Genomic DNA, 72089 nt, shown 5'->3' with positions numbered 1-72089 from the left:
GATATGAAAAGGCTTTCTGGCTTTCACTGACAGACTGCTGTACTTAGTAGTGTGCAGGAAGAACACTTCTAGATTGGAGGTATGAGCAAGATAGCATCAGTGTTTCCCTCCAGGTGAGATACAGATCACTGTGACCCAAAATGTAATCATTATTATTTCAAAAATGTTGCCCAAGACACAGCCTGATAGCAATGAAGGAGTTAAATGACACACTTGGTTTCATTCATAGAAGATTTCTATTTGACTACAATTAAAATCACAGTACAGTTCAGGGATGAGGTCTAGTGTCATTTAGCAATGAGTTGCCCTGCCTGAGTTTCTATGAGAAATAGTCATAATATAATTAATCTGGTGGAACAGCTGGATACACAGACTGCAATTAATTTTGCTCTGAATATTAGCAGTTCCACAGCAGTTGAAAAGAAATGGTATCAGTCAATAGACTTCTGAATTAAGCAGGTTGTGGGCAATAAAGCAAATTATTGTTGATATTGTAAAACTTGTTTAAACCAACGGAATGATTACAGTAAATCTGTATACTTAATAAATATGCATTAGGACTCATTTATGTATGAGAAAATGAGATTTTCATCTCAACTTCTAACAAAAGAGGAAAGAGAAGTTCTAAATAAACCATGAGACCACTTACTAAACTGGACAAATATGGGTTGTTTACTGTTTCATTGCTCAGTATGTAAATAGCATATCAGAACACAGCATAACAAATATCTGTGCACTGGAAACTTGATTTCTTGATTATCCAGAGATACAGGCAATATCTCTTTAATAGTTTTTTCAAGGAATATGTCTCCAATAAGAGCTGGACTTCTAAGCAGATGGTCACTGAACAAGAAACAGTTGAACAGTGGCACCCAGAGGTGAAAAGTGTACTGCTCCTAAATAATTATTCCATTCATTGTAATCTATTTCTCATCTTTTCCTTCTGTCATTCCCAACTTTTCTTTTCCAAGTAACAAATGCCAAAAAGAAAAAAAGAAAAAAAAAAAAAAAAGCTGCAATTTGGAAGAACATACTCTAGAGTTTAAAGAAGAAAGCCCCTGCTTTGTAACAACTATTACTGTTGGGAACACATTTTAGTAACGCATCTTTCTTACATATTTTCTCTAACAAAGAACAGGATAAAAATAACCATGGAAAAGAGAATATTTTCAGATGCATCTCTTTGGACAGAATTTTGAAGCCACAAAACCATGTATCCTCCCTAAATTCACTAGCTGAATTTATTGTGCAGGATTATAATAAGAGCTTGAAGATCCAAAGACAAAAGTTGGTGGATTTTAGGACTTGGGATCATAATACAATAGAATTATAGTAGACACAAGTTGCCCATATTATCTCAGATACTTTGACATCAGAGGTTTGGTGAGACCTATTGTGTCACTGTACTAAAAGCACTAGGCTGAGAGCACTGATATATTCCTCGTGTTTCTTAGGCAATATCTGGTTTTAGTGTATATATGTATATGTATCTATATACATACATGTAAATATATATGTGTATAAAAAAATCAAAAAAGAAAAAAAAAAAGGTTGATTAAATACAAAGAAATGGTGTGGCTATCAGATGGCCATCAGTCCCAGGAAAACCGAGCAAAATGAGGCCTATTGAGTTTTGAGTAGAAAGGCCCTATCTTTGCAATTATCAATGAGTGCCTGCATCATGCGGCTAGAGCAGGATTCTGTAACTGGGCTGAGCTATGCTAAAACACATTCACACTCCCTAAGGATCTTCCACATAACCTTCTACTTCAGGCTTGACTAGACAAGGCTTTTGGCCTCAAAAGACAACACAAAAAGAAACAGGTGTTTGTTTTGCTTGAATTTTAAAGATTTTGAAGAGTTTATTTCTATGGGTTAAACAGATTGGAAGAGCTGTCCAGAAGATGTCTAATGTTTTCACTAGCAGCAAGTTCTTTTGTCTGCTCTGCTCTTCACACTGATTGCTGTTATTGTTGTTATTACCATTATCACTATTTACTATTATGTAAGGAGCAGCAGTAGTGCAATAAGCACAAAACTGAAGTTCACATTTACGTTTCTGCATCTCCAGCCCATGCAAGAGGAAGGAGTTTCCATAAACTCCAGACAGATGTTTCTGAAAACGTTCCTAAACTCATCTCTATGTCCAGTGTGTTCAGGACTGCATTTACACTACTCTCACTCCAGAAACCATCAACTGAGGTTAATTTACAACAGTTTATAGGGCAGGACATTTCTCCACACCTGCTTTTCAACCAGGACTTTAAACAAACGTGAAAGCAAAGAAGGAAAAGAATTACAGCTATATACATATCAACATCTCTCCCCACCCCTCGCCTCCCATCCCACCTTTATTTTCCTATCTCCTTAGGAAGACCGTGACTATTTGCAGATAATTTTTGATGCAAAGCTGCAAGGCAGTGACGCACTGCACGGCTCTGGCACGCCCAGCACGCTGCCATTGAACTAAGGCTGCAGGGCGCAGCGCTGCTGCGCGGAATTAACGGGCGGCAATACCGTTTTCAGTACAGTGATCCCATAATGACCCCTAGCAAACGATCGTATTCCAAGAGTTGTACAGAGCGACGTAGCGACGTTAAGTTTATTGCATATTTTATCTCAGCGTGACTGTTACCCATCAATCACTCCGACGGCCACGGCCGCAGCCGCAGCGCCCAGCGCCACCGCAGCTGCCCCCGGCGCAGAGGAGGGGGCCGGCGGGTGGCGAAGCGGGGCTGGCGGCGCCACCTCGCGGCGGCGAAGCGGGGCTGGGGCGGCGGCTGGCGGCGGGGCCGCGGCAGCTGCGGGGTGAACCGACTGCGGCCGGTACCGGGCAGGGCCCACGACACGGGGCTGGGCGGGAGCGGTGCCGGCCGCAGGCATCAGCAGGCGGCGGCGGAGGTCAGCAGGCTGTCCTGAGGCTCCGGGTGTCACGCTGCCGCGTCGTCACCTGCAGTTTTGCTTCAGATGGCCAGAAAATATTTTAATGACCATCGTGTTTGTTTCTTCCGTTGCGCTTAGCTCCTGCTCTAGGTACAGGCAGGGACTTGGCTGCCTTGTTTTCGCAATTCAGGTTCTAGTTCCCAGAAAATGTCACCCTACAAGTGATCTATTCCTTTTGAAACAAAAGTTACTTAAATGCATGGCTGAAAATATAAAACTTAACAACAATGCTTGGGCCACAGTTCCTCTTCCAGGATTGTGCTGTAAAGAAAGAGGTGTAAAAACATGTAATATTTATTGCCAACCAATAAATAAAGGCAACACCTTTTAATTCCATAAAAATACATTCAATGGGGAGGGAAGCATTTTGTGGAGAGGCAGAACAGCAAATCAGTAAGTATTTATTTCTACAAAAAGTGGATATTTTTTTTCTGTGTTCTATAAAATCATAGGTGTGTTATGTGGGTGGAGGGAAAAAAAAAAATAACAAACACATAAGAAATCAAAATATTAATCCTGTCACTACCAATAAACAACACTTGAAGAAAAGTCGAAGCAGAAATTAATATTCTTGGTTCAGCATCTGCATGTAGGTAAGTACAGTGCAAGTGATGGGGGTGGCGGTTATTTACCCTTCCTCCATTTAATCTCTTAATTTATAGGCATCCCTTTAAAATGGACCGCTTTGTAAAAACCTCTCAAAGGAAAAAGACATTGCCTGAACCCTTCACGCTTTATTTGCAGTACCCAGGCTGATGAGGCATTCTGTCTCACTCCGCCCCCTGCTCCTCATAGTGTTAAATAAAGAGATCTTTTCATATTTAGCTGTAAGTGTTATGCCTCACAGCCCAAACACGCATTTTTCTGTTTTGCAAGCACTGTAGCTTATTCTGCATGGCAGTGACAATGCAAGAAGAAAACAGATATATAGCTTTGTATTGGGAGGTTGAACACTAAAAATTACTCTTGCGCGTTTTCCTTTATAATCATATCTACTGCCTAGCTGTGTAGCTAAAAACAGAACGTTTTGAGTGTCTTTTACATATACCTCACATACAAGGTTGCAGCCTTATCCAGAGCTAATGACTAGTCCAAACTTTTAGCACTGTCAGTGAGAGATGGAAAGCATTAAGTGGCTGCATATCTCACCGATACTACTATGTGGTAAAGATTTTCAGCAATTCTGGCAAATTAAATAACTGCCAAACAATCTAATCGATGGTCTATTTACATAACCTAATTTTCCATCACTCCAGTGGCATACAGAGGAGCTTCCCATGAAGTACAATTCCAGAATAAGCTATCCAGTTTGGCACAGCAGTTGGCAAATTTTCCCCTAAGTATGACGGATTATATCCCCATTTAAAACATTGAATCTTATGTTACTGTAAATGTCATTATTCCTATTGTTGGCTAATGTCATTTAAAATTTGATCCAGGAAGACATTTAGTTTTCAGTTAGAAACTAAATATTCTTCTGAAAAAAAAAAAAAAAACAGTTGATAAAATGGAACTCTGCAAGAGTCTCACACACTGCATGTGCACTGCACGTGAAGAGATCATTTCCATTTCTAACTTCAGTGACTCTACACTTAAAAGGCTACAGAACACTTGAATGAAGTCATTTACCAGAATTAAACTCCACTACCAGCATTTAAGAAAATTAAATGGTATGTTTGGACATATATGAGTTTTATATTAAGTAAGGTAATGGCATTTATTTTACAGTTTTTGTAGCTATTTGGAAAATATATTAAGCAAAGATTATTACATAATGCCTAAAATTTGAATTTGAATCTACATTGGTAGATCCTCATCCTTTGGACTGTGTGCATGTATATAAGTGCATTTATTTAGTGAAATCAAAAGATAGAATATAGTCTGCTGACCATCTGATTTTAACTAACCAATACACTTATCAAAGTGACAGTATTATTTTCATAGCTGCCTGAATGTAAAAATAAGTTCCATTTGATATATAATGTTTATATTAATCCTTTTAAACATTTGCTGCCTTTCACCCCATAGGTGATTCCCTGTAAAATGTGTCGAGTGATTTATTAAGGTCTGACCTAGCAAAGTGCAGAGAAGGCTCATATCCCACTGGCTTCAGGAGCAATTAAGGGCTTTTCCGTGCACCTTCCAGGATCAAGTTCTGAGGATTCGGCAGTCCTCCTGGACTACACTTGTGTTCAGATTTTTGTATGCTAACTTTCTTCGTCATGATTTCATTTTGCACTGAGGTCAAATAAAAGCTGTATCCAAAACTTTCTAACTGAGGAAAAAAAAATCAGTTAAATTAATATGAGTTTGAGCAAGAAAGGAATACAGGCATGAGTAAGAAGTTTGTCACAGCTAGTTTTTATCTGGCAAAGATTACTTGAGATTTTCATTGCAAAAAAAAAGTCACAGTCTACACCTGAAAAAAATATAGCTGTTATAGTAAATAATAAATAAAATATAGCAAGAATATTTACATTGTAATGAACAATTTGTAGAACAAAAGCTAACATTCAGCAATTCTACCTGTGTTTCTTTCTTAAGAATTTCACTCTGCCACAAAACAACATGTAAATCAATGGAAAATAGTGGGAATTGTAAATCAATAGCAGTTATTTTACTGCTAAAAAGAAAATCCATTATTCTAATTTTTCTTGTTTGCTGTTTGCCCTCACACTCTAGAATGTTCTCTTTTTTTCTTTGATATTTTAAAAGCTGATTTTAGGCAGTCTGTGAAGTAACAGTGATCAGGAAAATCTGCAAGGCATTTGAAAGGATTGCATAATCCAAAGGATTTATCTACATCTCATTGAATTGATTGATTAAGGAAAAAAAAAAAAAAAACTCTTTTTTTTTTTTTTAAAATGCATGATGATTTTTAGAACACAATGTAAGAGCACTAAGTATTTTAACAGGTAGTCTAATTTGAAAACTAGTAAAAAGACAGCACAGCATTCTTAAATTCAGGAAAAAAAAATGTTGTTCTCTCAGTTGTGTCTTTGCTAACAGTTTGGAAGCATCCATTGTATTACTACTGCAGTGTTATTGAGCTAGTTTTATTAAGGCAAATTTATAGCAATGTTAGAAATTAATACCACTCTTATTTCCTCCACTGCCTGGCTTTATTGAATGCCATGGGGCATATTAATCAGTAAAGCCAAGTAGTGCATGAAATAAAAGTATAAATTAACCTGTAACATGAATGTAAAATGGGGCTTAATAAAATAGAAATAAATAACACTTTAATGATAATCAACCCTGCCTGGCTTAGCCAAGCACATAGTATAATAATGCTAAAAAAAAAAAAAAAAAAAAAAAGTATTTAAATAAAGTTTCAATCATGACACAAACTACATAATTTCCAAGGTTAATACTTGATTCACTATATTGTTTAAACACACATCAGTTTGTGCAAAAAGAACCACCCTTCTGGCCTGAAACTTCACCTAGCAAAAGTCCTGTCAACTTTAGAAGTAGGCCGAAAACACAGTGACTGAGAACGTGAGAAGGATTTCAGACCATTTCTGCATTCCAAATATCTGTACAAACAAAAAAGAGATCTTTGCACACTATATTTTGTATACATCCAAAAAGTATCTCCAAATATCAACTAAAACCATAACAGTCTTTTCAAACCTGTTTTACACAGGTGAACTGTACACATTGTGTACAGTGATTTATTAAAGGCTTGACCTTGCAAGTGTGTGAAGTCATATTAACCTGTCCTTAAATTTATGTCACTTAAAAAAAAAAAAAAAAAGTGTATTCTGGGATATAATGGAAGGCTTTTGGCTTTTTTTTTGGAGGAAAGTCTCTTCTGTCCAGGGTCCAAAAAGATTTGGTCCAAAAAGAATTACTCCCATCACACAGAGTGATATACATGTATGTAAGATTTTGCAAAATCAAAGCTAATTTTGTAATCATAAAACAACAGACAGCTCAGCTTCCCTCTACAGTTACTGCAGTTCCAGAGCACAAAGACTTGACTACATTGTCCTCCATAATAACTACATATATGAAAATACATCTTTGCAAAAACACGAAAAAAATGGCCAAAATCCTTATCATAAAACACTGAAGTGTATGCTCCCCCTGCTGGCTCTGCTGCAAAGTTAATTGTGAAACACACCTGCTGTTAAGTGCTTTGCTGCTAACTACGCTGACATAAATATGTTACAACCTTGCTAGAAACACCAAGTGATATAGAGAAAGGTAGGATAAGAAGTACTGCATGCATGGCTACCACATGTAACAATATAAAAATGATACTGAGGTGAAGGTTTTATAGATCTATATTAGAAATGCAGTGGACTTCATGCATCTCACTTTTTCTATTATTATAGAGACATACTAATATCAGATACTGCCAACATTTAAAAGATAGGCTGAGCTATGCTTGAGACACTGTTTTGGTGGACCTGTAATGTTGCAACCACTATTAATTTAAATTTGTCACATTTGCAAATGGTGTAAAACAGGGTTGCAGACTGGTTACATTCAGAAGAGTACCCAGGGCCCAATAGAAATGGTTAAGGATTTTATTTTGGAGAAATGTAGCAGCACTGAACAGGAGGCAAGCTTAACATTTAGTCCAAGTGAGGCCCCCATATTCTTCGCTGATGTCCGCCAGGAGTTCTGTCGGCTAATGAGTTGAACCATCTGTAAGTTTCCTGACAGATGTGGCCAACTCCCATACTGGGCAAATTCTGATGCACCTTTTTTTTTTTTTTTTTTTTTGCCATGAAGCCTTCAAACACATTCCGTTTGACTCCCAAACTACTGCCAATCTTTTTTTCCTTTTCATCAATCATGGCATCAGTTTTAGCTCCAACAGAACATCAGTGGATGTAAAGGAATTATTCAATATCCTCTGGGCTTTTTTCTTCCTTTCTTTCTTTTTTTTCCTAAATTAAAGTTTGTACTTAAAAACTGAATTCTTCTAAGTACGCTGAGTTTAAACTATTACATTGATTTTTTTTTACATTCATAAACTTTAGGGTTTTATTAGATGCACAAGGGTGTCCCATTTAGAATACCCTAGAAATATATTATCTCAGTGCTTATAACAAGATGTTCTACAGTAGCAAAGAAAGTAAACTGTGAAATCTGTACCTTATCCAGTAAATATATGAAAGACAAACTTTAAAAGATCTTTAAAAATGGTTCATAAAAGAATCTTTCAATATTGTACCTGTCATCTGCATAAACCATGTCTTTTGGACAGGAACTGAATTTAGAGTGACTTTACCATGATAGCTAAAGAACTGTTGACCCAAATGGACACTTCAACATTACAAATACTGGTCACTGTGTTTAGATCTCTGAACTCCACTTTACATTGTTTGAAGGTCTAATATCTTAGAAATTTAACCTCAGTATTGACAGGATTATAGTCATCAGTTCTGAAGATATATATGTCATTCTAATTACATTCCAATACAACATTTATGGACAGTTACTCAATTTAAATCACCAAAAAGAAAAAATAAATAAATAAAATGAAGCTGGAGAATACCACTTGTTGGTCTCAAAATTCAACAAGATGTCAAAGGTGCACATCTCATTTTCTACAACTCTCAAGGTTGGGCAACTCATGATAAGTTCTCTGAAAAGCTAAAATCTTATTGAATCAATAGTTATGAAAATTTCAAGACACTGTGCCAACTCACAGAATATCCCAAATCTAGGATTTATATTTAAGTAGAAGATAAGGAAAGTGCATGAAAGATGTATTATAAAACCCACAGTTAACAGAAATCAGTTACAGTCATGCTTGCATTTTAATACATTAAGAGAGAGAGGATTTTTCCTCTAGATATTCCCCACAATATTAAATTGAAACAATTATGTTGCAACAGCACCTTAAAAAAAAAAAAAAAAGTGCACATCTATCACAAACATATTGCCCATGGAAAGTGCATGAAAAGGAGTGTATGATGAAAATGTGACAGTATATTTCAGCTGGTTACATACAAGGAAAAAAAAAAATGCACAGTGGCTCCCTGAAATTCTTTCATACCTATTAGATTACAATTTATTTTAATAATAGAAGAGTATTTCTTCTATAGGTTAATATTTCAAGCATCTTCTTTTAAATAAATTGCCTGTGTGTTTACATTGGTTGGTTAAATCTTCTGGGGAAAAAAAAAATATCTTTATTTCTTTAGATTAAATACTGTATTTTTACACCAGTGTAGTGATACACATTAGACTGGAAGTAAGTCTGTGACAGCTCTGGTTACTGTGTGCAGCTGTCACTAACACTAGATCTATCTTCACAAATATTATTACAAGTGTGTTCATCTGAGGTGTCCTTATTCACAACAGCTGACCTTCATGGCTATGTCTGACATCTAAAAAGAAAAGTTCTGCTTTACAACCTTCAGTGTGCCATCAGTTATAAATTACTTGTAGAGTATTAGTAATAATAATTGATTTTAGCAGTAAGTAATAGAGTTATAAACAGCTCCCACTATTTAATGAAAGAAATGCTTCATCTTTGGGTTTTATTTATTAGTATTCAAGAGCCTTCCACATCCTCTCTGAGATCAGTTATTGCTTAATTAAACTAGGAAAGATGGCCTGTCAATGACTCTTTGTTCAAAAAACATAAAAAATATTAATTATTTTTTCCATTTCTCTACAAATGTTTTAAGGTTTGCTTGTTTTCCTTTTCTGTTGTGATCTCATTTGGATACAGACAGTGCGTATGAATAATGAATTGTTTGAATTTTCCTTATATGTTAATAATGGGATTTTCATCTTAACATGGTGCATCAGTTACAAGTCAGTACAATCAATGAAGAGTTTTACCTTGTATTAGCCACACTAGAGCTCTCCCCAGTCTTTTCAAGAGACTATATAAGCATCTTTTTTGCTGCTCAAAACTGAACCCTACTTCATTTTTTCTTTTTTAATCCATTTTTCTAGCAAACTAAAACAGCACCTGCAGGTCTATAACACATAACTGATGCTCACAAATGAGAAACTACAGACTAAAAAACTTCACTGGCAAATGGCCTGATGAATGATGCAACCATTCCATCAATAACGGCAGGAAGATTTCAAATAAACAATACCCAATTAAAATCTGACTGGAAAATGGAAGCAGCTGCTGATTTTATTTTGCCTTTTTTGTATCACAAAGTAGTGATAACTGAAAAATAAAATTTAATGTCACATTATCACGATGCAAATAAAAACAGACTGTACATGTACACTTACATAAATTTCAAGGTTGAAATGCTGTCTGTCATCTCTCACCACTAGCTGGCACCATAGCTTTAAAAATGCAGTGATGTGTCCTGTTTATATCTTACTAATTAACAAGCCAGCTATATGATTTTCAACAGAAAACAATTATTCAAAGCAAATGAGAAATATTTGGAGCTATAAACTAAAATGAGTCTGAAAGCAATATTCTCAGTGATGACTGGTAAGATACATCCTGTAAAGGGAAATGGATAATAGTTAACAGACTCAGGGCTTGTTTTTATTAAATGAAAATAAACTGTACTGTGCACAGACGGAAGAGTCTGATATTTTTGCTACTTGCTGGGAGTTCAGTACAACATAGAATCATTATGTTGGATTATGAAGGGGATGAACCCCAGTAAACAGCCTACCTCACCGGGCTTTTTTATCCTATACTAATTCAATGGACACTTCAGGTTCATTGGTAGAGAAACTGCTTTATTGCGCTAGCTAATAAATAGCACACAGTCTGCCTCCTTTACTGGCTTCCCTTTCTCAGATCAGACTGCTGCTTTCATTGTCTGCTGGCAGGACACAGATGCCCTTAGAGGCAAGTCCTAGGTTTCCATTCCCTAACTGCAGTGGTCCTGACATTGCAATAGACTTCATGGCTGCGTTCTACTCTGATTCTTTCAGGCTGTCACTGCATACTGATCTCACATGTGCATTGGCACATGCACTCAAATCCAGATGCACACAAAGTTCAAAGAAAGGAATTCAGCAAGCTAGTCATCTACTCCTCTGCCTTAGAAGATAGCAAGCAAAAAATCAGGCAACTGTTGCCAACTGTCTGAATTGTATATTTATTTACAAGCTGGGGAAAGAAACCCATAAATGTTCACATAATACCAATAACAGAGCACTGTTCATGTACAAATACATCATATTTGTGGCTGATCTGTCAGCTGTGGTGTGAATAGACAATGAAATACTTCTATAGTGCAAGAAAATCCTCTCTAAAAATGAAGTTTTCTCCAATCATAGGGCAGGTTCTCTGCAGCTGTCCAACCAAAGTGACTCTGAAAACTGGGACATAGAGAGAAGATTTCTATGTCTGTAATGGCAGTTACCTCAAGAGAACCCTGCTGTTCTGGCCTTGGCATCATTAAACAGCATAGCTCATAAAGTTACACATATTCTTTTTTACAGTGTTCCATACAACCAGAGAGAAGATAACACACTTTGAACAGCAGATTTACAAATTCTGCAGTTGAAATATCTAAAATATCTAGCTGATTGCTCTCTACTCTCTACTATTCAATAGGTGTATTCTTTACCCAATTAAAAAATAAATAAATAAATAAATATGACAACAAACACACAGAATAAGAGCTACTCACAGTTACATAATAATAATAATAATAATAATAATTCTCACAGGTCACCTTCTATATAACTGACTTGGAAAACTAAGCACACCAGGATTTGGGTTAACAAACAAAATTAAACAAAATTATAAAATATATTCAAGCTGGTATGGCACAAATTCTTACCTTCCAAAAGGAAAAAAAAATACATCCACCCTCCCCCCTCCCCAAATTATATATATATATGTATATATAAAAAATATAACATATATATATATTTATATATATATAATTATATAGCATATTATATATAATTATGATTATATATTATTTATATCTATATATATAGGAATGAAAGAAATCTATTTATGTCAAATTATTTTGGTATTTTAAATCTCTTGGAGTAGTTTCACATTTGCTAGTGAATTTTATCCTTCACTCTCATAGGCATTTTGTGTTTCGTAAAAGCATATTTCAATTCCACACTGGCTGGTATGCACATGAATGCTTCTTTGCTAACTTTATTTTAGAACAGAAAAGAAAAACTGAGACCATATTTGTTTCTCTTCCACTTCAAAAAAATAACATCTAAGGAACACAGATAGGGAACACATTTCTTCTTTCATAGGAGGAAAGTTTATGTGACAACACTTCTTCATTATATCTGAACCTCTCAGATTCCTGCCACTGGCAAGTTATCTTTGCAATGTTCACTCTGTAACCAGGGATTCTGAGTCCCCACTTTGTGTAACAAAATCTGAAAACAAACACCAAATTAGTTGTCTCTAGTGTTTTTCCAATGCCATGGGAGCAGACACCTTTTTGCCATGTGCTCCACAGCATAAACACATTGCCAACATCAACTTATCATAATATTTTAAGAAGATGGTGGGTTTGCCCTATTCCAAAGTTGTTTTGAGGTCATTTTGGCAGTTCTGTACATAGTCAACAGGGCAGCCCCTTGTAACTGAGTTAATTCCATAGAATTCAGGACAGACATCAATGTGAGACGGAGGATCATAAATTGGAGAAAACCTAGTCTTCGCAAATGCAGCAGAGAAGCTTGTAACGGCTGCAGAATAATAAAGAAGTGTTAGAGTTAATCCACTGCTATCTGTCTTTATTTTGCTAACCCACTCAAGTGGACACCACAGCGTTGAGACTACATTAATCAAAATTTGGAATGACCTGCTTTTCATTGCAAACTGCAGTTATCTTTCTTTACTGATTGGCCTTGACCTGTCAGCTGCATTTGGTACTGCTGACCCTGGGGGTTCTTTTGAAGAGCCTGGAGTACTATCAAAGGTTGTCTGACTCTGTTCTTGCTTGGCTTAATTCATATTCTACTCAACATACCCATTTTATTTCCAGTAGAAATTGCTCATTTAATTGCATTGTAAGTTTTATGGGGTATGCCCCAGGCTGCGTTCTTTATGCCAAGCTTCTCAGTATTTATATGTAGAATTGTGAGAAGGAAGGAAAAAAAAAAAAAAAAAAAAAAGCGCCAAAAAAGTCATTCACGCTGCTAGACCAGGCTTCATAATACCAGCAATTCTCACTGCTTTAAATTGTATACAAGGCTTTTGGGGAATAAAACAAATGTATATATCACTGTCCAAGGTTCATCTGACAAATGCATTGTTTTTAACTTAATACTTTTGAGGTATCATCCTCTTTTTAGGAATGTAGTAACCCTTTCTTCAGTTCTAGTATACATTAAGTCTGGTAAGTGACCTACTACAGTACAACTTCACATCTAAGCAGCAACAAAGTTGGTTGGATGAGAGCCTTAGTACTACAAACCCAAACGATTTCTACTCAAGATGATAACATTATTTCATATAATACTGTTGTAGTGGAGTCAAAAACATTTAATTTCTTCCTTTTACTTTGCAAAAGGGATTCAGATCTAGCATTCACAGTTCTGAATCTTCCCAAAGAAACATAGAAAATGTGTAGTATAGTACAAATCTAGCATATTTGTGATGTGTGCCAAAACATACAAGATTTTAAATCTGATGCTGCTTAATCTATTTAAATAGTTAATTTAGGTATGAGGAAATAGCTTTGAATATTATGCCACACATAAACAGACAGACTAATGCTACCACCCTCTTTATTAGTAAAAGACAAATTGTATTCCTACAGCTAGCATTTAAGTTTGGAAGTCCATTAGATCTCTGTCAAAATGAGCAGAAACATTACAGGGTTTAGGAATGTAGTATCTAAAGAATCATACAAGGTAAGCTATTTTTTGTACATCTCTTAAATTAACAGATTATTTTAACAAAGAGGACTGAATTTATGGCTTGAAATATTTTACTTTGCAATGGAACTGATATATTAAAACACCATCATTGTGATTATGGAATTATGATAATTTAGATTAGATCCATCATTCAGCAATAATGTGGGTTCTTGGTCATCCAATCAGTTTTAGAAAGAAGGAATCCTTCTTTATGAAGTACCAACTGCCATGGAATGCTGTGCAAGGATTAGAAATCTGCATACAATTAGTAAAGTCTCAGATTCAAACCTCAGAACAAAATACTAATGTGGCATTGCAAGTAAAATATATTTATTACACTCTTACCCTTTAACATTTAATTAAGCTTACTCAGAGCTACATCAGCTATCTGATTTTAAAATCAAAAGAATGAAGAAAAATATGTGATAAATATAAAAATAAAAGTATGATTGACAATAAAATTTTTGAAAACTTTTTTTTTTTTTAAACAGGATATAGAGGATAGCAATAAGAATTGGAGATACAATCAAAAATTGAAAATAAAGGGAAGGTAAAAAAAGAACTGGGCTGCAGTTCATCCATGAGTAAAAACGAAGTAATAGACAATTTCTATCAAGACATCAGAAAGCAAACTTGCAAACAAAACTACTCCAGATTCTGGAAAATGCAGCTCTGAATCTAAATTTTGTGAAACAGGACATATCACTAATATAATGGATACAAGGTTTTGTGGAGAAGTTTTAGACTATTATATAAATATATTTCAGCAAAGTACTCAGAGTGTTTATTCTGATGCCATGTGCTCTAAGTTGATCCTAATTCTACTTGAATTATCATCAGCTACCTTATCTGTAAATACAGTCCCAGTAAAGTTCAGAGTCTGAAATTCACCAAGAATTCATATGGAAAGAAAACAAAGGGTTTTTGTTTCTTTCTGTGAACTCCACCCCCTCCCCCCGCCATTAAATTCATCAAGCCCCCTTTTTTAATATCATTTTCCTTTACTATATATAATTATTAAGAACAGGAAAAAAAAAAAAAAAAAAAAAAAGTAAGGTATTCTTTCTGATTAGCTAACAGCTAATGACTTTTTTTCCTTACTATCACCTTGACTTTCTTTTCTGAACTAAGTCTGCCTGTTGAGCAGTAATTGCTAGGGCAGTATTGCCAAAGTGACAAACAAACTGCATTAATATTTTAACATTCAGCTTAATTGCAATAGTAGCACACACATTACAACAACAACTAAAAAATCACAGTGTTTTGTTGTGTGTTGTGTTTTTTTTTTAATGGAGAAAATATTGCTTTCCCCTTTTGATGAATGTCACAAATTACTGATAACAACATGTGGCACCAGAATAGAAATGAGCCAACAGCTGCAGAGATTTAAGTCGTTTGTGCACTGCCTTTGTCTGACACCTCCCCTGCTGGAACTTATCATCTTCAGAAAATAGTAAGAAAAGAGGAATGTGGGCCTACATGTCAGCCAGTTCACTATCCAACACATTAGATTTAGGGATGTAGGAAAACACCCTCAATTACCATAGCTGAAGTCACAACCAATCTGTCAGTAAAAACAAACAAATAAGCAAACAAAAAAGGTATTCAAATTCAGTGTTATGAAAACAGTGTTTTGACTGATTTTATTAGAAAGAGGTAATTGTTTTTTGTTGTCGTTGTTTTCTAGGAAGTATCGATGAGCAATTATGTATTATTCTAATTTTTCATAGTACTCATAATTCCATGTGTATTTATGATCCAGTTCCTTTTAAAATGGTCAAAGCACTGCTGGTTGTCACAGCAAAGATAGAACTCTAGCCTATTCCTCTTCCCACATCAGCATACTAGATTTAACCTTATAAGACTGAATTGTGATTTAGAAGTAACAAGGTGGCAGTCCTACAGTCTCATGTGGATTGCAAGTTTCCTATACTGTCCTCAGCAGAAGTAGGAATACTCACAGAGCTCTAGGAAGAGCAGCAGTGAATGGTATAACCTCAGGAAGGCCTCAGCAAGGTCTAAGGAGACTTCTGCACGCTGGCATTCCTACAGTGGTTAATAATGTTGGTTGTTCTGGCATACTAATATCATTTATGTAAGGCAGACAAGAGAGGAACATGATCCCTGATATTACAAACCGAATGTTTGTGGGACTGTTATCAAACAAATAAGAACTGGCAGCATGTAGTAGTGACACACTCGTTCCAAACAAAACTGTGCATAATACCAAAATGTTTCCTTCTCCTATTTACCCTTCAAAGAGAAGTAATTCAGCAACAGTTGTTTGGTCCAATCATTTACTTCCAGTAAAGAAGACTGCTACTGTAGACATTTAGAGTCATGGCACAGGTCATGGTAGAATGGACTAAAGTTTATGTTCTATTTTTACCGGAACACCACTGAAGTAAAACCCTAACAATGGGGTGAAATGTACAGTTATTTTTCTCCTTATGTACTGCAAAATTCCCTCAGCATCCTAAGACCGTGCATGTAAACCACTTGGCAACATACATGCTTGTGTTTTAGTGTAGATAGGATCGCAGATAGGTATTCCACACACACACACTCAGAAAGAGTTGGATTCAGAAGATGGAGTGTAGGCAAATTTTAGAATCAATATTGACAGATCTATTCCAAAGGTCAAAACAGAAAAATCTGCCTTGTGTCACTGAAGTGAACAAAACAGAAAAAGGTTGGTGTTTCAGCAGTGCTGCAGTCATGTATAATTTAATACCCCATGACTGGCTAATAACACTCTCCTCTGTGTTCCTATCACAAGTTTTGCAGTAATGGCCAAGATTTGCGGTTTCCAGCAGCCATCCTGGAATACTGCTCCAGGCCTGATACAGTGCTTCCAGTTTTCCACTGGGATGTGTTATGTAATTGCATGTCTGCTTAAACACTTGGGAGGGTATTAAGTTTAAAAATTAAATAAAATTTTTTAAAAAAGGGGGGGGGGGGGACAAGACAAAGTCTTTGTTTGGGCATGGGACTACAGAACAGAAGAAAAAGTAACTTCAATTGATTCTGTAACAAAGGGGAGGGAATAAAAACAAAAGGTGTGCTGGAGGATTAGCATATGTCTGTATGGGAAGGTCACAAGAATTAGCTAATTCTCAGATAAAATAGAAGCTTTAAACATGTTTCAGAGAAATAGCTAGCTGTGTGTTTTCTGTAATTATACTACAAGCACATTTCTTGAGTTTTTAATAAAATATTGTATCCTGGGAGACACCAAAATATGTATTAGAAAGCAAACAAACCATTTTTACCATTGGAAAATCTATAGTAAAACTACATCTAGTATTTGAAATAGTATAGCCCTCTTTATTGAATAAACCTACAAACTTCTGAGTTACAGAGTCCAAGGTGATCCTTCCTCAAGTTGGTCCCACTACAGTGAAACAAACAGATCCATTTATCTGCATGTTTTATATACTAAGTCTCTGAAATTGCACCCAAAAAGAATATGGAAATGGATAATATCTGCAAGTACCTTAGGACTGCTTAGATTGTAGGCCTCATCCTTAGCCAACATAAAGTCCAAGGAATGAACATCAGATAAGATTCTGATTCCATCACTCTAAATCCTTCATCCAGAATTTTTTATACATTTTGGGGACATTGTGACATGGTTTGTTTAAATCCCTTAAAGACCACAAATTCAAACTTCAACTTTTACAAGATATTGTAAAAATATCTGGTACAAGGTATTGTAACCAAGTCCTCTGACATCTGGATAATATAGATTGATACAATACATGTCAAATGCAGATGATACAGCTACAACATAATTATGTTTGCAAACATTAAAAAGGTGTTAGTGTCTATATTACATTTCAACAGGTTTCAGGGGAGGTCAAATGATCCTCCACAAAAAAACAGTCATCTGTCTTTTTCCCCAAAGTAAAATGGCAACATTTAAAATGTGAATTGCTCCCATTTACATGACATCACTCCTTTAAAAGTTACAGCCTTAAAAATGAATACCTTTTAAAGTATTAGACAGTTTACCTTAGGTTAGACTTCTCTTGCATAATCTGCTTATATTACTTACCATCCTCTTACTAACACATAGAAAATGATTAATTATATGTCCAATGAACTCAAGCCATGTGTGTCCCGAAGGCAGAATGTCATCATGTTATATATTGCCATAAACATTTCTACTACTCAGCATTTTCCAACTGTGTTTATTGTACATGACCTACAATATTTGGTAAACAAGTGTGTACAGCTGTTTCTGTGATGAATATTCTAGCATTACAGTGCATTTTTAAAATTTGTACCACAATTTTCCATGGAATACATCAGTTCATACATTTGAGGTCTCTGAATGTACAAATGACTAACTATCAGCTGCAGTTTCCTCACCTCAGGCTATATTCTTTCAGTGGTTTCAATGTATTTTTCTTAATTAAATGATTTAATCAGCCACAATGAGTAGGTTGTTTCTTGACATTCTGTAGAGTTTTATTCTACTTACCCAGCATCTTCACTAAGCTCCTGGTACTGATCAGTACAATCATTTTAAATGTAGCAAGAAAGAATTAAAAGATATGTAGCAGAAACTATAACAATGCTTATGATACTGGTTTAAATTACAACTGCCCATATTTTAGGGGATAATATTTTGTATTTAACAGTATCCATTTGTAACTTAATGCAAAATCTCTTTGTTAGGAAAGAAAGAAGATACATAGCTTGTAAAAACATTTATGTAGACTTTAGATATATATATTTATTTTTTAACAGATATGACTTAAAGTTCCAGATGCAAACATTAGAGCTTGTGGTATTACCCCTTGGAATTTAAACTAATTTTGGCAACTTTTGAAATGCATAATCTTATTCACACGTGTTTCTTGCTATCCGTATGCAGAGGACTGTACATATGTTCTTACATTACATTAATCTAATACAAATAAATGTTTCTCAGCAGCAACAGTAAATAATTATGTAAAAAAAATCAATTCTATGTCTTTTCAAATATCTGATTTCCCAGGGAGGTGTAATAGTCAAAATTGGAGTATAACATGTAAACAGATTAAAACATAGCAACCCGTCAAAAAGCATGATCCTAGCATCCTAAGCATAGCTGGGAGAGTAAGCACAAGAAAGGAATCTTTTATGTAGCTGTTATTAAAAAATAAATAAATAAATAAACTGTCTGTGACAGTCCTTGGCCATGTAGTTGTTAGGGTAGCCACAGTGTATACCAGATAAACAGTTAAAATTACGTTTGATATAAATCACAATCTGAAGAATGTGTGCAAATTCAATTTAGGGAAAAATAAATAAATAAACAAAAGAGAGAGAGGCTTTCATGTTTAGCAGCCAGAAAAAAATACATTTTGAGCTGCGCAAATCCACTGCCAGATGTAAGGCTAACTATTGGCTGAACACTGACCATGTGTTTGAGCCATGCAGATCCGAAAACCCCTCCCAGAGCCAGATCTGCATTGCAGTCAAGGAAAGAACAAGATTTATTTCCCCTGCCTTACTCTCTTGCACAGCTACATAGGCAAACAGGAAATCCATCTGCAGTTCCTCCCCTTAATAAAACATGCCCAATAATAATTGTTTAGCAGTACAACTACTGCTAAATAGTGTTTTCCAAATCATAGGAACAAAGAATGAACACTAAGGTCAAGTAAAATTATATACCACTTTCAAGAATTTTGATCTCAAGAACAGCGGATATTACCTGCTATGTCCTTCATTTTTCTCCTTCCTCTATAAGATTTTTTCTTTCTGTAAAGAAAGCATGTACTCTTATTAAAATTCTTTCTAGATAGCTTGTATTTCTTACGTTTATGCATGCTGTGATGATTTTATTACATATATTTATATCTCAAACACAACATATTCATTTTTATTTTAACTGGAGTTTTCAACATGTAGGTGGCTATTACAACAGGATTAAAGCTGTTGAAAAATGATATTTTTTTCCCCTAATACATATGCTTCTTTCTGTTTGATCTAGATTTAAAGAAAATATGTTTGCTAACACAAGAAGTCTAGCATAAACAAAGTATGTTCCTTTTAAGAGAGCCCTAAATTTACTCTAGAGCCTAGAGTAAATCAAGCATCAAGACGATGTTAGACATACATTATTTTAGTGCAAGTAAGCTTCATAAATGTGATCGTTGTCACTTTAACATAACACCCTTACACTTTGTTTAGAGCATAATTGTGCTAGTAACAAAATTCCTAAGATCCAGACCATAAATGTAAACGAAATGTGCACAAAGTTACAGAGCCGGCCATGTTAAAATGGCATCTCAGTGGTCTTTCCTTCCCTGCTAGAAGTTTTATGTTTTGGTTAGTCCTCATTATCATTCCCAATAATAATTCTTATTTAATTTATGTCAGAAGGTTTCTAACAAATAAAATTTTAAGAAAAACTGAGATAAAAAAAATAGACAAAGCAGTTTATGGAATAAAAGAGTCTAAATACATTCAGATTTAATTAGAACCCAAAGAATAGAAAAACAATTGGGGGAAAAATGTTTAGGACTGTATTCATTTCTACAGCAATCCCAAATGCAGGATTATTTTCCGTGGTACATATCTGGCCCACATATAAAATATTCAAAAGAACAAACATTTTATAATAGGATACAACTTGTAGAAAAAAATAATGCCACGTCCCTAAATAAAATCAAAATATACAAAGGGAAAGCAGTTTAGAAGTATTTCTAATTGAGGTTGTTGCTAATCGATCTGTCTCAATTTCTAGATCATAGCTCTAAGGTGTAACTCTTGAGGAATATAAGTCATGCAAAAACGACCTAAGGTCTCTGGCAGATGGAGTCTAATGGATTTAGTTACAAGAGTTCGGTGTTATTTCCCCAATTGTTTGCTTGAGATTATTAAGCCTGTATTAGTCTGGTGGACCATAATGTGTGTTTTTCCTTCAGAAATGATGTCAATAGCCTGTCATGTATGTCATGTAGCCTGTGCTGCATATGAGCACAGGAACTGCCAACCTGTTATCAGAATTTACATGAATATATTATCCTGTCTTTGTTCAGTGAAGCTCAGCAATTTAAATGAAGCGCAGAGGTGAAAACAATTGTTTCTAAATGAAGAAGGTAACAGAAGCTGCAGTTGCTTGCACAGTAGTCACGCATCTACAGTAACACCTATGTTTGAATATACTGTATTTCTAAAACCCAGGAAAAAAAATGCAAAATGCAAAAGAAAAAAAAAAAATAGAATAGAATGATAAATGATCTTTTGTCCTGAAAATCACTTGAACATTTTAGTATACAGCACACAGGCCTTCTGAGCAAAATTGCAGTTGTGTCCTTTTCAACATAGGAAATTTACATATATTTAGACCAACTACATTTACAAAACTACCATCACAATACAATAATTTAATTAATAATAAGTCACTTTGTTTCTGCAATCTAAGAGGCTTATGAAAAACATACTTGGTTCACTGAATGGATTCTATTAACATTACTATTCTGGAGACTAGAACTCAAGATCAATTTCATAGTCACATTCATAATCTCTGTGTAACAATAAAAACAAACAAACAAACAAAATAAAACCTTTGGACAATTTCACCAATAATATTTCTTTACACAAAGAATCTTTTCACAATCTAAAACCATGTAAGAGCCAAACAAAAATAAATAATTAAACAAACAATTAAAAGAGCAGGATGAAGACTGAAATTTCAGCCATGAAAAGTTAAAGGCCTTTGTCACATTTTTTGAACCAGGTACAATCTACTGTTCCTATGGCTTACAAAGAGTACATTACAAAGCGTACATTCACAAACACTGCTAGAAAAAAAAAAAAATCATGTCAATCATCTGCACAGATAACCAACGCTAGGTCTGCTACATAATTTGAAACTATATATAATGATGAAACTACATCAGCCAGAATAGATAGAAGTGTATTAAATGCCACGTTTTCTCTGAAGGAATTGTGTGATCCAAGATATGAAGCAATATTCTTTTGGGTACCAACCAACTTCAAAACACTTTACCAGCATAAAATTGTTTGCCTGAAATCAAAAGTACAATTTTTTATCTAAAACCTCAGACTTGTTTGCGGACAATTTTCATAAGCAACTGTGACTCTGTAAAATAAGCAACTCCTTAATTTATTGGTTTGCCTTTTATGCTAGTGTAGCTAGCACAGTATTATAAAATGATTACATTATATACAGTTGATTACACACAGGGAAGGACAATCATGAACCGAAACTATAGAATTCAAACGGGATCTCCCTATGGCTGTGCAACCAAATCAGACTACAAGACAGTCAGCCTCCATGACTGATACGTAAGCGGTAAACAAATAACATCAGACTAATGAAGGTCTTCTTCAAATTGTGAGGCAAGTCGAGTATAAACTAACAAGAATCTTTGCAACTGACAAGTATTTTAAGACACATATTGCCAGCGCTGTTGTCTGTCTCACAGTATTCAAGGCCAAGAGAACAAGGAATGTAAGTGACACATACATGAATAATTTTATTTGAAATAAAAAGTTAAACTGTGCATTACACTTGGGAAGAAGAGATGAGGATGAGAAATTGATGGTTTTACTTGTACCACAAAGATGATCTGGAGGTTGCTAAGATTTCCATGCAATGTTAGTTCATAAGAAGTCACCCATCTTCCGACAGATTTAATTCTTCAAAAACTTATTTCAACTGAGGTATGCTATAGTAGAAAGAACATTTCTAAACCTATTGTAAATATCTCTACATATTTAAAAAATCTTTTTAGAGAAGTTAAACAGGTTTCAACACTGTTGCATAAGTCAAAATAAAGGTGCTAACTTGAAAACTCCAAGACTGCATTCTCCAATTTTTCTTTGTAGTAAATGCAGGTTAACGACACAGACACATGAAACTGCAGCTAATAGTGAACTTCCAGTGATTTATAACCCTTTCAATCTAGTGCTTCATATGGGGGTACCCACCTAGGGGCCTTTCCATGAAACCACATCAGTTAGTGTACTGATCTGTGATGCATAAAGATTCTTTTTTTGTGTTTTTTGCATGTGTGTGTGTGTGTGTTTTACTGGGTTAAGTGCCAAAAGCTGGGTTAGGTCATTGTTCTGAAATAGTTGCTGAAACCGTGAGAGGATAGGCACAAACGAGACCGAAGAGGGTACATTTTTATGTCTTTTTTTTCCTCGTGTCATTTTCCAGATAAGGAAAAAATGCTTATGTTTGTGCTTAACTCTTTACTCTGTTTTATTCTCCATCAAACTGTTGAAGAAAACCCCTTCTTTTCACCTCCGTTAGTTTGTGGTGACAAAACCCACTAAAAGATACCGGCGATGCCCCTGCCCACGGAGCTAGAGATTAGCTGCGGTCCCCGATCCGACATAACCCACGCTAACCCAGCCCCGCTTCCCAAGGGCTCTGCGCAGCCATCTTCCCACAGCACCCCCAGGACAAAAGCGACGCCAGGAGACACAAAGCCTCCCCCGGCGGGCTGGGGGCCCCTCACGGCGTCCCGGAGTCTGGCGGGGAGGCACGCCTGGGGCGCCCCGTCAGCACCGCAACCCCCCTCCTTTTTTTTTTTTTTTTTTTTTTAATCTTTTCCTGCCTCCCTCCCTCCCTCGGGGACACCGCCGTGACGCCCCTCCCTCACGGGCGCCTCTCTCCCGAGGCGGGGGAAGGGAGGGGAAGGGGACGGCCGGGGGGAGGCTGTCGGGGCCGCCCTGACGTGAGGGGAAGAGGCGGTGCTCGGGCGGGCGTCGCCAGTAACGGCTGCGCGCCGGCATCTCCACCCCCTCAGCGGGCGGCGGTGAGTGCGCCAGGCCGGCTGCCGGCGTGGGACCGAGGAGAGGGCGGGCAGGCGCTCGGGCGGACGCTGGCACGGTTATATCTTTTCTTATCTCGCCTCTCCTCCCCCATCCCCACCTTCCCTCCGCGGCTGATCCTCGCTCTCTTCTTTCCCCCCCTCGCGCCCTCTCCTCGCGGCCGTTACGGCGGGACCGGGGCTAATGGCGCGGGCGGGGGGAGGGGAGGAGCGGCGGGAAAAAAGAAGCGGCAATGGCCGCGGCGCGCGCTGCTGCCAGCCCTGCACCCCCCCCTTCCCCCGAGTGCATTCAGTCCCTCTCCGCCCTGGTGGCGCGGAGCCCCGAGCCCGCCTTCCCGCCACGTGACCCCCCCCTTTCGCTCGGCTCCATATTGGCGCTGGCGGGTGCGTGCACAAAATGGAGGTAACTGCAGGCGGGCCGCACAGCCGCAGCCCGCTCTGCAGCAGCAGCGGTGGTGGTGGCGGTGGTGGCGGTGCACCGAGGCTGCAGCACCGCGCCTGGGCGGGAAGGCGGGAGGGGGAGAGCGGGTTGCGGGGGGGCTGCTGCACGCCGCGCTGCAGAGCGGGCTCGCGTAATGGCGGCCGCGCCGCGCTCCTCGCCGCCTCCCTGCGGCGTGGCGCGGGCAGGAAAGGGGGGGGGAGCGGGGGGGGGAGGCCGCGCTTCCGCCGCGAGGCCCCGCGGGCGCCGAGGCTGCGGCCGCCATTTCGTGCGCAGCTGGAGCGGGGGGGGGGGCGCTGGGTGCCGTGCCCCGCTGCACGTAGCGGCGCTGCCGCCGGCACGCGTGGGGCCCCTCATGGCCGGGAGCGGGGCGAGGCAGCCCGGATGGCTTCCCGCTGCCCTGCTGCCACGCCCGCAGCCGCACCGTGCACGGGGGGCTCGGCGTTGTCCCCGCGGCCCTGGGGGGAAGCACAAAGGAGCGGCCCCGCGCGCAGGCCTCGCCTCAGAGCTTCCCCAGCGGGAACCAGACCAAAATCAAACTCAGGCCGGGGCAATCGTCTGTGCCCTATCCGGGGAGAAATGTCGCAGTCACGTCCCCCTCTTGCTTCCTTTCCATCTCTTTTCAAAACTTTTTTTTTTTTTTTTTTTTAAGCATTTCAAAGTAAGTTGAAATGCTCAAAGTATGGTGAGTAAAAACGGTGCGGTGTTCTTCCTGGGTTTTGTGACCCTTCCTCAGGCCTTGTAGGACTGAGAACAGAGACGTGACCGCTCACACTAGTTTCTGTTCCATTAAAAGTCGAGAAGAAACTGGATCCCTAAGCAAAACAGCTAAAAATAGCTCTGTTTTCCACGTAAGCAATTGTCTTAGTTGCTTCAGGGTTGTTGAACACTGACAAACTGGAGGGAGGATGAATTCAAAGAATTTGAACATGCTTCAGTCAAGTTTGGTAACCCATCACATAAGTTACTAAGCTAATATATTGTTTTTTCTTCCCAGGAAATGTTCCTGTTGGTGTTGGGAATAAACTGCAAATGCACTTAGAGCTGAAAACCTATTATTCTGGCGCTTTAAATCTTACATTTGGCAAGATAAGCTATGTGCACGTTAGGTCCAACTTTGTCTTTTTACAGAAAAGATCAATACATCTCCAGAGTATTCTCTGAATGGACAAGTAAATTTCCATCTTGGGAATGTCAGTTTCCCCTCAACCAGCACTTGTCTCTCTAAGAGACAGAGTAGCATTGTAGTAACTAGGTAGTTCCTGGGAACTTTCTGTCCATTACAGCCAACAAATTTTTCTGATTGCTTTCCTTTCTGTCATTTAAGTTGCAATATACAACTGCTTCAATGCTAGTTAACCTCAATTGATATTTGAATATTTTAAATCAAAGCGAAAAACAATATGTTGTTGATAAAAATCATAAAAATGCTGGTATTTACAGTTGTTTAAGCTTCCTGCAAAACAAAGTAGGAACAAAGCTGCACAGGGCTGTGTACTGCTTTAGCTGATGGTACTCATCAGTAATGAAACAGCTCTTTTTTGTGCGTCATGGCCTTCAGATGCCATCATGGCAGAGACCATGCCTACAAGCTTTATGGTGGCCAGTATGGAGCCCCACTGGGGAAGCAGCAGGTGATGAAATCAGAGAGTGTTTGCATACTTTTCATTACTTAAAAGGGTATCTAGGCCTAGCCCTTCCCCCCCTAATAATTCCAAAAGATTTATTTCACCATACAGCAACATTTTTTTTTTTTTTTAAAAGCCCTTGACTGCTGTGTGATTTGAGGAAGTGAACAGTTCAGGAGGTATTAGGATACTAAGTCCTTCAGCTAAGTCAACCTAAGTTTTACTTGAAGGATTTCAAGAGCAGGTTAATATGGCATAGAGAAGAACTGAAGATAATACAAATACCTTAGCATTAGTTCATAAAACCTTTAAGATTCGTAACACCTTCAATCATGATACTCATGATGTCACAGCTCTTTAATATGTAGGTCTTAATTTGAACCTTAATTTGAATTTAAACATGGAATTATATTATTTAACTTTGAATAAATGAGTCACACTACCTGTCTTTGCCTATGCAATAGAACTTCAAAAACAAAAAATTAAAAACAATACACTTAATCTTGTAAATATCAATTATTTTAATGCAGTACAAATGCAATTTTACAGTATCGTATTATTTAGTTGACTACTTTGACTACTGTAATGATTTTCAAGAAACACCTGAACTAATAGTGAATTGTTTCCAAAGATAGTAATACAACATAATAAGAAATCACGTAACAATGTTTTTAGGAAACTTGATTTAAAAAAAAAAGAAGTGAAAGCAAATATATATTTTTTTGTTTGAATGCTTATATATGGATGCATTGACTGAGTTTATCTTGTGAAATACTTCTTAAAACTTCATAAATATTCATTAATAAAAATTGGGCACATAAATAGAGTACAAAGTAGTAATGGAATAAATAATTTGCAAGGAAAGGTAACACAAATGACCAGTGCTACAGATTGATAGGGTTCAAGTGTTAAAATTTCTAGTTAGGCAAGAACAGAATCACTAAAGGGTCCTTCCACTGGTGTTAGTAGAAAATATTTTTCAGTACAGAAAACATTTCACATCCTATAATATTCCAGTTTGTAGTCTGCTGGATTACTGGTTTCAGTAGGTTACACATAAACATTTTGCAAATAATGCTTATTAAAATTACCTTTTTTGCAAAAATTTTGGATTTTAAATCTGGAGAAGTAGAATTTGATTTTTTCTTATTATGTACAGATCGTATTCATGATAGTTACATGACAGGCAATATGTGGAATAAGTTGCTCTGCAGATTATAATTTAAGATTGTACCAAGTTATTCCAACACTTTGACCTGGTAGCAGATGTTCTTTTTGTGCAGCAACTCTTGGGCAAAATAGGCTGAGGATTTTTACCCTTCGAAATACTTTTTTTTTTTTTTTTTATACTTTCATTGCCCCTTTCCCCTTCTGTAAAGCCACACCTGTGCATTGCAGCCAGAGAAAGGCCCTACTTCATAGGAATTGGGGTAAGTACTGACTTATCCAACCTGTTTTCTAGGTTTCCTAAATCTAAAAGAAAGGCCGAGTTAGAGTACCCTTCCAAAATGGCTGCTATTAAGGAAGAGAGAGAGGTGGAAGACTACAAGAGAAAAGGAAGACGATCCTCACAGGTGAGAGAATTGCTTTTTTTAATGAAAAACAAGTAGGTTTAAGGGGAAGAGATTAATAAAAATAGTAATACTTAACTGTTTCTATCTGATGCATTAATTCAGAATTTTTTTTTCTACCTTCTTCATCCCCATAGTAGCAGAATAACTTTAAAGTGCTGTATAGTAGTTACAATTTTAAGGGGTGGGATGTTAAGTATAGTGGGGAAACTTTGCTTGCATAGTTTTCTGTTATAACTAAATGTGTAAATGTATGTTTGTGACTAAAGGTGTAATTATTTTTCTTTTAAAGAAATAGATGCATCCTCAGAATATTGGCAGGAACTCGATTCTTTCCTATTTTCACAATCTTTTTTTTAGTGGGAATGAAGACAGGTTCTTTTTTAATAAAAAATGGTTGCCTAATAGTCACTGCAAATGAAAGCGAGGCTGTACTAAGTAAAAATAACTGTTTTCTTTTGCTTCTAGCAGAAATACCGTAGACTGAATAAGGTGCGTAGTATAGAGAAGATGGTGGGGCTGTTCTGGGAGGATGGGAGCTAGTTACTGTGGGGCAGGGTGTGGAAGTGGGAGGGGGGAAAAGTCTTGATACCCTTCAGAGTATAAACTCAATTTTAAGATTAGCAAAGAGGGTATTAACTATGCTTGTATGCCTTGTAATTGAGACACTGTCTTATTGTATACTTTGATTTATTTGCTATCTAACGTTACTTTTCCAGGATGCCTGAATATTTTAGCTATTTAAGCCCATCTTTCTCTGGCGATCATACACAGCTGTAGTGCCAGAGCCTTAGAGCTAAGAACAAACCTTTTCTTGAGTTGCATGTATCCAGTAGCTTATGGTTACTTTGTATTGAAGAAATGTGTGTAAAGTTCTCTTGCAAACAAATGTTTCAACCGTTTCGCTGCCCTTGGACTTCGGCTAGAATGTAACTGGGGTTCCTCAGCTGCTGCAAAAGGAGCTTTTGTAGTTTACTGAAGTAGCTTGGTCTGGAATCCACATAAATGCTATTAAGTTTCTAGAGAAAATATTTCACAGAGAAAGTTGATTAACCCCAGTTGTCTGCAAGCTTTTGAGCTCCAGAAGTCAGTCTAGGGTTTAGCTGCACATAAACTTAGCCACAGTGACAGGCGTTTTGGGATTAGCTTGTTCCTAAAGATACAGTGCATGGCAGGACTTCATGTCAAAACAGGGCCTTTAGAGAGAAATGCTGCAACTTCAAAATGCTGATCATGCAAAACCCCTGCCACATGAAGGTGGAGTTTCTTGCAAACTCTGAATAAAGGCAGTGCGTATCTGCAGCAGTATTGTCAAAAAGATCTGATTTTTGCCCAGACTGTGATTTTTATGGGAATCACATGTGAGTGCTAGCTGCCTTTTATTCCTCCTCTTCTAAGAGAGGTACAGGCAGACTAAACCGAGCATTCGGGGTTTTAGGTAGGATATAGAAGCCTGTAGTCTGATTTCGATTGTGAGAAAGGGTGGTGCCGAGAGAACCAGGCGCAGCCCCAAGATGCTGGCCTTGCCGCCAGCTGCCCTGCTGGCCGTAACGTGCCCCCCCCCCACCCCGCCCCATCAGGCCAGGCGGGGGCTGCAGGGCTGCTCCTGCGGCGCCACTGCGGCGCTGGGTCGTGGCCAGGGGCTGCTGGTGTGCGCGATCCCGCTCTGCCGTGGCCCCACCCCTCCAGCTCCATATTGAGTGTGGAGGAGACGAGATCGGATCGCTCACAAAATGGAGGCGGTCTGTGCCGCGCGGGGCTTTGGCTTCAGAAGGAAGTAGCTAGCCACGGCAGGAAGAAAAGCTCCCCGCCTCCGCAGAACCTATTAATACATTTGGGAAAGCATTTAAAATGCTTAAGGGGAGGAACGTAGTCTCCCTATAGCTTGCTGGCTGCAAGCAGGCAGGGAATTACTGACCAGCTTCTCCTCCCTCCCCCCCGGCCCCGGATGGAGCACTGCAAAATGGCGTGCTGGCCCCCAGCCTCGAGTGGGAGGGAGCCTGCTGATCCTGCTGAGGCAGTGTCATAGTTAGGCTAGGGAGAGGAAAAGCCATCGTGCTGTGCAGGGCTTGCTGCACAGGAAAGGCTGTTGCTGTAACTAGTTTGCAGCGGAAGGATTGAGAAACAGCATCCTGTGTGACAGAAGAGCACTCTGAAAGCCCTAGAGATGCTTATCCCCAGCGAAAACAAAATGCTTGAAAAATAACTTGTTCCTAACAAAGTACCACCTTCTATTTGTCTGGAGAATTTCCTATAACATAGATGTGTTCTGAGGATAATCATTTCTGATGGAAGAGAGAAGTTGTAACATTAAGTGTTTTTCTTCTAATATGAGAACTGAAGTTCGTGTGCGTGTAATAAGTGGAAAAGGACTTCTCTTTTCCTTTCAGGAGTGACCTGAAGAGTTCTGGGGTCATTCTTTAAATGGAAATTCAGTCTGACTTGCTAATTGACAACGCCACAGACTTAAGGAGCATTAGAGAGCAATAAAAAGAATTTTTTTCCTAGGTTTCTGGTTTTGGAGAAGTCTAAATACAATAATAATAGTAAAGTCATAATAGATTCCTTTGATTAAGAATAGGAGAGTTTAAAAGAGCCAGCATTCCCAGCTTTAACGTAACCAGCTAAAAAGTAAGTAGTGTAAGTAAATTAAAAAAATTAAGTTAGCAACGGAAAATAATATTTTACTGAACCTAAAACAGTTTCTATATACAGTAAGTGTATTAACCCTTTAAAATTTTAAGTTTACATGTAATACAAAAAGGAGATTTTTTAATAATACTTCTGTAGTTCAAACCACTTAGGAGACCATGGAAAAGAAGTTTTATTTTAGTCGTGGTGCCATTGACTATCAGATAATCCTGTAGTAATGCAGTTAGTGCCTTAAATAAAAAATTGTTACTAAAAATGCTGGGGCTAGCTCTTGCTCAGTTTAGAAGGTATAAATAAGAGTGAGGATTTGTCCCAGCCAACTTCTCATAATCTTAGGCATTGTTTCCTGTAGTTCAACCCAGAAGTTACAAACCAATGGATATCTAAAGCAGCATAGAATTCCAAAATGTTCTTTTATTATGTATCACATCACAGTATTTATTGCTCTGTAGGGTGGTTGTGTAGTACTCAAAGGAATATACACTTTCCTGACCAACACTAGCACTACCACCACATTTATTTAAACTTCTAGAAGCTAAAGCATTTCACCTGCAGGCTTGAAGCAAGGCATCTATATGTAGAAGTCTGCAGCTGGTTTTATGTAGCTCAGCTCTAAGGTTTGTGCTTCTTAACACAGCACAGCAGAAACAGTGAAGCCCATTGTTCATTCCTGCAGCAGAATTGAAGTCATATGTGACGTAGCTGGCCAGCACTTTGTTGCAGGATGTCTTACACTCGCAAAAGTACCAGATTGTAAAATAAGATCCTAATATGGTTGCTTGTTAGAAGAAGACTCCCCTCTCTTGGGGATGGGAGAAAGTTGTAAAATGATTTTTGGAAAGGTCCTTTTAAATGCACACTGAATAAAATATGTAACAGAGCAGAAACACTAATGCATTTTTAAGCCCACTTTATTTGTTCTGTAAAGATACCTTTTTGATATTGTGAAGAGCTTCAATTAAACTGAAGTTTTAAGTTTGCTCGTTAAGTTACAAGTCTTATTCTAGTAGTTATCCCTATTCCTGGTCATTGATTAATCATCATTCAAGATATTTTTTCTGTAAGACGTAAATCCTTGTTAATTCAGATGTAAGAGGTATTGTCCACAACACTGAAAACCAGATTGGTACTTCCACTTTATTGATTATGTGTGCTTAACTTAAAAATTTATCCAAGTACAAATTTGCATTATTAAATAATTTGGAATTTATACATTTTCTTTAAAATGCATAAAAATAAACTTTTAAAATAGTTTTAAATCAGATAGTCCAAAAGACTTAAGTGCTTGATTTGGTCAGTAACCTTTTTTTGCTATTTGCATACTATGCGCCTAATTTTTTGATTGTTCCTTATGATTGTGCTTCATTAAGTGTTAGAACGTCCTTTTATCTAGGAGTGCTTCATTGCTAATCCCTACAGAGCAATATGCAACTCGAACATAAAATGAGCATAAAACAAATGCACTTCTTGGAGAGGAGGAAAGTAAGCAACCAAACTATTTAGTAGATTGAAATCTCTTTACTGTTGTTTGCATTTGAGCATTCTTAAGTTGTTAGTTAGTTACTGTTTAATTAAAATCACACCTCATTAGTTGTTAAGCTTATTATGCTGCTGTCTACAACCATTAGAAGACATTGTTTTTATGTAAATGTGTTCCACCTATTTGTAGTTATGTGCACAGATAAGCTTTAGTAAATCTGTGAAATGTTAATTCTGTGGTTTGTATTCAAAATATGTATTTGATTTTTGATTTTGTAGGGCCATGAGCCTAAGGAGCCAGAGCAGTTGAGAAAGCTGTTCATTGGAGGTCTGAGCTTTGAAACAACAGATGATAGCTTGAGAGAACACTTTGAAAAATGGGGCACGCTCACGGACTGTGTGGTAAAGTGTCCAAAATTAGTTTGTGCTTTTGAAAGGATATGGGTACTTAATCGAGTACAGAAATGCAGAGTGCCTCGTGTACTTTTTTTAGGTGATGAGAGACCCACAAACAAAACGTTCCAGAGGCTTTGGCTTTGTGACTTACTCCTGTGTGGAAGAGGTGGATGCTGCCATGAGTGCTCGACCACATAAGGTTGATGGACGCGTGGTTGAACCAAAGAGAGCAGTTTCAAGGGAGGTAAGTTAGGGTTTTAGTTAAGCTTATTTCTTAATTTCTACCTAGTTATTTAAAATGCTGAATGTAATTTTTGGTGTTGCAGGATTCTGTAAAGCCTGGAGCGCATCTCACAGTAAAGAAAATATTTGTTGGTGGAATTAAAGAAGATACAGAAGAATATAACTTAAGGGAGTACTTTGAAAAATATGGGAAGATTGAAACCATAGAAGTCATGGAAGACAGGCAAAGTGGAAAGAAAAGAGGCTTCGCTTTTGTAACTTTCGATGATCATGATACAGTTGATAAAATTGTTGGTATGTAATTCTTTAAAGAGAAATGACTTGTAGGATAAAAGTGTAACTTGAGCTTTCAGAAAAGTAGTGCAAGCAATATAAGATGTTGGCATGATGAGCTATTTGACTGTTATGAGCAATGGGTTGCCTTTAATATTCCTTTGAAAACTGGGGTCATGCCTTACAGTAGCTTTCTATGAGAGTCGTACAGCATATTGCTTTCAATTATTTGAATTTCTAATGCTGTCCTTTTTCTCAATTTTTCTCTAGTTCAGAAATACCATACTATAAATGGACATAACTGTGAAGTGAAAAAAGCACTCTCAAAACAAGAGATGCAGACTGCTAGCTCTCAGAGAGGTAAGTTTAGAGTTAGGCAGGGTTATGTTACATAACTGGTTTTCATTTAATGTAATTTAAGCAAAATATTTTGTAGGTCGTGGGGGTGGCTCAGGCAATTTCATGGGTCGTGGAAATTTTGGAGGCGGTGGAGGAAACTTTGGCCGAGGAGGAAACTTTGGTGGAAGAGGTAAATGACTAGAATGTTTCTGTAGAACATAACTTTCACATTTGCCGAGTCTTTTTTCTTGAACACGTGCTAAGTGTTTAAGCCAACAATCTCATCTGTTTTGTGTTCCAGGCGGCTATGGGGGTGGTGGTGGCGGTGGTGGGAGCAGAGGAAGCTTTGGGGGTGGTGACGGATACAATGGATTTGGTGATGGTAAGTGTATTGCTCCTTCTTCCTGCTTCATGCCAGCATATCCAACTCTGAAGTCTTACGTCCACCTTGGACACCAACTCTACTTTAGTGATAATATACGTTGTAATGCTGTGAAGAGTTGAGATTTTTGTTTTCCCTACAAAATCATGGGTGAAAAAATACTCCCCTATATTTACCCTTTGACTTCATGTCGTGAGGTCATGTAGCAATTGTTTTTCATTGAGAAAATTGAAGATACTGGTGTCAGCTGAGATTACTAAAACTAAACAAAGCAGTGACCACCTGGCATACTAGAAGTCTTTTCAGTCAACTCTAAGACTTGTTCATTACTATCTTTTCATGATCGAGTTGGTGTGAGTATTCAAAATCCACCTGAAAAGAAGTGTGGAAGCTGCCAAACAGCTGTGATAGCAGCATTTTTGTGTGTTTGTGTGGGGAAATAAGGGAAGCAGCGAGTAGTTGTTTGTCCGGATTCTGTAAGGAGATACACATAATGATCCTGAGTTCTTTGGGACTGTTTCCCAGTTTGCAAGTACTCCATTGATATATCTGAGAAAAAGTCAATATCTGGAATATTAAGTCTTTTGGGTACTCTTGGTGGCTTGGGAAAAAAAGCGTCTGGTAGCTTAGACACAAGTGTAAATAGAATTGTATGTCTGGATAAAAAATATAAACCAGAATTATTTTGAGAGCTTTGTCTACTGAGTAATTTTAGTTCAGAGGATTAAAGAGGATGGTTCACGGTAGTGACAGCCACTTGTGCAAAGAGGCGGCTGTTACATGTTGTATATCTATGTACTGTGCATGAGCTAGGAAACTTCAAGTATTATGCTTCGAGAGTAGACATAAGCTAATGCTTTTTTGTTTGTTTGGATTAAACAGTTTAGGTAAATAGTGCAAACACAATGGATACACAGTAGGGGAAACACTGGGACATTTTTGTGTGCTTGTGTTTTTGTTATGTTTGTGTGTTAATGGGCTTTTTTTAACCAGTATTTAGCTTTGATGTGCTTAGTTTGACTTTTTTTATATTCAAAGGTGGCAACTATGGAGGTGGTCCTGGGTATGGCAGCAGAGGAGGTTATGGTGGTGGTGGAGGACCAGGATATGGAAACCCAGGTGGTGGATATGGAGGTGGAGGAGGAGGATATGATGGCTACAACGAAGGAGGAAATTTTGGAGGTGGTAAGATGACAGCTGTAATTAGCCAAAACTTTTTTAGTCAGGTTTGTGTAGTACAGTGGCTGAAGTATGGTGCTACATAAGATGAGTTGTACAATGAGGTGCTAATGTAGATTAGTGTGTTAAACAAGGAAAATTCTCGTCCATCTGGGTCAGCTTTGCTTAAACTATAGAATATTACTTTGCCTGTAACTTATTTTTCTAAAAGCAGCTGCTGTAAACCTGTGTGTGGAAGTAGAGTAGAAGAATTTAAATTTTGACCACTTGAAATATGGTGGTGTTGTTGGGTATCTGTTCACACCGTGTAGGTCATGTCCTTCATGAGGATTAGATGTCTAAAGTTACGCTTTTTATTGTTTGATTGTGAAACAAGGTACTCTGGTTAATTTTTTTCGTAAGAGTGGTTCTTTTGCCAGTTACACATTCTAATTGGAGTGACTGGATGCCATTTCATTACAGTACTCTTTTACAGTGTTAATGAGTGTAAACCCTCAATGAGTAGATACTATCAAGGAAGACATTAAACAAAATCAAAATAAATATAGCTATGTGCTGCGAAACGATCAGTTTAGACATGTTCCTGTTTTGTGTTATCAGTGTTAATTTCCTTACAGGAGTTTCTGAAGGCTAAGGTTATTTTTTTAGACCTGTTGTAACTTCTTTAGAGACCTTTAATGGCAGATGTTTCCGATTAGAATGTACCACAAATACTAAAACATACAAGATTCTTACTGCTTCTTCCCCAAGAATTCTAGAAGAGAACTTCCATGGACCTAGTGGAAGTTCGGGCAGTTTAGCTGCAAAATCTGCTGCGTATTTTATTAATACTCTTTGATGTAGTGGGTATGCAGCGCATATACAGCTCTGTCTCAATTTACAGCAAATAAATTGAATGTTTGGCTTGTAGTTTACATGGTTACCTGCAAAGCACTGAGCAATGTGGAAGAATGGCAGTGAAACTACTGTGCTTTCCTGAGTTTGGAGGCATTAAATTTGTCCTCTTGGGGTAACTTCAAACTGCTGGTCAAACCTGTATGAACTTTCTAATATAGCCTGCTACTTCTCATTTTCAGTGAAATACCAGTTTCTAATCCTAAAAATGCTAAGGGTTTTGTGTAACTTGCACATTGTGAGTAGAGCTAGCATCCACAGTTCTATTTTAAAATGATGTAAAATACTGATAATTACACTGAAATTTCATAATCTTACAGACTTACTAAATTCACACACTTGCTTTTGTTTTAGGTAATTATGGTGGCAGTGGAAACTACAATGATTTTGGCAATTACAGTGGACAGCAGCAGTCTAACTATGGTCCCATGAAAGGTGGTGGCAGCTTTGGTGGTAGAAGTTCAGGCAGTCCCTATGGTGGTAAATAAAATTCTGTACAGAAAATACTTCTTTTGTTTAATACTACTTGTTATTAATCTTTAAGTTTCAATATGTACCCTGTTTTCTTTGTAGGTGGTTATGGATCTGGAAGTGGAAGTGGGGGCTATGGTGGTAGAAGATTCTAAAAATGCTACCAGAAAAAGGGTAGGTGTAATTCATATTTATGATGATGATGAATAATGTACAACTGTTCACTGAGAGTAATAATTTTCTTATCCTGTATTCAACAGGCTACAGTTCTTAGCAGGAGAGAGAGCGAGGAGTTGTCAGGAAAGCTGCAGGTTACTTTGAGACAGTCGTCCCAAATGCATTAGAGGAACTGTAAAATCTGCCACAGAAGGAACGATGATCCATAGTCAGAAAAGTTACTGCAGCTTAAACAGGAAACCCTTCTTGTTCAGGACTGTCATAGCCACAGTTTGCAAAAAGTGCAGCTATTGATTAATGCAATGTAGTGTCAATTAGATGTACATTCCTGAGGTCTTTATCTGTTGTAGCTTTGTCTTTCTTTTTTCTTTTTATTTTCCCATTACATCAGGTATATTGCCCTGTAAATTGTGGTAGTGGTACCAGGAATAAAAAAATTAAGGAATTTTTAACTTTTCAATATTTGTGTAGTTCAGTTTTTCCACATTTAGTACAGAGAACTCTATAACAGAAATAAAATGTAGTTTAGGGTGTTTCCTTGTTAGTTAATAGAGAGGATTAATGCATTTCTCAATTACTATTTTGTATTAATTTAAAGTTAACAATAGAAACACCTATTGATTTGCAGTCTTAAAGGGGTCTAGTCTCAGTGTATATATGTAACTGTCATTGATATGAGTTACATAGGCATACAGAGGGAAAACATCTGTATGTTGCATTATAGTTTGTTTAGATGTATAACTAGGATTGAGTTACTCAAATTAGTGTTTGTGAATTATAGAACTAAGCTTTACCTTCAAATGAAAATTTCAAATTACTTTTTGGTTTGTGCATATTTTTTTAATTTGTAGTTCTGTATTAGTACTAGCGCTTCAAGAAAATAAGGCATGATAAATATTTTAACAAGACCAACTTTAGTCACATTCAAGCTGTCTCCCGTCTCCTTTGAGATGTGTAAGGGATAACTGCAGTTGCTCAAGTTCTGGGTGAAGAGAAAAAGAACCTTGCTTTTTACCTTTTTATTTATTGTAATTCCCGAGAAGTTAAGGTGGGGTGGGAATCAAGTGCCTGTTTCCTTGGGATATACAATGACTCTGTTTCAATAAAACGATATTTTGGGGAGGGTGGCTTGGAATTTTCATCCCCTTCCTTTCTCCCCATTTCCCTCTCCCTCACACCAGATTGTACTGTTTCAATTAAACAAGGCGTCATAGTGAGAGTAATAGGTATGTTCCTAAATAACTTAATGGCTATATACTTTCTTGCATGCACCCTAGGCAATTTTCTGGACACATTCTTCTGACTGGGAGCCAAGGGTAGCACAGGTGTAATCACTGACAGTCCCAGGTAATGCGTTCCAAAAGCCCATTTTCAATGGGCTCTCTAAGTAGCATAGTCCTCAAGCTTTTTCCCTTATGAATATCTAAGCTCAGGTAAGAGCCTGAAGATGAAACAAAACATGATCTAGTTGTATTTTACTGACCAGAAACACTTCCCACAACATAGAATGGTACAGTCTTAAGTTTCCATAGACAGAATGATAGTGTTTTACAATTTGATTTGATGCACTGGAGTAGCAAATCTTATCAGCACATATGGCTAGAAATTGTACTTGATTCTCACTTCTGACCTCCAAATTAAGGCACTACAGTCCGTGCTTTTGTCAGCTGATGTGACTTCTCTCAACTATTGCCAGGACAGTGCTTTCTGACAATTCAGAATCAGAAGAGTAGGGACACAGTCAATAGAAGAAATACTCAGACACTTGACAATATGTGATTGATATTGGAATTACTCACACCTGTTTCACTTCTGGGTCAATGTGCAGTATAAGGTAAATGCAATTCCAGTGTAGGAATGAATCTGCAAAGATGTATGAAATGACTCAAGGCATAATCAGTCATATTAATTATTAATTATAATTTTAAGAAGTATTAGAAAAATGAGTGTGTTGTTTGAAAAAATTAAACAATGTTATTTAAACAATGTTATTGGAGTGTATTTAGACTGCAGTACACTAAAACAAGGAACCGCTGTCAAGATGGTAGCCTCCAAACTGGATTTCAAAGTCTGCTTATTCTTTTCTGTGGAGTTTTAAACTATAACTTAAAGCAAGAATTGCTGATTCAGTGAACACTTCTGTTGTTGTACATAATTTGGGATTGGGGGGGGGTGGGGGTGGGGGTGGGGAGGTTGTATGTCAATAAAGGCATTTTTTTAAATGACCCCTTTGGAGTTTGAAAACACATTCAAAACCAAAACACATCTCACTAGGGAGTGAGACACCTAACTACTGACCTGCTCTGTATACTACTACACTTAGAAGATTGTGTAGACTTGTAACTGGGGCCTGCATCTGATTGCAGGGACAACTGGAGGTTGGGTTTGATGTCCCTTCTGAAAATTGATCTGGTATTTCTAAAATTTTTTAGAATGTATTGACAGTGTTCTTTTTAACAGGGCCTCTTGTAGCTGTACTGTGACAACAATGTTAACTTTGAAAAATAGTGTCATAATAAACTTTATGAACAAGATCTGTATGCAACCTTTTAAGAGATGGAGTGTGTAAGTGACCGCTTTGTAGGTGGGTTGGGGTAGCTTAGCTGTTGTTTGTGATGTGGAAAAAGTGTAAGCTGTGAGGACAGTGATTAACCAGTTTTAAAGAACCTAGGATGTACTTCTTTGATCCATACTTTGCTAAGGAGACTCGTAAGACAGGACTTCAGCAGCCTATTGAGTATGGAGAAGTCAGCATAATTAAAGAATGACAAGGCAGCAGGAGCAACAGCTTCAACTTCCAGAAAAGTGAAGGCATAAGATACTGTGCTGATAGTGAGCAGCTTTCCAAAGGCTAGTTAAATCCGCTTATCACAGCTGAAATGTCGAGAAGAAAGTCTAGGAAGAGTTCTTCACCTTTTGGAACCTCCTTGAGTGATAGCTACTTGAGTTGACTCAAAATCAATAGGTCTAGCATTTAGACCTGAAAGGAAGGGCAATGAGAATAGGTAAGGTTTGCCTTTAAATTTTTCATGAATTAAAAATAGTACTGGGAGGTTTTTTAACAAGGTAAGAGTAATTTCTTTAATTTTCAGGTTGAATGAGAAGCTGCTGCTTGACAAAATGGGGAATGTCTTGCACATCCTCTTCAATTGAAGGTTTCTGACTGGGTAAGATTTGTAGTGCATAGTAAAACACATTTAATGCTCATTTCCTTAGGCTTTCCTTTACCAGCCTTTTGATAGTAGGGAAAGCCTTAAGTATAAAGGAAGAAGTATTCCCGTGTATGTCGTACAGTGTTTCTTGTTCTGGATTAGGGGTGTCTGCTGACATAACTGCTGTTCAAGAATCTTCCTTTCCTGGCAGGTACAAATTGCTGTGTGTCAGAGATCAACAAAAAGGAACGATAAATGTTTTGAAATACATTCTCTTAGTCACCATGAAGAGTGTGCAGTCTGCTTTTGAAAAAAAAAAATGTAACAGAAACGGAAGCCTTACCCACTGTGACATGAAAAGGTTATGACACTCTTACGCAGCTCGTCACAATTCACAGATTGTATTGATTCTGCAGTAATTCCATAAACACGTTTTGCATTTATTAAAACAGGTTTCCCTCTTGATAAATGAATTTTAGCTTGCCAAATGAGTTTGTATTCAAATGTAAATATCTAGTTCCTGTTCAGATTTTTGATGCTTTCAGGGTAGTTTAGTGGAGGCTAATACTGACAAGTGATACCCAGCTGAAAGCACAAGTGTATATGGATGAATGGCAATAAAATAAATTTTCATGGAATCTGTTTTATATGCATATGGGTTCTTAACTCTTGGAATGTGTATTTGCTGTTCCTTCTGTATCATAGACTATTACAGGTATGGGGTATTTTCATTCCTTTTGGGATAGTAGTTACCTATTTTAAATTATCAGCATATATTCACATCTGTGCAGTATTCCTGCAAAAATCTGCTTCCATTTTAGTGTTGGTTATGCTTAAGTTACTCAGAAAAAGGCAAATTGAATACATGCATTTCAGTTTAACTTAGGCCTTAGGAAAATTTGCAGACTGATTCCACTAGTGAAACTTGTTACTTCTGACTGTCTTTGAGTATCTAGAAAGCAAACTTCACATTGTAACATGTACAATCAGAAGTTAACTTGAAGTATTTTACAATGGTAATGTGCAATTTTCATATAATTAGGAGCTACTTACTAAACGGAAATCTCACAGTGAGACACCCAACTTAAATAAAAATGTTGGCAAGTATTTTTACTTAGCCAAAGTTGAGCTAAAATTCAAACCTGCTGCAGTGAGGTCCCAGTCTCTCCTTTGTGTAGTATACTAGGTAACTTGTTGCTTAGATTACTAGCTTGCTTCCTCACCCAGAGGTGAAATACTTCTCCTTGGCTATGCAGAGGTGCTCTTGTGAACTCATCTAGTCATGTACAGGTAAAAATATGTAACAGGGAAAGGCATCTATGTGGCTAATGCTTACTCAGTTACAGGCAAATGCTTTTTGTACTGCAGGGAAGGAGGAATGTTACTTTTTTTTTTCTTAAAGCAAAATTTTCTGGTTTGTATCCCATTATGAGGCCTGTGTGTAAATTTCCTTTACATACTGTGCTCTTGAGGGTTCTTTTTGCACTAAGTGTGTAACTAGATACTCACTTCCAGAGTTACTTTCACGGTAGGCTTTACAACTCTTACTGATTTATTTGCTTCATTTCAATTATATCACTTTTTTCTCTCAGAAATAAACCTTGTCAAAGATGAATACTTAAGCATTAATTCTTAATACTGAGGAATATTTGGTCAAGTATATCTTTGTCCAAGAGGTACTTCCAAGAGTTAAGAATATTATTTAATGACTAGGTTTTTCTGTAGTAGTTGCTACTGAAAATAGCAGCTGTAAATGGAGATGCAAATAAAATTACAAAGCATTGGTCCTCAGACTAGAGTTCTACATGACCCTATTTAATACTTAGAGCTACTAGGCTGATGCAGATTTGATAAACCTTTTGTTATTAGATAACAAATTAATCATAGTATCTTAACTTGGATATCCTTCGAATATTTTAAGGTGTGGGAAGGGGAATGCTCCTGGTCTTTCAAGTATCGCTTGTGTGATATACTGACTTGCTGCTGTCTTTGGTTCCTGTATTAACTTTTTTTTAACATTAACTTTTATTCATATACTGTCTATACTGCAATGGAATATTCACTTACATATCAATCTGTGATCTCTGACAAATGTGTGTATCTTGTGTGGAGCATGAAAGATCTTGAGTATCACTAAAATTCAGATATCTGATGGATGATTCTTTTTCTGCTGTGGGTACTACAGGTTGACATCTCTATCTAAGATTAGCTTTTTCCTCAACTAAAGTAATCCAAGTATCTCCGTAGAAGACAAATGACCTTCATGTAGAAGATAATATCGCAAGATTGGAAACAGAATAACATTTTAATAACTGGCAAAGACTTGAAGAGCAATGGTGCTAGTATGGTGAAATCTTACAACTTGTGGTTAAACAAGTTTAAAAATATGGAATTTAAAAATTTCAATATAGTCCATAATGGATTGGAATTTGTTTAAAACTATTTCACTTTTGTATCAAAATAAAGTGTACATTGTCAAATGACTTAAAATCTAAAATGTGTTGCCATCACCTTTTTTTGTTTAGTGCTGTGAAGAGCACAAACTGATCTTAAATTGCAACACAGTGGCAGGATCATCTTTCCAACTGGGAACTGCAAGTCAGAAGTTAACCTTGATTCAACCCAGCTCCTGAACTTTAGTTCTAGCAGCTTCACAACTGAATGGTTTAATAAAGAAATAAATGGTTTGCACATGTCAGTGTATGAGGGCAGCACTGGGGTGCATTACAACTTACAGGACTTGGCAATGTCACTGGTCTTTCCCAGGTTTGGGAACACATTGTACATTAGTTGTAGTAATAAAATGAAGGCTACAGTTCACCAGCTGATACTGTCATGTATACCAAAATGATTAATGTGGAATACTTCTTTAATGATGTTGGATGTTTGGATGCAAGTACAACCAACTTTGTGTTCATATGAAAAGTACTGCTTTCAACTGCATGCATGTTGTTGCAGTCTTGAGTTAAGACTGATTCTTTACCAGGTGGAATTCAAACAAGTCTTCTGCATTAGCAGCAGTTTGGGGATATATATATATATATATATATATATATATATATGTATATATTTATTGCTCTTTTCATGTTGGTAATGGAGTAAGTATCCCTACATTATTTTATAAACGTGTGGAGTACAAATACAGCAGCCTCCGCAAAGGCTGCAAGTGTGTTTGCCATAGGCTTCTGTGTTAGTGCTAAAATAAATACCAAATTAAAACTGGGGGCAGGGTTTTACCAAGGGCTGGTTTATACCTAATTTGTGAATTTATATGGTATGTAGAGAAAACATTTTCTCTACAAGATGAAGATATAGCTTAGTTAATGGCTGTGTGTGTGGAATATTTTCCTTTTTAGGCTGTCAAATGTAGCTGTGTGTTAGAGCTGCTGTGTATCACTATTGAAAGATGGTTCAGGGCCATAGCTCAGCGTGCTTTTTCCTCAATGCTTATGCTCTAACACGTTAAGAATGACAAATTTTAGATTGTCTTGCTTTAAATGGCACTGGAATCTCACATTCCTCTAGTGTTTCAGACAGGCTTGGTAACTGCTAGCAGTCTCTTCCTGCTTTCCTAGGCAGTGTTGAGTGCAAAGCAAACACAGACGCACTTGAACAACAGGAGCAAGAAAAACACCCCTCACTGCTGCAGTATCTTTGATTTAATCTGGTGACTGGCTGTGCTATCTGGAGCAAATAAAGCTGCTTCATCTATCAAATCTAAATGCTGTTTTGTTTTCAACCATTGGTAGTTAACCATGTGCTCCAAAAAAGAGTAGTCTTGTGTTTGGAGTATGTCAAGGACTGTGCAGTGGGATGGACTGACATGCTGTTAACAAGGAAGAAGGTTGGTAAAGGTAAGTAGCCTCAAAGTGCCAGTTAGGTCACCTAGATTTCCCTTGTTTTTGCACGTGACTGAACTGTCTCAGTGCCCTCACATTACTACAAAAGAAGTCTTGTCTTTCCTGCTTTCTATGTATGGTTGTATGAGCTTGCAATTGTTGCAGTATGTGTAAGGACTGTCTGCTTTGCTCCACCAGTGTAGCCTTCTGGAGAGTTAGTAACCCAACTCAGCATCTAACAAACTCTAGTTAGCATGAAACTGGGAACATGCAGCCATCACTGAGGAGAGGGATGGAAGCCAGTTCTTCCCCTTTTGGTAGCAGTGAGCTGTTAGATCAAGTTGTGCCATTTCAAGGAACTGCAGAGTGTTGCAAAGGTTTGCTAAGTACTGCAGGAAATGGCCACAGAAAATCTCTGCAGTTGGGTAAGCCTGGAGTGTCTGACCAGAGCAGCCAGGCCTCTCCAAAGCTGCTTTGCTTGGAGACCCAACTGAACGAGAGCATTTTGCCAGTACAGTTATTCAGGGCTTAATAGCTTCTGTTCTGTAGGATGAAAAAAGACAGATACCTGTTGGGATACTCTATGCTATTCTTTAGCTGTGTTACATGAGATTAAGACTTACGATAGTGTTTTTCTTCCCTCCAGTTTTGAACTTCCCAGAGGTGCTTTTGAGAATTAGTTATTCTTCCCCTTTTTATAAATAATGCAGAGTGAAACTACCATTGTTTTTGCTCAAGGACTACCCTTCCCGCTGCCTGCAGTCACAGTGGTAAAGATCATGGATGTAACAAGTGAAATCATTGTTTTCTAGCAGAAGTTTTGACGAACATGATAAAGTACTAACGCAGTTGATGTGTTTGGATTCATCTGCTGCTGTTACAACACCAAAGCAGAATTTAGGTTAGTTTGATAAAATGGCACTACCTGTTTTCATAGCATTAAGTTGAATTTCCAGATTTTTAAATAATTTGTAAAATAAGATTTCAAGGAAGGCAGTTTTTCTTGCATATCTATTGACCCCTTCATGACCCCTGTGTCTTGCTGTCTCAGATACATACATTTAGATGCAAGACCTTACATTAAAAGTCTTGAACTAACACAGTATGAAAAGTTGTGTGAAACTGTTACCTGTGCTCTGGATCTTTAAGGACAGGGTGGACTGGAGCCTCTGACAGCTGCATGCTGAAGTGATGAGGACTGTCTCCTCATACTGGCGCTATGCCATTACCTTGTCTTTTAAAGAGGACACAGTCAATAGGATCATGGTTCCTGCAATTGCATAGCTACCTTATTGGTAAAGCTGCTGTAACTGATCTGCTTTCCTACTCCTGGCTCTTCTCTGGTTAGCTAAGAGTTGCACTGCAGATGAAGCACAACAGAGACCGTGTGTAGCAGAAAGGCCTCTTAGGCAGAATCTGTAAATGAGAACAGGAAGGTAAATGACCGGGTGACTAATTACTTGTAATAAAAATAAAAGCTGACTATGAAGAGTTACACTGATATTACTGTGACCAACTAGACAAAATACCATGTGAAATTCAGTGCATAAAGGGAAAAACAAAACTGGTAACTACATAATATTTGGGCAACAGGGCTTGGAGTCACTGGATGGAGTTGTACAAAACCAGCAAAGAACAGTAGAAAAAAGGAGAACTTCCATAGCATCCCGTGATACAATAATATTCATCGAAACTATAGCTTTCTGTACTAGCCCCCATCCTTCCTCTTCTTTGAAAACTTAAGTCCTTTCAAGTGCATTTGAAGTTGCTCATTTTAAGTTACAGATTAAGTTCAAATGAAAAACAAGGCTGGCTGATTTCAAAAAGCTCTTGAACTTTAAAAAAAAAAAAAAGATGATCATCTTCATTTTAAGAAAATGTGCAATAGGTCAAGCAAGGCTTGCAGAACATCTTGGGTGTTTATTGAATGAAATTATGCAAAATATTTAAGATATAAAATATACTTAAGATGATACAGAGCACCTGTGGCAGAAAAACATTTCAGAGTAGACGTTCCTTTTAGATGTTTCACAGAAAAGATGAAGATATATTTTTATTGTTCAAATCAATGTGTATTTTAAATTAAAAATTGCACATTTTCTGTATTAAAAAATTCTACAATGATCAACTACAGTGAGTCTATTTGAAGGGTAAAAGAACCAATATTTATTTGACCAATTTTTAATCTTATTTCAATTTCAAACTCCACAACATTTTTTCAATTAACTGAGAACATGTTCCAAATAGTGCAGTTGCCTCAAAGTTAGTATGTCTCTTTGCATGACCTCAAATGTACTAGCAGTGACAAACAATGCTTGCTGATCAGAGATGCATAATGTATTTCTAGAACAATTACTGAAAAACATACAGAATTTTTTAGTTGGAAAAATGCATAATGCTGACAAGGTTTATTTCACAGATTCTAATGACTTCTAATGCCTTTGGAGGAAAGATCTCATCGTGAGCTTTTAGGTAGTGTTCAAAGAGCAAAACAAGTTATGTAAACTTAGCATACACTTGAAACTTAGATTTCACAGTCCTTCCAAACAGGAGTTAAAATTATGATTAAGTACTAACAACAATGACAATGTTGTGTGATACATCTCTGGTTATTAAGCATAGTTGCTGCAAGAAGACTTATCCTTGGAAAACAAGTGAGAGTATCTGAATCAGCAAATAATCTACATAAGGGAAATAAATGCATACAAAGTAGAGTGGAAAAAAAGTTTAATGAACTGGTAAGACAAACCAAAATCAAACACTTAAGTATCAACTTTTATACTAAATTAAAATCATTTTAAATATAAATGCATAAGAAAAAGGGGAAACACTATTGCATATTTATTTTTTAAAAAAGTGTCAGAAGCCATACTGTTTGTCTTGCAAGAAATTATATTCAGAGGCTAAAATCATTTTATATATATATATATATATATATATATCAAATCTATAACAAGAGATAGAAACAGTATATAAATATGGTATCTTTAAGTATTTACACATATATGGAAACTACTCAAAGTGGTGCTAAAAGGAAGAAATGCCTGTTAAAAAAGTGAGATTACAAATTTTGCATACATCCATCTGCATTACACTATTAAACTTGCATCTTCCTTAAACTTAGTTATTAATTTTAGAATCATCATTGCATAGAAATTACTTGAAAAATATTACCTAATTCTGCATTCCACCTCACAGTAAAAGCTATCAGGATAATGGTACAAAAATAGTAACTCGGAGAACACTAGCCAGCTGTGCTGCCCTTCAAAGTTTAGTCTCTGACTTCTTGCTTTTAGGAACAAGAAAGACATTGCCATCTCTAGTTTGCTGCAGTGAATATTCACTAGGAGAGTAAGATTTTCCATCTTCATCACGTAGCATGCTGAAAACCTCAAGGTATAAGGTGGTTAGTTGCTTTTTCATTTGACGAAGGCTTTTGTCATTCTCCCCTTTTTCTTTAAGCAGCTTCTCTCTCTCATCTTTTAGGTTACTCAAATCTTGCTCCAGTTCCACTATATTTTCCAGTTTTCTTTTACGGCAATTTTGAGCAGCCACTTTATTCTTGCCTCTCCTGCGTATATCTCGAATAAGAGCAAGCTGAGCTTCACTGAACTGCTCCTTAGACATCATTTCATTGAAGTCATCGACAGGGAGATTGATGATTTTTTCTACAGGAAAAGGGATCTGCAGAGCTTTTGCTCTTTGCTCATCTCTTGTGAGATGAGCTTCAAGGCGGCCTGAAGGCTTATCTTTTGTGAACGGTGCTTTGGGGTGGCCTGGACCAGCAGGAGGGTCTTTCTTTGGTGTGTTTGTACATTGTAAGCTAGGTGGTCGAGTGCTTGGCTCCACGGAAGAAAGTACTTGATCCTGGAATTGCAGTGGGTACACACTAGCATTGCTCTGTGGCACACTTCCAGGAGAACTATCCACGTCTTCCATTTCAGAATCACTACAACCAAAAGTCTTATCTCCACAGGCAGATGATTCAACAGAGTGTTCAGGTGATGCTACCCTAGAATTTGCATTCAGTGAAATACCGGAGTCAGAATCATTGCATTCTGGTACAGTTTCTGAGTGTTCATCATTAAAAGCTCTCCACAGTGAGAAATCAGAAAGATCAATAGGTTCACTTAAAATTTCTGCAAGGGATTGACTGATAGTGTTTGTCGTTGCTACGTCACTGTCCCCCTTTGAATACAAAAAGGTGGTATAGAAATCCTCACAAAAATCAGGGCTTGAGGTGGATGTGTTATTTAAAGAGTTCACCACCAGCTGGCTGCTGTCTTCTGTTTGCAAAATGCTGGGAAAAGGGCTCTCAACAGTCTCCAGGAAATCCGGACCACAGTTAACATCTTTTCTCATGATGGGTAATGAGTTGTAGTAATTATAGCCATTGTGCATCTCTGTTGACTTGCTTTCAGGGCTTGTGATTGTGCTTACCTCAGCCAGGTTATCATTTTCAATGTTAAGACACTGCATGGGAAATGTAAGAGAGGAATTGAGCAACACATCACCAATTGATGATAAAATCTTTTTACAGAATCCACAACCATTAAATATTTTAGCCATCAACGTGCACATGGGGTACTGTAACACTGCTGTAACCTAGATGACTAGAACGTATTTGTACTGTGGGGAGATAATCTAGGAAGAATAGATACCTAAGCAGAGTATGAATCAACTTATTCTGAACAACACTATTTAGAATAAAACGTCTGGATGGAGGCTCTGATATCCATCCCAACACACTCTGCTGTATGGAAACTGCACAGAGCCCTCCTGTCATGGCAAGATGCCAGTGGGGATTGTGGGGCAGTCAGGTCTGAACTTCTCACAAGCACCACTGCTAATAATAGCCTCAGTAAAGCAAACGTAAAATAATTGAATGAGACTTACTCAGCATTCGTAGCAAAGTATTTTTAGCAATCTTTAACTTAATTTTATGTGATGATCCCTTTTTCTTGATAGACAAGATTCTTTTAGGATTTACTGAATGAAGCAGCTGTTCACTGCAGAGAAATGTCATTCTCCATGAAGTAAAAAAAAAAAAAAAAAGCATGAAACCTTACAAACATTAACTCACCCCACATACTCTTAGTTAAGCTGGCTAACGTCAGTGCGAGTGTCTAAGGCTGTTACATTAATGGGCTTTTACTGGCTACAAGACCAATGTTCTTTCCAACAGCGTGGCAGTTTCTTAACTGAAGCTGAAGTGAGTGCGCCTGCTGTCCCCAAAGAATTGGGCAACTACCAAATGTTTGTTTCTTTTAAGAAGAGACCACACACCAACTATTTAACCAGGGATCATGCAAGGCTTAAGCTAAGGTTTTGAATGAGAGCTTTTTTTCCCTTCAAACACAGCTCATAAAGGCAACACCCTCAATTTAATTATCTTACTTTCAGAAGATTATTGAACTACTATTCAGAATTAATACAACAGACAATTTTAGTTTGGTTTGTTACAATATTTTCATCTGCCTCTTCAGAGCCAGTCCTTTCTTGCAACTTATCTGGGGCTTTTAAACCTACCGCAGATTAGAAAACTAGGAAATTTCTGAAATATATGAAAAGACTAACAGGAAAATGTAGGATGGCAGGAAGAATGCAGTTCCTGCAATCACTTTTTCCTCTAAATTTAAATACAATTTGGGTTCACACGCATTCCACCAAGCATTCACCTCATGATAACAGCATAACATAGGGCAACATCATGCCAAAGAATGGCAATATTCTACAATAATATACATGAAAATAAATTTGCTCAACTTTATAGTCAAATCTAAATAAAAGAGAAATAGAAAATACTGAAAAAAAATCAGACTAGATGCCCTCTGTAATGCACAATTTAGTAATGTCAGTGATTTTCTAGCTGTCTGTTGTTCCTCTGAAATATTCAGTTCATGTGCGTTACACATAGCTTTTATATTATATAGCTTATATATATTATATTTAGCATTACATATAGCTATTGCTTACATGTGTTAAGAGTCAAGTATAATTATACATCTAACTATATGTTCTATTATCTTCACAAAATCTTTTCCTTAGATAAAGGTTGTGTAAATCATTTACGGTTATTTCTGCATTCAATCTACTTAAACACTGGAAAAAAAAGACATTTACAGTAATGCTTGCAGAAACAATTCACATTCTGTAATTCAAAAATGTTCCTTTTTAAGCAGCTGAAATTTCAATTATGATTGTGCAATAATAGCTTGCTTATAGATGCAAACAAGGGTTTGTCAAATATGGGGAAGTTCTGGCTGGGAAGATATATTGTGTTTTATTAAGGCCTTCTGATGAAACACTATTTCCTTTGCCCTATAAATTCTTCAATTTATTTTTTAAAATTAAAGCTCATATTCAGTTACAGACATCCTACAAGTATAGGGTGCAACACGTTAGCCATAACCACCACAGCTTAAGATGCTATTTTACTGTATTATCTGACATACCATACTCTATTGCAATAACCTGCAATTTTTTTCAGATGCGTATCATACTAAACTTTTACCTGTAACTCTGGAAGGGACAATAATTCTTCCCAGACTTGCTCTATGTTCTGCATATTCTCCGCATCAGTAAGTGGAACTATACCAGGTGATTCAGGTGGCTGAGTTTGATTAGAGGAAATAAACTCTGGGTCACTATCAATCTGAGCAGGAACCATTGACTGAAATGCAGCTGAAGAAGCCTGGAGCATTGAACAAACACACATACATTTAGAATTTCCCCAAACAAAAATCTGGTTTTGCTGTTCAGCCATTTCTGCAGAATAGACAGGTGTTTCTTAACAAAAGCATTTATTGTAAATAATGGGGTAATATAAAAGTATTTCTGTGACAGATTTTACATTAAAGACAAAAACGGGAAAAAAGTACAAACTGACCAATGAAGGACTTATCTTTACACATCATATAGTCCGGGTCAGTACATCAAAATGCAGCAACCCAAATACACTAACTTCAGAGAGCTGAACTAAGCTCGCTGCAACAAGCTGCAAAACTGCTATTGTTATTTGCAGTAACTGACATGACTGCCATCAGCTGGTACTATACACTGAATCCTGGCAGTAGGACTCACAACAGCACCATGCCACCCGCGCCTGATACAGCCCTAGTTTAAGCCTACTTCGCTGCTTTATTCTAGTCGGAGTTGGCTGGGGACAAAACAAATCATATCACAAAATAATATTACAGTGAAGACAAAATGTGAAACTGATCCCCTAGAAGACCACCCACGAAACCGCTGTAGTGAGCATTTACCTCATTATCATCTATAAACGGGAATGCTTCTGCCAAGAGCTGCATGCAGTCATCAAAGGACAAGGCCTCTGCTTCTGGTTTTGAAGTATGCGTGCTCTAAATAGGAAAGTTATGAAAAAACATGTCACTATCTTTGAATAACTGAAGAATCTTCCATTACACCAACGAATGCAAATTCATTTTAGGTAACCATTACCATTACGTCTTCCTGTGGATGGAAAGAGATTGAAACACACTCACAAACACAATTAGAGTTTACCTGTGAAAAAGTGATTGGTGGCTCAGTGTTTTCTGACTGAATGCGCTGAGCTGGCTGAACTGGAACAAATTCACCTGTCTCCTCGTCTAACTCCAGCTGAGCCAGCAAGGCTTTCTCCTGCTCCTTCTGGAGCTGTTCTTCTCTTTCCTTTTCAAGTTTCTTCTGTTTCTCGAGTTCATACTCCTTCTGTCGTTGACTAAAATCAAAAACTTCACGCCTTGCCCCAAGGTCTATATCTTGCCTCCAAAGGATGTCAATCAAGTTCATGTCCTGTAATAGAAATGCTTTTTTGAAGCAAGCCTCCTCCCCAGAAGAACTCATTTAGAACAATAAGAAAGCTTTTAAATTCTGTATTAAACATGTAGACTCATGTATCCGAGATTTATTCTCTTAATCCTAAAAATTTATCTAAATAAAAGATGTCTCTATATGACCTTAACTGTGTGAACTGATGATGATTTGGTTGCGGTGGCCCCCACACAGGCTCACGGAAACTAAGCAATTTGTTAAAACAGATAAGGTGATACACAAACTAGCCAGAGGATAAATACATTCTTCTTTAATACATTATCTTATAGGAAACATGAAACTATAGGAGGAATTACGTCACATTAACAAAGTTAAAAAAAAAAAAAAGACAAAGAAATATAAATTAAAAAGTTTGCCCGTGTAATTTTTTTTCAGCACTATCTAATGAAATAGTAAAAACTGATTAAAAACATTATAGGGGGCTGTCTGAAGTAGCTATAATAACCATACTGCAAAACACATTTTAAAATATTTATGTTTGATGCTGGTATTAAGTATTAATCTCAAAGATCAACAGAACAGGGCTACAAAGTTGGAGAATAACCTGGTTTCAAAGTCACCACTTGACATACTATCACAGTAAAATTAAACACCATTAATAACACTATTACTAAAAATTTGTAGTTTAAAGCTTAGTCTAAATTGACCTTGTAAGTGTGGTTGGTTTGGAGCTGAGTATAAACTTGGTGTCAAATTTTGTTAATCAACTGGGCTCTGTCCAATTTATTATTTTTTTCTTGAACTGTTTAAGAGCTCAGTATTGTTAAGGGCCGATGTTTGGACTACTTTCTTCTGCAAGGTAAAAACAACATTCAGAAATCATTAATCTGGATGTTAGCTGATAGAAAATTTTAATACTTGGTAGCCACATTTGTCATTTAGGTAAATGACAAGAAAATCTAGCTGGTGCCTGCAACATTGATTTTTTGGCATAATTTGTTATTCTTAAAATTACCCTTTAGCAGCAACGCACAAAAATGTTTAGTCTCAGGCATTCTTACCGGGTTAGTACACTACAAATAATACAGAATCATCTATGTTGGAAAAGACTCTCATGATCATCAAATCCAACCATGAACCTGACCTACCAAGTCCTATCACTAAACCATGTCCCTTAGTGCCAGGACCACGTGTCTCTTAAACACCTCCAGTGGACTCCTCCACTTCCCTTCCACGAGAAGCAGGAAAGTCCTCAGCTCTGTGTAAGCACTGCTCTGCAACAACGAAAAACATCGCTGTTATCACTGCAACTTTCATCAAAAATCCAAAACACAGCAGCTACAAAGAAAATTAATTCGATTCCAGCCAAAAACATGACAGCAGCCAAGCCTATTCCAACACTTGGCCACCCTCTCAGTGAAGAAATTCTTCTTACTGTCCAATCTACACCTCCCCTGGTGCGACTTGAGGCCAATTCCTTGCATCCTATCACTTGTCACCAGAGAAGAGGGACCAACACCCTCCTTGCATATTTCATTTGAACAGAACTTTACTGACCCTGTTAACAGTTTTATACTAACAAGAGATTTAATTTTGCCACCGTATCAAGCTAAAACATTCTCTTCTCTCAAGAGTATTTTCAAGTAGAGAAGCCAAGCGACCTAAGTGTCACGCCATGCTGCCATCTGAAATGACCACTTCTATACAAGAGTTACAAACCAAGGCAGTCTTTTCTTCATTACAAAGTCTGTACCACTAACACTCGTATGTACACGTCACATGAATTATTCCATCAGTTATTAAAAAATGACTTTTCTCTAAAATCAGGCAGTTATGTAGAGTATCTATGAAACAATGCAATTCTCAAATCTAAGACATATTTAATATACCTTGCTGGGAGAGACCAAACTTAATGGCCAGCCATGAAGAAGCTGAAATAATTGCAGTGGCTGGCCAAGACAATGTTTGGTCTCTCCAGATTGGCAGGGTAAAATGAACTAATTAAGTTCTGCAGTAATTGGAGATGCTACAATATGGTATAGCTTCATTAAGGGCCAGTAGTTTACCAGCTGTTCACTGTCTCCTTCTGCAGCAGATTCAAAACTGTTTCCTAGGCTCAGAGCATTTGCAATATGTTCTGGATAAAACTGCAGGATCTGGATTTTAGGGCTCACTTCTGAATTATTCATTTACAAGGCACCATTACAAATGTGACTCAAAAGATTTGTGCGTGTGTGCGTGTATAATGCATGAGGTTGTGAATTAAAGGAGCTGTTTTTCTCTGAGTTGCAACAGACTACTGCACAAAAATAGCAGAACTGCTGTGCAGTTTCACTTTAAATCACAAAACACACAAGCGATCAAAAAAGAGGTACAGAAGGCATAGCATGTTTTCCTTAAGAAAACCACATTGCCTTAATACAAAACCTTAAGGCACAGCATGGCTGAAGGATTTAGGAGCTACTGGATGCATTCATTAGCAAAATAAGGAGCTCTAGGGGCTGCCTTGTCGGGGGGTGAGAGCACTCTGCAGACGGCAGCTGGACAAGCGGAATGGTGCAGCTGCACGCCGCCCCTGGAAAGCTGCAGCACCGCGCTCAGCACTGTCCTGGAACTGAGGGAAGGAAGCAAGCACGCTTGTCTCTCTTCAGGACCCAAGGCTGTTGGCTGAGGAATGTCACAGCACTGACCAACTTGTATTGCCGCCCTTCAAGGCCCCGTACGAAGCTCAGTATCAAAACTCTGGCTAATCTCAGAGCTTTGCTAAGCAGCGCCGTGGCTCTGCACTTCAGAAAGATGACTGTCAGAAGCATTTTTTTTATTTTTTTATTTTTTAAATGTATTTCTTCTTGTGGCACTTAGACCAAAAAGGTTTGTTTGCTTTTAATGATCACCTTATAACTGGAAACAAGTCCTGCTGTTTCCATCTTGGAGAGTTCTACACAGATACAGCAACATTGGCCTTGAATTCTAATAGTGCGAGTCATTACTCTTCACATGAATGGGTTGCATGGAGGAAGTGTTCTACTGCTCAGAAAGCTAATATTTAAAATCATCAAATTGATTTAAATATAACCTGTCATCTAACACTTATCAATAATTTCAGCCAATGATTTTAGCCCTTTCAAGAAAATAAAAAATTCTGGGCACTAGGCCAAAGCCCCAGGTCAAAGTTAATGGAGTCAACAATGACCAGTGATTCATTGATGGGTGACTCACCACCCCCAGCATGAGGTGATGGCAAAGAACTAAAAAAGAAATTGCAGTCTGAAGAAAATATTTTGCAATTTTGTTCCTTCGGCCTCCCACAGCCTTCCACTTCCAGTTATTTCTCAGCCTTGTTGAGAACTCACACACACACAGATGTACCCGCATTATGCAGGCACCCTATTTTAGGTTATCACTGAAGCATTTGTAGCCTTTCACCGTGAAAGCATCACAGAAGTGACCGTGTATTCGATGCCCGTTACTGTATTTAGTGGTTAACTAAAGCCAGTAAGAGGTGTTTTAGTTCTTGCCTGTGCAACAGCTGCCTTCTGATTTTTGGATGACTCAACATGAGGTGCTGGGCTCAAGAAGATTCACAGGGAGGGAAACCCCAGCAGAGGTTTGTAGCCCAGCTCAGCGTGTGCACGAGGAATTCTGTGGAGGATTTACCTGAACAGCTGCTGGCTACTGTACTGCGAAGCCCCGCTCACCACTTTCCTGAATATCCCACGTATTTACTGTAAAGGCGCCAGCAGCCCCTCATGTGACTTAGTCCACAAGTGCCCGTTTGTTCTTTCCTCCGTTGTGTAATTTCTTGAATTGCATCAGAGGAAGTGGTTGTTTTGGCAGGAGCCAAAGGAGGCCCGGGAACAGCCGGCCCTCCCCAGCACGAGGAGCGGGGGTTTGGCCGCACTGCTTCCCCCTGCACCACAGCTCGGCTCCTTCCCCCTGAGCCCCAGGTTCTGAGGAGAAACACATGAGGGTATTTAATGCACTTACTGCTGCCCACTATTCCTATCTTCTGGGAGAATAACATGTGCTTAATATTTTTCCTGTGCAGATGAGCAGTGATTTTATTTCTAGTGTTTTCTTCACAATTTTGTAAACGGAAGACGACCACCTCTCAGCAGAGGAGGACACGTTTTGCTTTCCTGTGATCCACATAAGAGGTGCCTCGAACTCATGGTTTGCTTTTTTGTTCATTTAGTGATATGCTCTTCCCACCACATTGATAGCTTAGTTTGGACTTATAAAGGCAGTTTTAATAAGATAAACATAAATGTTAAACAATTCACATTAAGCCACCATCTGGCCCCCAATGGAAATTTTCATGTTTTAGATTTACATATCAGCATTTGCCATCTGGGCAGAGTCTGTTATACATTTTATGAGAAAATCTCTGACTACGTTGTAAAGTTTGACAATTAACTCTTATTGCTCCTAAGAAAACATACTTGCAGTATGAGTAAACAAAACAAAGGGACCCTGTGTTATTATTTTTTTTTTCTTAGACTTACTTTTGTGGTTTAAAATAAAATGCTAATCTTTCCATTTCATGCCTGTTTGCTTTATCTGGCTGGTTTCATTTTTGTTTGGACTATAAGCCACTTACAGGTAGTCATCAAGGCGGAAACATCCAGTGGCCCAAGTGTCAGTAGAGAAAATCTGCTATCTCTGACAGAGCTTTCAATCTGTTCACTATCCCCTTAATACAGAGCACATCCATGGGTTTGGCACATTTACTTTTTGAAGTCATGCCTCTTGCAATATAAACTGGGACATTAGCAACAGCTCTCAACAGACAAAGATGTTTTTTCTTTCCCATGATCCCTTAGCACCTAACTATAAGAGAAAAATTCACATACCAGCATGAATAAATAGAAAGAGCAATAGAATTGATGGATATTGCATCCAGCAGGGAGCTCAGAAGATCCCAGAAGAAGCAAGGAAACACTCCTACAGCTTATTCACAGAAAGAGCTTGGCAACATGTAACCCATTTTCCATTTGCTTTCCAGAAAGGGAAAGGAACAAACAGAAAGCATGTTAAATTTTTGCTGTATTCAAAACACTGTTTAGGAAGTAAAGATCAAAGTCCTGAAATACTTCAAGACAAGAATGAAAGGGAGGGGATTAGGTAACAATGCAAGTCCAAGAGACAGAGCTGGAAGCATTCTTCTTGAGCATTCACTCAAAAAAAGCAGTGGGAGCAATGGCTGAACATCTTCCTTTCATTATCCTCAAGAGGAACTGATTTTGCTCAAGTAGGTTTTAAGGATGGTTTATAAATCATTTGATGTTTTCATATGACCTCCAAAATCACTATAATTACCAATTTGTTTTTCTATATTCCAGATTTTCCAGTCTGGCAGTTCTTCACTGAGTTAAACTACTTAGTTAATTGCAAGTCAATTACAGAAAAAAAACCCTGGACACACAAGCCCCATGACTCAGAGAAAACACAGAAAGCAGATAAAGTTACCCCAACACTTTCAGTTTTTACAAACAACGAGTTTTGAAAGCTAACCCAAAATTTTCAATGCCTTACAACTGGAAACATGAAGAACAGAAGTTAATTCGAGACATGAAAAAACAGCACTTAAAAATGGGGAAAAGAATGGCAGAAGCTATTTATGCTGGAGGGCAGAGGGACAATATCAATTTTAGATGTCTAGATTTAGGATTTGGGAACGTGACAGGACAGACGGCTGCCAAAGAATGCCACATGACAGCAACCTGTGATTCGTGAATCCACAAGGTCAAGCCCCTGACCACCCTGTGGAACTGCCTGCTGTCCCACATTCTTCACCAAGACCTTTTTCCAGGCAGCATAGGAGCAAACCGCATGCTTGGGTAGGAGTGGTCCTTCTTCTGTCCTTCATACCTGTGCCGCTAGCACTACTAGTATGCCCAACACTAAACCAGTACATCTCAGGTATTGCCTGCATCAGCTTCTTGATGCCCATTTGTCTTCCTAGCCCTCATTAATCTTTGGCTGCCTTAAAAAGAGTTTGCTGACCAAGATCTACGCCCCAGAAGGCTGGCTTACCTGGAAAAAAAATTACTCTAAAAGGATTGGAAAGCCACAGCTTTAAAGAACAAGTGCTGTAAGAGAATTTCCATTCCATGTCTATATAAGCAAGCCCATTGAAAAATGCTGGCTATGTTTCTTGCGACATTCTTCTGCCCCAACAGAGACAGATGAAATAAGCTCAGTCCCTGAAACATAAATGTTTGTACACAAATTTCATTTTCTTACTGAAGAAAGCTCTAGAGTGCTTTGCCAGGCCAGGAACACAAGAAGTTCTGGTATTTCATTAGCTAGAAGTGTTTAGCCTCTGTCTTCTCCTAACATACATCTCGTATTTCAGACTGTAGTTCCCACTGTACTCGAGCAAGCTTTCCTAATAAATGCCAAATCAGCAGAATATACTCTTATAAATTAAATCACTTGAAAAACCACTCTGCTAGATTGCCCAGTGTTCTTAAGAAAGCTTCAGTGAGTGTTGTCTTGGGATTCTTCTGACACAGACCAGGAGAGGTTCAGACAAGCAGACAGGACAATCTGCCTCTGCAAACGATACTCAGCCACTGCCCCTGTACCACCCCTGGCCCTGCCACCCTTGCTCCAGAAATAACTCCTCTGAAAAGTGGATGATTTATATATTTCACCTGAAGTGCCTTCTTGCAAGAATGGTAACAACAAAGGCAATGATTTTAAGACCTGGTTTTGCTTACAGCTGTCAATGTGATGGTTTTCCCATATGATACATGCTATGGCAAGCAAGCTTTCCAAACTGCCAGGAACAAAACATACCTTATATATTCTCCAACAGTTGTGAAAATACAGTTAGCTTTCTTTAAGCCTGAAGAATGTAAAACAAGCGAGAATGCAACTGCCATAAAGAATAGCTGTTTTAGGACGTTTATGGTCATTAATGCATAGGCCAGGTCTACCTTCATTCTAACCCCAAAAGCTGCAAACTCCTAACGCAAGCAGTAGAGCAAGCCCACCAGTGATGAAAATCACATCACAAAGACAGCAAAGAGAAGGAGAAGGGGCATACATAGCAGTTTACTTCAACGATAGCTTTCTCTTCTGCAAAATCCATCCACCCCCACCTCCATGCCCCTCCTTAAAACACTGAACACACACAGAAGGCCGCTGGCACCCCTTCACAGTCCAGTGCCCAGCAGCAGGAGGAGTGGTGGCATCCTCCTCTCCAGCTCATCCACCTCCATGGTCACAAACATATACGCATCCTTTGCCCCCCCATGCCTGGTCCGCCTTGAGGTGGCCATCTCTGGTACAACAGCTGAGGGGATTCTTCCTCAGCACTGCAGATCTCCTTGCTAAAGATATTTGGTACTCTTTCTTGCACGCTCCAGAAGCGTCTGTGTTTTTCTAAGTTGTCTAGTCAATTTTTAGGAAGTAGCTTTACATTAATTGAATTTAATATAGAGGATGCGATTTCCAGGGGCTGAATTATCCCACTACTGATCATCCCTCAAAATCTTTGAAATTTCAAGAAAAAATATTGTCCAAGCACACTCATTTCCATGGCTTGCAGCACACAGAGTCTTAATCTGAAAAATCAGATATTATACAAACAAAATAAGGAGTGATATCAAAAGTTATTCTCTAGTATTCATGGCCAAATCTGTCTTGCATTCTATCCCCTTATTTCTGCCTAGCCTAAAGGAAATGACAGAGTGAGGTCTAATGTTGTAAGCTGATGACAATAAACTTTTCTTACTAACTCTAACTATGCTCATATTTATAAGTACTACCCTGGGTACGAAGCAAAAGCCAAAAGTGGTTATGGGTGTCATCCAGCTTCTTCAAACTTCATCCTAAATCTCTTGGAGTCCCACTCTGCTTTCTGGAACATGAGTGTCTAAAGCAATGAATCTGACATGTTCTCTTTGCTCTGCTGTTTCAGTCAGATGGTTTCCATTCTTCCCTTTTCCCCCTTTAGATCATAATTACATTGTGTTCATCTAAATTTCACTTTTCTGCAGTGTATTTGGCTGGTATACCAGTGTTGTTGCCCCCTCTACTCAAATTGTGAATCCCTTTCAACTTAACAGAGCCATTTACTTGCAATTTCTTTACTCTTTCACCAGCAGCATTACAAAATGATTAAGTCAATAAGCACACAAAGTATGTATACAAGTTACAATCCATTGCACAAGTTGCATAATGAGGCTGGGAAAAAAATGGGATTGTTTTATAAAAGAGTGGGTTAGGCTGTGTATTTGTTTTTACATGCTTGATTCATCAACAAAACTCTGCTCTGCTGCCCCAGCAAGTAAAATGAGTGATTCTGTTGTGGCTTAATTTCTAGCTGCTGTCTAATCACCATGTACTGCACCACGTAACCCCATTTTGAAAGACATTCAAATAGCAGCCAGCCAGAAGTCTATTTCATTTCAGGAAAAGCTGGTCCTAATAGCTTTGCTTTTTTTCCCACAAGTTAAAAACTTTACCGTAAAAAAAAAAAAAAGGCATTTGATGGATTTTCTCATTCATACAGCAAAAATATCCTTAACAGGTAAACAAACATAAAAGTAACAAATAATGTAAAAAAAAAATAAATAAATAAACAGCATCTGAAAGTACTGCTGATCTTTCAACCATAGTAACAGAGAAGTCTTTGTGTCCCGATTCATTTTGTATATGGAACCTACAGTACTTGGAAAACAATTACCTGTTAAACAATTATCTTCAAGCTATCCTGCTGTTCCCAGCCAGGCATGTACTGTGAGCGGACACTGCTCATTAGTTTATCTAGGAGAGGATTTGCTTATAATAATGGCTCAGTCATCTGGGAAACCCAACCCAGTCAAATTATAACATGCTCTTATGTCCAATGAAACTAATCGGGAAGTAAGAAAACATGGACACAGAAACGGAGAAAAGAACCTAATTAAACTGTAAATAACATTTATAAGGTTGTATTAACCTCAGGTTATAAACTATTAGCCACTATTTTGCTTTCACTAGGATTAAATTTTTTGGAAAAGTGTGTTTCAAGCCGAACATGAGAACACAGTATCTGTTATGGGTCAAAATACTCTCAAGAATTACTTATACTCTTTCTTGAGCTGTAAGTTTTTACTCAAAAGCAATCTTACTGTTAGGCCCACACTAAGCTGTCATTTTGCTGATGGCTGGGCAAGTTATGGGGACAGGCACCAGATGGGTTTTTACAGCTACACAACAGCCTGGATATGGAAACTGTATGCTCTAGTATTACAAGAAGCTTGTCTCACCAAGTTTCACTCCATTGATCTCATAAGCAACTTTGTCGTTGTTTATGGGCCAAACTAGAAGGGCAAACAACTGGGATATCTGTGTGGGTTAGAAAAGCAAGGAGGTTCACTAACTGCACTGCCGGCACGCATCCATCAGCCCTCCTTCAGAAATTGACCCCGTAGGGCTACATCACAAAAACTCCTCCATGCTTCCAAACCTAGCCGATGAGGAAAGAGCAAGGATGCCTTCAAACTCAGAGAACTCAACCACACAAACAGCTCATCAACCTAGAAGTCATGCCTTAAGAATATGAGCCTGAGAATAAAAAGTAATAATTCAAAGGTAAACAAAAAATAAGAGATTGTTTTACGTTAAAAATACTCCATTAAGAGAATATTAATGAGGCACTGTACACTTTTAAGGACTAAGTAACAAAAACATTAACTGGACAGAAAGAAGCCTGCCACAACTCACAGGATCCCAGTCCCCTATTTCTGAGGCAGGACTGATCTGTCAGCCTCATCCTCAGAGCAGCCTGCAGGAGTAGCCTGGACACAAAGCAAGAGCTTTTGCTGTTCTGTTGAGATTGGTAATTACCAAGTAAATTCACTGCTTTGGAAGTTACCAAGATGTTCTCTGTGATCTCAGACGACTTGTACAACAGTACTGCCCAATAGCACCCAAGCCTGACCAGACCCACTCTCTGTATTGCCTTCCCAGTTCAAAGCTCTACATTGTTCTTGTCTTGTTGCTTCTTCCTTTTTATATTTAAGTTACAGTTCCAGAAAACACGTCAATCAGCACACAGTAATGCCCAGCGTGCCCACGCACAGCAGACAGTAACACTCAGCACCCACACGGTTACGCTGCTGCAGAGGCGTTGAGCTATACCTTGCTCCATATCATACACAGCACCCCACATCTGGCAGTGCTTCAATGCCTGCCTCCCACTGAACTCTACGGGGCACAGGTACAAAACACCTTTGTGGGTCAAATATACTTGGAAAGGCAATTTAGTTTCTGTGAGGGAACAAAAAGACAGAAAAGGCCAAAATACATTGCTATGCAACTGCTCACCACTGGGAACAACAGGATCGCGACAGATTTGAGAAAGGGAGCCCAGCATGGCAAGCTTTTCTGTGGTAACACTTTACCTTTCCAACGAAGTAATTCACGGTTAAATGGTGTATTTGACACCATGCACAACCTTCATTAATGACATACTGAAGTTTCAGTAAATAACAATATAGCTCAACTGCATGCTGATGACCAAAAATGCCTTCTCCAAATTTACAAGACATCATAGAAATTGTGATTAAATTTGCATGAAGAGTTAGTACAGCTTTTCCCCCTCCTTCAGCCACAGAGATGCATGACGGGAACTGTTTTCCCACAGAATGAGGCAAGGATGTGTTTATTTGCTCATTTTCTTAAGCACTGTCATTGATATCTCTCAACAAAAAGCAATCCTCTAAAAATCACTAATCCCTATGAAGGTTTCTGAAAACTCTTCCAACCTGAAGGTCTTACACCATTAAACAACTAAAACAAGAAATGCCAAGAAGGGCCACCATGCCACACGTCCATGTGACGATTTATCATTTTTGAACACAAGGATGGCTTTTGCTTAAACAAGGTAAACACTGAGGAACTGAACACTGTACAAGAAAGTAAAGCTATCTGTGCTGTGCAATCCACCCCTCACTTTTTAAATTCCTGTGTAGTCCTCACGTTATAAACTCTGAAAGCAAGAGGAGCTAATTCATCTTCCAGGACGTGAACCAGAAAAGGTAAACAGTTTTAAAGCTCTTACCAAACACTATAAACACAATAATTCTTCATGCCCTCGAAGAACACCCCCTCCTACCCCCCCCCCCCCAAACACAGCCATCGATAATTCTGTCCTTCCACCCAGACCAACAGCTCACTGGCTCTCAGCCCATACAGCCAGCTTTAACAGGGTTGCCTCCTTCAGCCTTCTGATCAAATAGATGTACCTGAGAAACCAAGGTGGGTGCCAATCCCTGACACATTTTGCCTCATACCCTCTACCAGCAGCTACAATGACCAAAACAAGACTGTTTGTCTTGAATAATAAACATTGATACACCTCTACCACCTATAAGCAAACATGCTCCTGATTAACAAACATTAAATATTTGGGAGGATGAAGGGCAGAGGAGATAGCTATTCAGCTTGCAAGAAAATCAAGAACTTTTAAATTCAAAGCCATTCAGTGTTGCCCGTTAAACATTTATTTTTAGTTGATAACTGGGTTTGTTATCTGAAAAACAAACAAACAAACAAACAAAAAAACCAACAAAAACTGATCTTTTGAACATTTATAAAGCAATATATTTACATAATAAATATTATCTTAGTTAAAACCTTAAGCATGTGCTGGTGGGGTGCTCTGTACAAACAGTTTGGAGGGCAACACAGAGCATTTTAGATATTTTCTAGAGCTGCAAAGTTTTATCTCCCATGCCCACAAGCTGCGGCCTGATAAGGCATTCCACTGCAGCTTCTGAAAGGAGAATGTTGAACTCTGATAAAGAAAACAGGTTGCCAAGAGTATTAGGGAGAGTGCTAAACTTCCTTTTTCCTTCAGAAAAGTTCTACACTTTCAATTACTCTGTATCCAATGAAGCAGCATAGTAAATCTTTTATCCTGGAACAAAAGCAAACAGTTGAAAATAAACTATTTTCATATCCTTGGCTTAAGTATCCAAACTACCTGTGTCCTTTCCCCTCCACCTGCATCATCACAACAAAAATTACTGAAGTTTATATCAAATGCCCTCATGAATTCTTTAACGTCTCCTGTAACATGAACCGAAGATACCTTTGCTCTCTGTTCCTCTACTCTGCCATCAAGGTATTCCCAGATCGGCACAGAAGGAGGTGGTGGTGAGTCAAGGCAGAGCCGTCCCAACAGCAGACCAACCCCAGAGACAATGTTCAAAGTTCTTAATTCATTCCATGTGTTCCTTCTGTTTTCCTTGCTTTGCAGAAGAAGGACTTTCTTCCTTGGAGCTGTGGGTCGAAGGAGGTATCTTGCCTATTTTTGCCTCTAAGTTTCTGTATGCCATCTTCTGCAGCTGGGCTTTGGGGTAAACTACACTAACGCCATTCGAGTAAGACACGTTTTTTGTTGTAAAAGTCACTCTAACCAGCATAATAAAATGAAAAGGAAATCCTTAACAACGATCCCATTTTGATGGCAGAAGAGGTTGAGAAGAAACTGACTTACCTTGCTGCCTCTGAAGAAAGTGTCTAATCTCTAAAGGCAGGGTGAAACATCCCTGCACACTGCAGGCGTATCTATCAGCAGCTGAAGGGCAGCAACCGGTTGGTGTGTCAAATAGAAAATAAGTAACTGTCCTGCATATCTGCCGCCAAACTGGAATTTTCATGCCAAGTCCCCCAGTTAAACAAAATAAGTTTATTTAGCACCCTGTTTCTAAAATCAGCATTTACAGGTGACTTTTTTTCTGGTAGAAATTACAGAAGATTTAATTGCTTTCCAGATATAATTGAAATCCATTTGTTAAGCAAAAAGGAAAAATGCAGATCACTTCAAACACATGAAAACATGGAATTCAAAGAAAGCGTCAGGTTTGGATCTCAAACAGTTTTTAGTCTTTGACCAAAACACTTTACTTCCTTCTTTACTTCCTTATGCCTCAGTAACTACTGGGAAAACCAGATTACAGCAAACTGCCTGTAAAAAAAAAAAAAAAAAAAAAAAAAAAGGCAAGACCACAATTTCTCTACACCAGAAATAATTCAGACAATGAGAGACTGCTATCTTGTTAGGGTAAATCATTACTCACAAAGTCAGATATTCAGTGTTAATTCTGTCATTACTACTTGCATTTTATAAGACCTTGTTCATCATCTCTGCCACATACATGCACAATTTATCAAAAACTCTCATCCCAAGCTTCATTTTGAATTTAAAATAATTCTATGGCTCTAATCCTAGCAGCACGCCATTTTTCAGAATAATTTAAAGTACTTCAGTGATTTCTTGTATCTCCCTTAACAGTTTCATTAATTAGATTTCATTCTTCAGTTTACCAGCAAAAAGAAACAGAGATGATGATAGATATCTAGAGATGTTCACACTGGTTATCAGATCAGCAAAGATTCCCAAGTGGAATTTGTGCAGCCTATATTTTTAATGTGGCAGATCACAAAGGATCACAAATCAAGCTGGAAAACATTCCACAGAACCACAGAAGTCCAGAGTCACAACACCTTATACAAGCTGAAGAATCAACCCAATAATACTGTATTATATTCTAGTTCAAATAGCCAAAACAAATTACAAAGTATAGTATCAGAAGTTACTGTGTTTCAGCACACGCAGGTATGAGACACCTAAACATCCTTATCCTTAAGTATCTTAAATCAAAAAAAAAAAAATTGAAACTTCTGAAACAAGTTTTGTTTTTAAAAGTATCAGCAGGACAATCTCCCAGAAATTCCACAGCTGACACACAGACCTGCTTGAAGCCCAACTATAGCAGAAAAAAAAATAATTTGCCAATAAAAACTCAGCATTATAAAACAGCTTTAAGCAAATGTGTCCATGCACCTCGCATTAAATAAATCACAGACAACTGCACCAGGACCTACAGTCCACTTAATGGCTGCATTATCTGCACTGGGATTTATCTGTCACTACTTCTGTGATACTGGTGAAGATGAGTATTAGTGTAAGAAGCTAGGGTGGGGTGCACTCACCTTGACACCATGGCCTCTGCCTCTAAGGTTCCCATGTTCTCCTGTTGATGAAGCTCCTGGAAATCTTACCCAGCTGAGCTGCATCAACCCTCAAAGCTGCCTGCCCAACCCCACCACCCACATTTGCCCCTCACTTTATTACCCAACTGACTGGGGAACTTGTGTCTGGTCATACAACTGCACACGATCTAACTGGAAATACCCTGTTTTAGGACAGAACTCACCCTTCTTACCCAACAGGGCACAACTCAAGGACACAATTCCTGAAGACAGAAAGAAGAAATGGCCGAGTGCCCGGGTGGCACAGAAGCAAATACCAGCTGTGGAGCAAAGGCCGCCATTTTACGTGGGACCAGCAGACATGCATCAGCCACGTGCTGCCTGTGAATTCACGGCAGGGATCTTCAAACAGCCAAAGCAGTACAGGAATTGCTCCACTCTAATTATAGCAGTAAGTAGGGAGATACTAATTTTACCCTAAGAGTTCAAACAAGCAACCCTCCTGGGGATCTTTTTATCATAGCTCTTTATGGCTTCACACAGTGATAACCTGAGCAGGAAGCAAATCAAAGTCACGGCAACTTTTCATGTAACTCAGTCGTAGAAAAGTAGCTGCTTCAGTATTTAATGGGAATTAATTTCAAACACAGCAAATAGGCACACCCTTAAACACAAAACAAACTTCTCAAAGGCAGGCTATCAACCAAGCTCCTTCTGAGTCAATTTCTCAAGTATGCAAACTTTGTTTTGCAAGCGGTCTCCATGAGTGGGTTTTTTCATACTTACAAGAGACAGCATGTAATACTAATACAGCAAACAGCAATAAAACTTTGAAACTACAAGACAGAGGTGAGGCCAACGGAGAAAAGTTTGTTATTTTTATGTTTCATAGCCATACAGAAGATACTTCCTTAAAAGGTTTGAAAGCGATCATTTCAAACTGATCGTACACAACTTGTTCCTAAAACATCAAACTTAAGAGAAGTTTTTCCTTTCTCGTCTTTTTTAATTTCACTGCTTATAGTAATACTGCAGAAGTGGGATTAAAAGTCTTAATACTCTGCAAAACAAGTGCAAAGTTGGGTGGTCTCAACTCCCTCACTACTGTAATAGCATCAAAAACAAAGACATAATTATTGAAGTGATTTAGTTTAGCTGGAAAGATAGGAGACATTAACAGTCACTTATACTGCTTTTCCAATTACTTTACTAAAAATAAACGTTATTATATATTCCTTCTTCCCAAGCAAAAATTGGGGCTAATCAGGCCAAAATCAGAAATAAAAAAAGCTAAGGTAATGAAAGACTTCAAACATATCTGTAGTATATAAATTGTACCCACTAACTATTTTTCTCAAATACCATTTTGCCAATCCGTATTTGCGCTGGGGATTACCAATACACCACGAAGGAGCATTTATACTCTGCTGATAAAACAATGCTAACTTAACTTTAAGAGCTCTTAATACTCTTAATAGCTCCTGTAAGCTTTCCAACATTTCTATGGTCAACATACTGAAATATTTTAACTCTTTTAAACTGAATATTAAAGTAGAAATTAGCAGCTGAACACAAAGCTCATGCATAAACACAACACTTGATGCAAAAGTCAGGATCTGCTACAGAAAACTGACCAAACATTTTACCAAGTATTCAAAAGGGCTAAGGACAGAGAACAGAACACGCTTCATTCTGTGTGATTCTGTGTGATAACATGAAGACAAATCCTCTTCGCTGAAGGAGTCAAATACACTAAATATTTTTCTCCTTACTTGACATTGTTATACATTTCTTGGTTATCCAAATTAATATTTAAATATATGGTGCCAATTTAGATTGAGAGAGTTTGCTTCTATTTGAAACGCGCACTGATGGGCTATGTATATCATGGTAAAACTAAATTAATATTAAAATGGCACACTCTGCTGGGAAACGTATTTTTCTTTTTTTTTTTTTCTTTTTCTAGAGGTGGTAAAGAAAAAACTTGAAATTTATATCTAAAAACCTCCACAGCAAAGAAATCCAGGGACAGAACTGCCCCTGTGCTTGACTGAGTACTGTGCTACACGGAGTACCAGCACTGTTCTTGCACCGTAGAAAAGCTCACACACTATCCTATTAGTTAGCAAGTACTACTACTACTGCTTTTCCTGTGCAGAAAGCAGGTACTGGGTAGGAAAGCAAAAAAGTAAACGACTGTCTTTACTTGAATTGCAATTGCCCATATCTGTTTCAAATAAGCCTTTCATGTTTTAACAGTTTTATACACTACAGATAATTTTGCTGGCTTCATTTCTTATTGGATGCTTTAATTGTTTACCTTCATCAACAAATATGCCATAAAGCTATTATTGTTGAGCAACACTGAACAGGATTTCAGTTTACCACTGTATATCAGTCATCTCTGGATAACACAGCATTAAAGTCATGACTTCCAACTACTCCCACCAGACTTCTCATTGGTTTATGGAAAAAGACTTGCGCAAGTAGCAGATGAATTGTTTCCAAAACCAGTTAAACTAGATTATTGCAGAAAAACAACTAAGCTGACCAATGTGTTGTATTTTCCCTTCACCATAAGTTGAATTCCATAGCACAAAGTCCAACTTGGATATAATATCCTGTAGCAGAAAAAGCAGTTTGCTGTCAGTTCAGTTAAGTTCTCTAGGAATGTGTTGTATTAGAATAACAGGTTACTTAGGGTTGGAGTGAGATGGAGGCCAAAACAAACTTTAACTAGGTGATTAACCTGGAGACTCTGGAGGGCTTTTTGCTGGCTGGAATTCAACCACAGCATCAGGGGATTAATATTTAATCCATGCCAACAGGTTACTGCCTAGACTTGTTCTGCACTAGCCTCAGCCAGCACAATTACTGTAAATACAACACACTTTCACAAATTGGCCTAATTTTAGTGAATGGTTTAGTCACCATAGAGCTTATCTTTATTAATTTCAAAGAAAAAGGGAAAGAAGCAATGTTCTAGATACAAAAAACAAACTCCTCCTTTTCAATGAAGGATGCATCTAGTGCTATGAACATGCACACGGTATCATGACTCTTCTCTTCTGAATTTTCTACAAGATTTCCTGCTCCCCTGTGTAAGCTCACCCTTTTCTGGACCTGCAATCAACTTCTTTCACCCTCCTTCAAAAAAAAAAAAAATCAATGCACTGCAAACATTTTTCAATGACAAGTTGTGGCAGGATATGCTGTTTTGGGGGTTGTTTACTTTGAAGGACCAAATCTAACAAAATTTGACTACTATATATAGGAAAAAATGATATTAACCAAGAATACAAATTGCTTTGGCTGAGAAATTGAATTAAGAAGTATTTCATTTAGCTCCTTCCACTTCTAGGATAGAATCATAGAATATCCCGAGTTGGAAGGGACCCATAAGGATCATCAAGTCCAACTCCTGAAATTGGACTAGTGCTCCTCATCATCTCACAAACCCCAGCATATTCCACAAAGGTACCAGAGACTTCTTTAACAAAGTACATTCAATGCACTATTGCTACACTAATTTTAGTCAGGATCACAGAAGTAGCATGCCTATCAACCAAGTAGTATTTTGCTTTGCAAATTTAAGATATAGACCTTGAGGAAAAAAGAACTAGGAGAAATCAAAAGGGTATTCAAGGGCAACAACACCTATAATAATCTAACATGATTTTCACAATATCATTGGCTTTCAGGAGTATATATAGCCTGCTGCATTCTTACTTAAGATAAATGTTGTACCATCTTTATTTTCTCAATTAAAAAAAGTTATGGACAGAGAGATAAAATTTATTTTTGCCCATGAATGCTGGTGGGAAATGTACACAAACCTTCCTAACCACCCACATAGTCCTATAAAAACGTCTAAAGTTCTTTAAAGCACACGAAATCATCCAGCTGCTCTCTGCTTATACTGAATGTTCTTTTTCGTTCCAGTTTGGTCTCTTTCACATATTTTTCAAGCAAACTTCCAAAGCCAAAGTCTTCTCCAACTTTGGGTTCTAACCACAAGCTTCTTCACGTCTCATTTTCTGACTCAGCTAACTTCTTGCACTACCACCAATTTCCAATATAACTGTAAATTCTTAGCTCATTTCAAAGAGAGCATGCAGAAGAGCGTCCATATGATGGACATTTATTACAGTTACAAAAAATACCCAATTAGTTGTTCTCCTGAAAGAATTGCCATGGTCATCTCCTGTTATTCTACATTTGTTTCAGCTGAACATACTGCATTGCATTACATCTACCACTAGTTTAACTGAAAGGCATTGTTTTGTGGGTTTTGCTGAAACCTTTTTTGGTGCAGCATCACGCCAAGGTTAAGCACATAAGAACTGAGAGGGTCTGAATAAATGCATTCATAGTTAGGACAGAGCTCGTGATGCTCTCATCTACCTCCTCAGCCACACTTGTCTGTAATTTTAAGAATCACAGAATCATTTATCTTGGAAAAAGACCTTTAAAACCATCAATTCCCACCATTCACCCAAGTCCACCACTAAGCCATGTCCCTAAGCACCACATCCACCTCTCTCTTAAATACATCTAGGGGGGTGACTCCCAGCACCTCCCTTGGCAGCCCACTCCAAGGCCTAACCACCCTTTCCCTGAATTTGCTGATACCCAATCTAAACCTCCCCTGGTGTAACTTGAGGCCTTTGCCTCACATCCTATCACTTGTCACCTGGGAAAAGAGGCCAACACCCTCCTCTCAATCACAACCTCCTTTCAGTAGAGAGCAATAACGTCTCCCCTCAGCCTCATTTTCTCCAGACTAAACAGCCCCCGTGCCTTCAGTTCCTTCAGAGAATAATAGATAATATCTATGATAATAGATATTTCTACAGATATCTTCATCTATCAATCAATGCTTCTATTCAATCTCATTATTAAGAAACAACAAAAAAATCAAAGGCTTGTTGCCAGGCCTGATCAGTACACTTGTTTGTCATTGCCTACATAATCTGTGTCATGTGGAAATGATAGGCCATTAGGGAGTCAAAAATAAACCCATTCACTTGACAACTTAATGTAGCACATCATAAAAACACGTGTGTAATATCTGCTTAAAGCCCTCTAGACTGAAGAGTTCACTAATTGCACTAGAGACTCTTTGGGCAGTTCTGTAGGTAGGAAAACCCTAAGTATATATACTCAATTACTCGCTTGCTTGGTTACGTCATACATTTGGTGTTACTTCAGTGTAAACGCAGCTCATAGCTTCATTCTTTGTGTTGGAAAGTAAGTTCTTTTTGGTCTGTTCTTCTGACAAGGCTCAGCACTGAATGATAACCGATAAGCTCGTTGCTCTGTCTTACAAGGTTAAAAGCAGCACGCATAGCAATTTCAGTAACTTCAAGTTTACTGAAGAGGGAAACAACTACTATGAGAACATAATGGTTTTACAAACTTGGTTTGAAACATCTTGACACATGTTCCTGTGCATTTTTTCTTAAGTGTTTCGACACCTGCATTACTAGTGTGTACTAGGCAACATCCCACTTCAGCTCAGCACACAGAGATGTGCCCTATTTACAGGAAAAGCGCTACAACAGGAGTATTCTCACCCAAGGGTATTGCAGTTGTGCTAACTCCCACTGAGGCATGTAGCAAAAAAACAGCAATATTACATTCTGGTTACAGAGCTAGAGCAGTCCCAGTCCTCCACGTTCACCTTCAGTGCTATGACAACTGCTGCCACGCACACGAAAGACGAAGGGCCAGCACGGTGTTTGTAGTAGCGCACACCCCTCCCAGTCACTGCCTTGCCACATCTGAAGGACTAAACACGGTGTTCCCTGTCTTTCATTCTAAGGGAACAATTTATAAGAAAATATATTTGAATTCCCCATTTAACAGATACATTTTAAGTTATATCTAAAAGAAGTTAACCCATTTACCACCCAAAAAATACACTGCCTTTTCAGAATGCATTTGAGAGGAGAAGCCACCAACTCTTGAACTCAGGGAGGAAAGTCGTAACGGGTGGCTCTGTAAAGAGTTTGATAAACCAGGCAAATGAGTGACAAAGTCTAGGTGTGCTGGCAGAGAACTCCTGGTAGATGGGGCAAGGTGGCACAAAAGCAGGTACATGGCAATCAGCAGCATCAAGATTATGTCAGAAGTGAGAACAAACTTGCTGTGGCTGGATGGTATGGGCAAGAATAAATTAATGAGGAATCCAGCCCATGGGTTTGACTTTTGCTGTTGTATATTCCCAGAAGCCACTGAGTGGAGGCGCAGGCCCGGACTGCGCCACCTGGGGCAGAGAAACCTGCTGGCAGGTGGCACCGCCACGGCCTAGGGCAGGCAGTGGTATTCAGCGAGCTGCATGGGGTTCACATGGCACTGTTAGGGAGACACCGCCTGCAGGAACCACTCACGTTACCCTAAAGGCAGGGCAGACGGTATGCTGGAAGTACACTTGGTGTTACAAAGCGCGGTGCGGCACCTACTGCACAGATATGCGCTGAAGGAACCCCAGAGCTCTCCAGGTTTGCAGTACTACAGAGGAACACCGCTCACGCTGCAGCTGCCAGCACCCATCGTGAGACCTGACACCCGCTGATGGGGTCCGCTGCCCGCCCCCAAGCCCGAGAAGACCGGGGGTCACACAAGCTGACCTCTCAGATCCCTCTGGTGCCACGCGGTGCTGCCCCCGGTCTGGCCAGGCGACCTCACAGCCCCCTTCCGACCCCAAAGCGCCCCGAGGAGGCGCCGGGCACGCGTGGGGTCACACACACGAGGGCAGCCCCTCGGCCGCGCCGCTTCGGGCTCCTTACCGGGCATCCCGGGGGGAACGGGCGGGCGGGCGGAGCCGCCCACGCAGGTCGGACGGACGGACAGACGGACGGACAGACCTCGGGGGGGGCCGCAAGCGCCGCCCCCGCCGTGACTCAGCGGGCCCGGGGCGGGGCGGTGCCATGTGCTCCGCCGCCCGCGTGACCGCCCCGCCCCGGCCCCCCCGGTGCCCCCGCTCCCCCCCGGCCCCCGGCGCGGCCCCGCTCCCGCCTCACCTGTGCGGCGGGCGGCCGCTCGATCTCCATCGCGCGGGGGGGAAGCGGCGGCGGCGGCGCGGGCACGGGGAGAAGGAGAAGGAGGAAGCCGGTGCGGTGCGATCGCGGCTCGGCCGGCACCGCCCGCCCGATCGCTGCGGCGCCCTTCGGGGACGGGGGCGGCCCGGGCCGGGCAGGGCAGGGCAGAGCCGGGCCGGGCCGAGCCCAGCCGGGGGCCGCCCCCCTCCCCGCCCCGCCGTGGCCTGGCCACTCAGCGGCGGCGGGAGCACAGGGGGCGGCTCCTTCCCGGCAGCGCCGGCCCTGACGGGAACGCGGCCCGGCCCGGCCCCGGGGGGCCCGGCGGGAAGGAGGGGCTGCAGGCTCACGGCTTGCGGGCTGCTCCGGCTGTCTGCGTGCCCTGCCCCTGTGTGTCGAGGTAATGTCTCCTCTGAGGGTGCCCCCAGGACCTCGTCTCCCCTGCTGCTTGTATTACGGCCCCGGCCAATGCTACAGGTGTGGTGTAACTGTTACAGTGGGTTGACTTACACACTTGAATCTCCCACATAGTATTTTCCGGATAGATGTAATAGGAATGCTCACGGCATTCAGTCCCAGTGTTCATCAGCCAGGTGTTCAGTTGGC

General features: G+C 38.7%; 2 protein-coding genes across 14 annotated transcripts; one reads left to right on the top strand and one right to left on the bottom strand.

The window, feature by feature from the left end:
• Positions 1–23468: 23468 nt before the first annotated feature.
• On the top strand, positions 23469–41330 carry HNRNPA3 (heterogeneous nuclear ribonucleoprotein A3). 12 transcript variants are annotated; one of them, XR_004253429.1, is made up of 14 exons: positions 23497–23617; positions 27088–27199; positions 27665–27688; positions 31607–31729; positions 31821–31967; positions 32050–32260; positions 32510–32599; positions 32661–32768; positions 32880–32960; positions 33999–34145; positions 35388–35513; positions 35607–35678; positions 38774–38848; positions 41019–41330. XR_004253429.1 is itself a non-coding variant. In XM_032190410.1 (13 exons), the coding sequence occupies exons 2-12, from the start codon at positions 27134–27136 to the stop codon at positions 35657–35659; spliced, it is 1173 nt and encodes a 390-aa protein (XP_032046301.1). In that variant the 5' UTR covers positions 23469–23617; positions 27088–27133; the 3' UTR covers positions 35660–35678; positions 35765–36803. The 12 variants fall into 12 exon arrangements, 10 of the variants coding, with proteins under 10 accessions (XP_032046301.1, XP_032046303.1, XP_032046302.1 ...); XR_004253428.1 differs by having other exon boundaries at positions 39045–41330; XM_032190410.1 differs by lacking the exons at positions 38774–38848; positions 41019–41330 and adding an exon at positions 35765–36803 and having other exon boundaries at positions 23469–23617; positions 27668–27688.
• Positions 41331–45593: 4263 nt separating this feature from the next.
• On the bottom strand, positions 45594–71629 carry NFE2L2 (nuclear factor, erythroid 2 like 2). Of its 2 annotated transcripts, none has more exons than XM_032190278.1 (5): positions 71469–71629; positions 50197–50466; positions 49938–50033; positions 49187–49366; positions 45594–47145 (listed from the first exon to the last, which is right to left on the bottom strand). In XM_032190278.1, the coding sequence occupies exons 1-5, from the start codon at positions 71496–71498 to the stop codon at positions 45937–45939; spliced, it is 1785 nt and encodes a 594-aa protein (XP_032046169.1). In that variant the 5' UTR covers positions 71499–71629; the 3' UTR covers positions 45594–45936. The 2 variants fall into 2 exon arrangements, with proteins under 2 accessions (XP_032046169.1, XP_032046170.1); XM_032190279.1 differs by lacking the exon at positions 71469–71629 and adding an exon at positions 71235–71257.
• Positions 71630–72089: the final 460 nt, after the last annotated feature.

The sequence above is a fragment of the Aythya fuligula genome, chromosome 6 (assembly GCF_009819795.1).
Source record: "Aythya fuligula isolate bAytFul2 chromosome 6, bAytFul2.pri, whole genome shotgun sequence".
Lineage (NCBI taxonomy): Eukaryota > Metazoa > Chordata > Aves > Anseriformes > Anatidae > Aythya > Aythya fuligula.
Note: the sequence above shows the minus strand (reverse complement) of the source record. Positions and strands in the feature narration are given on the sequence as shown.

Bases quoted from the DNA above. Each gene is read 5' to 3' on its own strand.
- HNRNPA3 (XM_032190409.1), top strand. From the start codon at position 27,134: ATGGCTGCTATTAAGGAAGAGAGAGAGGTGGAAGACTACAAGAGAAAA. The intron at 27,200-27,664 runs GTGAGAGAATTG...TTTTGCTTCTAG, and splicing joins AAGGAAGACGATCCTCACAG to CAGAAATACCGTAGACTGAA. The intron at 31,968-32,049 runs GTAAGTTAGGGT...TTGGTGTTGCAG, and splicing joins AGAGAGCAGTTTCAAGGGAG to GATTCTGTAAAGCCTGGAGC.
- NFE2L2 (XM_032190278.1), bottom strand. From the start codon at position 71,498: ATGGAGATCGAGCGGCCGCCCGCCGCACAG. The intron at 50,467-71,468 runs GTGAGGCGGGAG...TTTCTATTACAG, and splicing joins AGCGGCCGCCCGCCGCACAG to GACATGAACTTGATTGACAT. The intron at 47,146-49,186 runs GTAAAAGTTTAG...TTTCCCATGCAG, and splicing joins TGTCCCTTCCAGAGTTACAG to TGTCTTAACATTGAAAATGA.